A 67,768-nucleotide genomic window follows, 5' to 3' on the forward strand; every position below is an offset into this window, starting at 1 on the left:
CTGGTTATCATCCTAACTCGGTGCTTCTCAATTTTAAAAGGGGTGAACTTCAACTCCCAGAATTTCCCAGCCGTCGAAGTATAACTCTAGCTATACTCTCATTGCCTCCTTTCCCCGTACAACAACCCTGTGAGGTGGATCGAGACACTGGCCCCTATGTGCCCCATCTTCCTTCCACACCTAAAGGAGGACCAGATTTCACCCTTTCCCGGTTTACATTTCAGTCGATTTGTTTTGGCCTGCCAAATTGTTTGCAAAGCATATTTGCTGGGAGGGTTATTTTCTTAAACAACATTTCCTGAAATGCAGCTCGCGCCTTTCCAGGTAAACAATCACATACAAAAGAGGGACCTGAGCTGCTCTTTCAAGGAAAGAAAGATCACCTGTGTGGCCATGCCACAGATGTGGGAGAGGTGAAAGGGAGGGGGGAGGAGGCTATGATTAGTGAAGAAACTAAGGAACTGTATTGTGCAAACTCAGAAAAGGGGGAAATTAATAACCAGGTTAGGCGTGTTATAAAAACCGCCCTGCATTTGGTGTATAAATCAACGCTTGTGTCTAGGTTTTCCTGACACAAATAAGAAAACTCTAGGCTACTGTGCCAGGGCGTGCATTCCTTAGAACTTCATTGCATTGACCTTTGGGCTGGTTCTTGACTAAGGTAAAGGTTCCCCTCGTACATATGCGCTAGTCGTTCCCGACTCTAGGGGGCGGTGCTCATCTCCATTTCAAAGCCGAAGAGCCAGCGCTGTCCGAAGACTCTCCGTGGTCATGTGGCCGGCATGACTCAACGCCGAAGGCTCACAGAACGCTGCTCCCTTCCCACCAAAGGTGGTTCCTATTTTTCTACTTGCATTTTTTAACATGCTTTCGAGCTGCTAGGTTGGCAGAAGCTGGGACAAGTCACGGGAGCTCCCTCCGTTACGCGGCGCTGGGGATTTGAACCGCCGACCTTTCTGACCGACAAGCTCAGCGTCTTAGCCACTGAGCCATCGCGTCCCTTTTGGTTCTTGACTGGACATATATAAAGCGTGGGGAATGAGATTCCCACTTCCGACATCTGGAAAGCTACACATAGTATCACACGAGTGAGTCAGTCAGGAAAAGTCCTTAGATGACCTCCATTCTTGGAGGCAGAAGAGCCAAAGAGTTAGAGTTGCGGGGGGGTTTTTTTCCCCAAACTCAGGAACATTTAAGACCTATGGACTTCAACTCCCAGAATTCCTCAGCCGGAGTTGAAGTCTACACATTTTAAAAAGTTTCCAAGGAGGTGTTTTTTTTTGGGGGGGGGGGGGAGAGAGAAAAGAAGCAATCCTTTTTAGAGCCAGGGATGTGCGATCCCAGGTGGTGGTGGTGGTGTTTTGTTTTGTCCCCCCCCCCCCCCCAATAATTGCTGGCATTGCATAATTGTCTAAGCTGCAGTGTGGTTTTTCAGCTATTTGCGGTTTAGCATAGTGCACGAACTTGCTATTAACTTTAATTGGGCAAGCCATGGCTTAGCAGGTTGAGCTGAAGGCAACCGCTGTGAAATCTCGCTCGGCGGCGGCGGTCAGGGAAAACGCAAGGCTTTCCCGACTTTCCACTTTGGCGCAAATCAGTTTCTCTCAAGTTATCCGTAAGATCTATGTTTGTTGAAAGCAGTCTTTTCCAACCTCAGCAAGGTTAAAACATGCAGAATTCAACTCCCAGAATTCCCCAGCCAGCAGCAGCTGGCTGGGGAATTCTGGGAGTTGAATTCTGCATGTTTTAACCTTGCTGAGGTTGGAAAACATTGTTTAAAAGTTTTTTTTTTCGGGGGGGGGGGCAATACTCCTGCGTGGGATCCACTAGGGGGCAGTTGGAACATTGGAAAGAACAATGCTTTCTACGTACAGTGCAGTATGTATACAACATACATACGTTGGCATGCACCCCGTTTCTTAAGGCAAGGCCAAGGTGGGCTACCTGAATATGCCAAGGTCCTTCTTGGCAACTCCCAGAACCAGCCACTGATTAAAATGGCTGAAAACGGATCCCTGGAATAAACATTAGGGCCGTGTTGAAAACGACCTATCGGGTAGTCCCAAAGGTGCTTTTTCAGACTTCCTTGGTTGTTGTTGTTGTTTTGTTTGAAGACGTTTGGCGTTAGATCCTTGCTCTAACTACAGTGGTTTCCACCAAGGTCCACTGTTCCGGCGGGAACAGAGGTTTCATCCTATTGGTCGAAGGGTCTGACAGCTCCCTATAAAAGGGCTGCTGTCCGACTCAACCTTCGCTGGATTGTTCTCACTTGTTGTACTTAATAAAGAGCTGTTGTTACCTTTAAGCCTGCGTGCGCCTATCCATTACACAAGCGAACATTTTGCTTCTCATCCAAGAAGAGGCTTCCTCAGCTCTGACAGGACAGCGGGGAAGTCCTGTCAGAGCTGAGGAAGCTTCTTGGATGAGAAGCAAAACGTCTTCAAAAGAAAAAAAACAAGAAAGGCCAGTTGCCTCGTGAAAGAGCATCTTTGGGACAACTGGATGACTAAGAATCTCTACAGATCTACTCTTCTGACCTAGGCTTCCCCAGCAGCACCAAGCCGAGTCCTCGTCCCGATAAACCCCTTTGATTTGATTGACAGTGAATTCCTCTCCAGCGAAGTCTTTCCTCTCCCTCAGTCTTTCAAGATAGTTCACAATGACCGACCTTTATCAGGCTTGGAGAGTGGCCAGGCCGATATCTTTCAGACGCCGCAATACTTGACAAGAATGCAGGAATGAACTAATGGTCTCCTGCAAACTCCACTCCCCTTTCGCTCCTCTTTTATTCCCTATGGGAGGGGCCATTCACCGTCCACCTGTGGCCTTACTCCCATGTCAACCCTTGTTCTTTAGCTGTTCCCTTCGTCTGGCAACTCTGCGCATGCGCACACTGGGAACAGGCTCCAGCTGTTCGTCTGCCTCACTGATCTCCAACTCTGAAGGCAGCTGATAACTGGCATACGGCCCTGGCCCCCTCTCTGCCCCCGACACAGAGCCCTCATCAGATTCCTCCCCAGACTCCAGGACTGGCCCATCTTCCTCCCCAACCTCCTCCCTATCCGAATCTGCTGCCAGCTCTGCTGACTGCTGGCGGGCCATAACAGCACCTACGGCTGCCCCAGCCTCCCCACAGTCACAGGATCAAATTTTGGGTGCATGTATTTGTGAACGTTGCAGGGTAGATTTTGAGCTGGACTTGACTGAAAACCACGTAAGAATTGTCTGATTCCATCCAAAGTCCAACAAGTCTAACATTGAGTCTTAAGCCTCTAACTTTCTGCTATTAACAACTGGTGGAGAACGGGTCAAAGTAAATGGTCAGCACCAAATGGACCTGGCTCTTACTGCCAATCAGAAGCTCATGAGTTAGGCTAAAGTGCTGATTTCTCCAACCTTCTACCCTTTGTTCTAGTAATTACAGAGCTGACTGACTTTTGGACACAAAGCTAAGCATTTTGACCTCCTTTGGGTATATCTATGTCTATGTCAGCCTTTCTTAATTTGGCACGCCGCAGATCGGTCGTTCGGGGAAAAGTCCCAGATTTTGCACCTAAGAGTTGCAAGTCCAACCTCCCTAGGTGTGCTGGGTAAGGAAGGTTGGTTCAGGGTTCATGCCCTCGAGTTACGACCACAGTTGAGCCCAAAATTTATGTTGCTAAACAAGATCGTTGAGTGAGTTTTGCCCCCTTTTATCACCTTTCTTGCCACTGTTGTGTGAAATGAACCATTGCAGTCGTGACGTGGGTAACACGGTTGTTAAGTGAATCTGGCTTCCCCAATTACTTTGCTTGGCAAAAGGGAATCTTAGCTCCTAGCGCAGCATCCTTTTTCCCCTGCTGAACAGAAGCCCGGTTTCCCCCACCATAGAGTCTCTTAGTGTGGCGTCCTTTTTCCTCTACCTGTCCTAACCAAAAGCCCTATCAATTGTGGAGCCGACCGGCAACAGGGAGCTGTAACAGAAGGATGAATGAGCCACATATGGCTCCAGAGCTGCAGGTTGCCATCCCCTGCCTTAACCACTACACGAAAGTAGCATTGACATTATGCAAAGCACTATTTCCTGACTTTCAATTTCCTTTGCTTAATCAACCTCCTGAGAGGATCTCCACATACAGTTCTAGGATCTAATATAATTAGCAAACTGGGTGTGTTTGTCTGATCCACAATTACTGTAGTCTAAAATGTTTCTACGCTTGCCCAGACAAGTTTTGCTTTGGAACAGGGCTATATCTCAAAGCAGAGCTTGGCTCTCTAAAACCGTCTAACAAAAAATGTCTTTGATCTCTGGAAATGTGGAACCTGGCATATTTCTGTGCCAGAGCAAAATATGCCTCCCTGCAGAGAATTGATTGGGGGGGGGGAGAACAGCCTTTCCCAACACATCTGGATTTAGGAGCCAGGCCTCAAAGTGTTCTCCAGTCGGTGTTTCCCATCAATGTGAACCAGATAGGTTGGTCAGGCACTTGGCAATCAAACCAGGAAAAGTAGATACCCTGATAGTGGACAATCTCCTGGAATAGTGTTTCCAAACCTCAGCTACTGTTAAATGTGTGAACTTCAATTCCCAGAATTCCCCAGCCAACAACTTTAAGATCATGCAGACTTAAACTCCCAGACTTCCCCAGCCAGCAACCTTAAGATGTGCGGACTTCAACTCCCAGAATTCCCCAGCCAGCAACTTTACCATGTGCAAACTCCAACTTCCAGAATTTTGGCTGAGGGATCTTGGGAGCTGAAGTCCACGCATCTTAAAAGGTGTTGAGATTGCCAAAGGCCGTCACGGAAGATCAAAAGAAAAAGGACTCTACTTTTTAAACCTGCTCCTGTTATAATGTGATTCTAACCCCAGCAGCTACTCTGTTACCCCTTGAGGAGTGATGAGGGTTTGGGTCACATTAAGAGTTTAAAAGAGGAAAAAACAACTTAAATGCACTTGCAGGCGAGAACTAAAAATGCCTGGGCTTGTTTCAATGTCCCCTTAGGTGTTTTTAAAAACATTTTTTTCTAACCCCAGCCTGGTCTTATTAACCTTCCTGAACAATTCCTGCTTCTTTTAAAATTAACAGGTCGGGCTCAGATATGCACAAGCTGTTCAGTGATGGTTTCCACCCTCTTTTTAATTCCTTTTTCTATCTTTTGCAGAAATGTATAGCCTAGCATAGCATAGAGGTAGATCTTGATTTACGACCACAGTTGAGCTCAAAATGGATGTTGTTAAGTGAAAAATTTGTTAAGCGAGTTTTGCTCATTTTACGATTTTTCTTGCCGCAGTTGTGAATGATTATAATTGTAACCCTAGTAACGCCATTGTTAAATGAATCTGCTTCCCCCATTGACTCTGCTTATACAGAGGTGCTAAAAGGTGACCCCCACGACCCCAGGATACTGCAACCGTTGTAAAGGTAAATCAGCGGTCAAGCATCCGAATGTAAATCACGCCACTATAGAGTTGCTGCAACGGTCGAAAATGTGAAAAATGGCCGTAAGTCACTTTTTTTCAATGCCGTGGTCACTTCAAAAGATCAGTAAGCTATCTGTTGTAAGTCGAGGACTAGCTGTGGTATAGCATTAGAATAGCCCATACTGTTTAAAGTATATTTTAAAAAGAGAAAGAAACACATTATATCCTAAGCATCCAGTATGGACACGTTCATATTGATTTCACAGTTGTGGCTAAGAGGATCCTACAGCTAACACGCTTGGAGGGCAGGGATGCACTTACTTCTGCCTTGCTTAGCATAACTTCAACCAACCCTAACCTCCCCCCCTCCCCCCCCCAAAAAAAACAAAATATTTCTGGCTGTTTAATTGCTGCAAATATGCACTTGAGGAGCAAAAACAAAATTCCAATCCAAGCCTCCACTTGGAGGTAGACATAGACTTTGACTTACGGCCATTCATTTAGAGACATTCAAAGTCACTGAAAAAAGTGAGTTAGGTTAGGATCCTCACACTTCCAGCATGCCCGTAGTTGTGTGAATAAAAATTCGGGTGCTTGGCAACCAGAATGTATTTGCAATGATTTATGGTGGCTCAGTGGCTAAAGACAATGAGCTTGTCGATCAGAAAGGTTGGCAGTTCGGCGGTTCGAATCCCTAGCACCGCATAATGGAGTGAGCTCCGGTTACTTGTCCCAGCTTCTGCCAACCTAGCAGTTCGAAAGCATGTAAAAATGCAAGTGGAAAAATAGGGACCACCTTTGGTGGGAAGGGAACAGCGTTCCGTGCGCCTTCGGCATTTAATCATGTCGGCCACATGACCACGGAGATGTCTTTGGACAGCGCTGGCTCTTCGGCTTTGAAATGGAGATGAACACCGCCCCCTGGAGTCGGGAACGACTAGCACAGATGTGTGAGAGGAACCTTTACCTTTGACCTTTATGGTGTCCTAAAGTCATATGATCACCAATTGCAGCTTTCCCAACCGGCTTCTGAGAACCAAAGTCAAAGGGGGGGGGAGGGACCCAGATTCGCTTAACAGCTGCATGATTCATTTAACGCAGGGGTGTCCAAACTTGGAAACGTTTAAGACTTGTGGACTGCAACTCCCAGAATTCCCCAGCCAGCATGGCTGGCTGGGGAATTCTGGGAGTTGCAGTCCACAAGTCTTAAACGTTCCCAAGTTTGGACACCCCTGATTTAACGGTTGCAGTGATTTTCCTAACCAACGTGGCTAAAATCAGTTGTGGAATCGGGCAGAATTCACTTAGCAACCTAAACAACTGCAATGATTCACTTAACAACTGCAGCAAGAAAGATAGCGCGGATAACCCTCAACTTACAACAGTCCGTTTAGTGACAGTTCAAAGTTACAATGGCTACCATAGAGTCTCCTCCTAGCATGGTGTCCTTTTTCCTCTACCTGCCCTAACCAAAAGCCCTATCAACTGTTCAGCCGATCGGCAACAGGGAGCTGCAGCAGAGGGATGAAAGAGCCACATGCAGCTCCAGGTTGCTGACCCATTCTAGGTTCAAACGTTAAGCTTCAGACAGCTAAACAATTATTCCTTATTCTAAACCAACCCCCGTTTCTTCCATTTCCATATGCACGTAGGAAGGCTGCAGTTCTTGGAATCGTGAATTTCAGCCGGGCTGGCAGATAATCTTTCAGGAAAGACGAGAACAAGGAAGAGGCGAGCTTGTGGCACCACCATCTGACTAAGAGGAAAAAGCCCTTGGGGATTTCCTGAAGACTTCCATAATTGTAGAACAGCGAACCAGTCATATCTAAATACCTACCCCAAGATTCTCAGCCTTTTGGCCATGGAATTACTCTAAATTAACATGGTTTATTATGGGGTTGGCAAAATTTGGATTTTTAACAGAACGGCCTTCTGCCCATAAATTAGATGAACAGTTCCTTGCCCCAAAGGAGTTACATTCTTAAATATAGCAGGGTAAAAATGAATGTTCAATTAGATAAAATTATAAAAAATTCCAGGTGCGGAATATAGATAGCCCTCCAGTTACAATCACTCATTGAGGGATCATTCATAGTTACAATCACTCTGGGGGGAAAAAATGTCTAAAATCGATCCTCACACTTATGACCAACGCAGCCTCCCCGCAGTCATGTAGTCAAATTCTGGGCATTGGCAACCAGCATCTGGAAGAAGCCATACTTGCTTAACAATGCCCAGTTCGCTAAACAGCTGCAGTGATACGCTTAATAACCAGGGCAAAAAGGTCATAAAATCGGGCGTGACTCTTTTAACAAAACGCCTGACCTATTAGCAACAGAAATTCTCGTCCCATTTGTAGTCGTAAGTCGAGATCTACCTGCAGGTCAGGTTTGTCCCAAATATGGATTTTGAAAAGGATTACACCTAGACTAGATACTCAAAAGGTAACCTTTCCCAGGGATTCCTATTGCTATCCTGATTTTTGTTTAGCTATTTGGGATGGAGGTGATTCACATCCCATTAGTAGTTTTGGGCACGAGGCAAAGTAGAAAGAATGCCAGTGTTTCAAAACAGCAGACTTTCCCACAGCTGGATGAAGAATTCTGGGAATTGTCGTTCCTGACTCTAGGGGGCGGTGCTCACCTCCGTTTCAAAGCCGAAGAGCCAACGCTGTCTGAAGACATCTCCATGGTCACGTGGCCGGCGTGACTAAACACCAACGGCACATGGGATACTGTTACCTTCCCACCAAAGGTGGTCCCTATTTTTCCACTTGCATTTTTGTTTACGTACTTTCGAACTGCTAGGTTGGCAGAAGCTGGGACAAGTCATGGGAGCTCACTCCATTACATGGTGCTAGGGATTCGAACTGCTGACCTTCTGATTGACAAGCTCAGCATCTTAGACACTGAGTCACTACGTCCTTGTCAGAGTTAGGTCTAGTCTAATAAAAAGAAGGATATTTGAGCTCCTACAAAGATGAGGGGGGTTAAACTATTTCCCCAAGCACCAACAGGCAACGCAAGGAACAATGGTTGGAAACTAACCAAGGAGTGAATCAAAGCTAGAACTCCCATCCAGCCAGAACTGAAGAAGCTTCTTGGATGAGAAGCAAAACGTCTTCAACGAAAAACCAGAAAGTCCTGTTGCCTCTTGAAAAAAAGCAACTTTGGGAAAACCATGATGTGGATGACCGAGAATCTCCATAGGCATTTAACCTAAAACGAAGGAGAAATGTCTTAACGTTGAGAACAATCAACCAATGGAACAACCTACCTTCAGCAGTTGTGGATGTCCTATCACTGAAGGCTTTCAAAAAGACAAATGGAAAACCATTTGTGTGAAATGATATATCTAGCACAGTGGTTCTCAACCTGTGGGTCGGGATCCCTTTGGGGGGGTGTCAAACGATTCTTTCACGGGGGTCGCCTAAGACCATCAGAAAACACATATTTTTGATGGTCTTAGGAAACGAGACACCAATTTTATGGTTGGGGGTCACCACAACATGCGGAACTGTATTAAAGGGTCATGGCATTGGGAAGGTTGAGAACCACTGTTCTAGCAGGATCATAGGCAGAAGGGACATTGGAGGTGGTCTAGTCCAACCCGCTGCTTGAGGCAGGAGCCTTATACTATCCCAGTCAAACGGTTGTCCAATTTTGAAAACCTCCAAGTGACACGCTTGATTTACAGCCCTGAAGTTGGAATGGATGAAGGGAAGAAATACAACTTGGGGAAAACAGACAGGAGTTTTCCACAGGGCAGGGCGTAAGGGCTTCTTTTCCAACACAAACCCGTATTTCTGGAAGCCAGCAGAATACTGTGGTACCAGCGACAATTTTAAGGGGCGATTGCGGTGTTGGTCATCATTCCAGAATCCTAATAGAAGCTTTATAAAACAAAAATTAATCAAAAAAAAAACCCTAAAGAATTAACTTCCTTAAAACAAACACATCCCTTTTTGTTTAAATGATTTTTTAAAAAAATATCCACATCAAGCTATCCACATTTTAACAGCTGTGTGTTTTTTCAGTTTGCTTAATTTCATCTTTACTCTTAAGTTTATGAGTTGTGGCAAAAGGAAGGAGTAAACAGCAGCTCTATATTTCTGCCCCCCCCCCATCTCTCTCTCTCCCTCCTTCCAAGAGTTTGTGGTTTTCAAGCTTGCAGGAAGCAGTAGTTGGCCCAATCTAAACGTTTAGATTTATAATTTTTTAAAGAAAAAAAAACACCACCCCAACATTCTCCAAAAATCTAATTCTGCAGCCAAGGCCATCCATATTCCACAACTTTACAGCATCCAGTATCCTATTGGTGTGCGTTTCTCTCAAAAGCTTCAGAATCAGGATTATCCCCTCCTAAGGCCGTGATGGGAAACCTCTGGCACTCTCTGTGGGCAAGCACACCATTGCCAGCTGCTCTTCCAGGTTCCAATGTGCGCATGTGCATGCTCCAGTTTCGGCACTTGGTGCCGAAAAGGTTGGCCAACACTGTCCTAAGCACTTTCTTAGGCAAAACAGAAACTTGACATACGTTTCCGTGTATAATTAAAGCAAGTGACTTTAACGTGAAATATCAAGCTACGTAATCAGAGTAAGGCAGGGGTGTCCAAACTTGGGAACTTTAAGACTTGTGGACTTCAACTCCCAGAATTCCCCAGCCAGCATGGCTGGCTGGGGAATTCTGGGAGTTGAAGTCCACAAGTCTTAAAGTTCCCAAGTTTAGACACCCCTGGAGTAAGGAAAAAAAGAGCATCTGTAGATTTACAGTCCAGTATATGTGATCCCAATTTAAATGGAAGGGAAATAAATAAGAGCAGGCAAGATTGCTGAAGCTGTTTAGGGTCTTTGTTTGAACTCGCCCTGCCACAGAAATTTAGCCGCAATGCCTCCTTTAGCAAAGAGCTTTCATTACCCAAACACAGGTAGTCCTCGACTTACAACCCTTCAGTGACCCTTCGAAGTTACAATGGCACTGAAAAAAAAGTTACTTATGACCAGCTTTCACACTTATGACCATTGCAGCATCCCTTATGGGCACGTGACCAAACTTGGGATACTTGCTAACTGGCACATGTTTCACATGGGTTGCTCCCTGTTTGGCCCAGATTGGGCAAACCAATAGTAGTGGCAGTCGGAGGCTCCGCCCACCCACCCGTACATTACGCACGTGAAAGCGCACCCGAACCAGTAGTAAAAAAATAGGCAACCCACCATTGATGTGTTTATGATGGTTGCGCCGTCCCAGGATTATATAATCCCCATGTGTGACCTTCACAGTTGGTTTCTGATAAGCTGGGAAGCAACTGCTGAGATTCACTTAGCAACAGTGGCCAAACTCACTTAACAACTGTCTTGCTCAGTAAGGGAAATTCTGGGTTCAATAGTGGCCGTAAGTCGAGGACCACTGTATGCTCTCCCTCCTTCTTCCCCAGTGCACCAAGGTATCTCTGCTTCCCCAAAACTATACATATCGATCGCAGCAATATTCCAAAATTCATAATGGACCACTAGGTTATGAAATCTCAAAACCCTTTATTGGTTTCATTTTCTTTTGTACATTCTTAAAATGAACGACACCCCATTTTCTTTTGATATGTACAAGAATCTGAATAAGGCTATATATATATACATATATATGCATATTATATATATATATATATACATATATACATATATACATATACATATATATATATATATATATATATATATATATAAAACAACTCTCAAGCACATTACTGCCTTATATTGACCTCACAAGGAGATTATAATTTCAGATCCTGCCTTTGGGTTCATGGCAGCATCCCACAAGTAAGATTTTTTTTTCCCGGGGGGGGGGGGGGTTGGGGAGCGTTGTCTACATGCAAATCTGTCTCTTTGGGCAACTGAATAATCTCTGATCCTAACAGAGTGGAGAGCAAGGCAAATACGATCCATGAGGATCTGGAGAACAGCCGAGAGAAGACACGGCTTCTGCATTGCAAGATTCCCAAATATTTTTTTTCCATTTTCTCTAAGGCACCGTCCCATCCTGCATCCCATCCTCTTTTGTCGGACAGCCCCTCACCCCCCCCCCCCAGGAAACATTCCCTTGCAAAAAAGCAAAAAAGGTGGGCTTGTTTTAACAAGAAGGAGGAAAAGAGGGTCTTAATTTCTGAAGTTGCTGGGACACACGGAGAAGGAAGAGCCGGCGTTTCAGGGAGAGCTGTGTTGTGCAGACGGAGACTAAAAAGGAATGTCCGCTCCCTGCTTAGGTTCCCTTGGAAACAGCATTTCAACAGGCACTTTTAAAAAAAACCCTCTTCAAATATCCCACCCACCCACCCCTTAATTCCCAAACCTAATGAGGTTAAATGGCCGCGGGGCTCCCACCTTCTGCCTTGCCTGGGCCAAAATTATTTCTTTCTATCCTGCCTTTATTACTTTTACAAATAAGGCGGCAAAGAACATATGCAAACACACCTTTCCTCCTCCTATTTCCTCACAACAACCCTGCGAGGTGGATTGGGCCGAGGGGCAGGGACTGGCCCACGGTCGCCCAACTGCTCCTTCAGGGCCAAGACGGGACTTGAACTCGCGGCCTCCTGTTTTCTAAGACTGTTGCCTTAACCACTAGACCAAACTGGCTCTGGAATTATCCTGGGCGGCATATAACCTACATACAGGTAGTCCTTGACTTACAACCAGTTTGTTTCGTGACCGTTCAAAGTTACAATGGCACTGGGAAAAGTGACTTTATGCCTGGTTCTCACACTTGCGACCGTTGCAGGTCACGTGATTGAAATTCGGACACACGTCAACTGCCATGTATTTATGACCGTTGCACTGCCCTGGGGCTCACGTCATCCCTATTTGTGACCTTCCCACAGTCGTTTTCCAACAAGCAAAGATGGTGGGCGGAGCCAGATTCTCTTAACGACCGCATGTTTCACTTAACAACTTCACGAGTCACTTAACGGTCTCACGAAAAGTTGTAAACAGGGGCAAAACTGCCGTTGTTTTAACAACGATCACCGCCATTGTTAAGCGAATCATTCAGGTCAGCAAGCAAAGCTCACTTAACAACGGTCTTGCTTAGCAACCGAAATTCGGGGCTCAATTGCGTTCGTGTCAACGGAGGGCTACCTGTAATAGAGTTAAAAGTATATAAATCACATAATGTTAAAAGGTTTACAATCTTGGGGAGCCACCTGTCCAGAAACGTGTGCGGCCTTGCAGGCTGAATAAGCCTGAGCTAGGCCCAAACCAATCCTTTTTTAAATTTAGTTCATAGGTTCCTAAAGCAGAGGGTTTACAACCTTGGCAGCCTGGAGGACTTCAACTCCCAGAATTCCCCAGCCACCAAAGCTGGCTGGGGATTTCTGGGAGTTGAAGTCCGCCAAGCTTAAAGTCGCCAAGATTGGAGACCCTGCTCCTAAAGCATAGTTATAAAGAGAAGTCTTTGGTGCGTTTGGCAAAGACAAGATAGAAAAACTCCTCTTTTGCCACTGGTGACGAGCATGACACGCTGCAAAGACAGCCTTCAACCAAGCCCCGAAAACACATGGGATCCCCCTCTTATTCTAGGTTTAGAACAGGGGTGTCCAAACTTGGGAACTTTAAGACTTGTGGAGTTCAACTCCCAGAATTCCCTGGGAGTTAAAGTCCACAAGTCTTAAAGTTCCCAAGTTTGGACACCCCTGGTTTAGAAGATGCAGCGACCCAACAGACAAAAGAGTTTTTACAACAAAGATGCCTCAACGATCCCACGCTAACCATTAGTCGGCAGGCGTGTCCATCTTTTCGGCTGGCCTAGGCAGCCTCGAGGGAAGAGGAATTGGGCAGCCTATAAAATATTTAAGACAGTTAATCTATAAAAGGTTAAAAAAAAAATCTCCCTCTTGGTCGTATCCAACTCTAGGGGACCGTGCGTTTCTTGGCTGAGGGAGCCTGTGGTTTTTTTTGAAGACGATGTCCGTGGTCGTGTGGCCAGCATGGCTAAACGCCAAAGGCGCGCAGGAAGGGGTGAAGAGGAACAGAACATATGGCTAACTCTCTTTTTGATCCACCGGGGGATTAAAAAGTGTATTGTGCTTAAGATTGCTAATTGCAAAGTTTGTGAGTGTGAGGACGAGGAAAAGAGCAGGGTGGTGACTTCCATAAGACTACCCTTATTCTCCCCCTCCCAAATGCTTTTTTCCCCAAACTACACCGTATTTTGGGGGGGAGGGGGGGCAATCTTTAATTAAAAAGGTCCTGAGGCTTATAGTGTATGAGGGGGGGGAGGGGGACAGAAAAGAGAACCCTTAAAAACGAACCTGGCATATTAATTTTTAGAAATTCCCCCCACCCCTGCAAAGAGGCTTTACATATATATAATATATATATTTAGATTTATATATGCATATAGACAAGTAAAAACTTCCCCGCCCCTACTTTTTTTTTTCTGGCTTCCAAAGAAGGAGCAGAGCATGTACAGAGTTCCAGGCCAAGGAAGGAAGGAAGGAAGGAAGGAAGGAAGGAAGGAAGGAAAGAAAGAAGGAGAGAGAAAGGAGAAAGATAATCTCTGAGTTAAGGCAGCAAAGTCAGCCCACCCACCCCGTCATCGGTCCATCTGTCTGGAGGGAGAGAGAGCTGCATGTCCTGTCTAGCAGTCCCGATTCTCCAGGGTCAGTTCAGCTGTGGCCTGCTGCAGCTCCGTGCTGATCCGCCGGCCTCCCACCACGTCCCCGTGACCACCGGCGTCCTCCTCGCCCTTCACTTTCTTGTCGTCTGTTTTGTCGCCCGTCCCGCCGGCTTCCAGCCGCTGATCCTCGCTCCAGCGGCGTTTGAAGCGTAATTTGAGGGGAATGCATTTGCCGCTCTCCCCGGCCCGAGAAACGGGGGGCGCTAAAGCAGAAGTCTCCCCGTTTTCTATCTTCTCCAGGGGGGCCGAAGGGGCCTTAAAGACATCCTCGTCATCCTCGCTGATATCCGTGACCTCCACGGTGAGATCTTCCTCGGACTCTCCCTCCGAGATGGGTTCCACTTTGATCTGGGGGACGAGGGTCTCCGAAGCAGCCGCAGAAGAGGAGGAGGAGGAAGAGGAAGCGAGAGGGCCACCACTGGAGTCTCCCGGGGGCACAGCTGGAGCAGGCTGCTTGTCACGGTTGCGGCGCCCCAACGGTGGCGGCTGCAGCTTGAATTTGAAAGGGCTGGGGGGCTCTTCGGCTTGCGGGGGCGGAGGGGGAAGAGGGGGCTTCTCCAGGCGCTGGGGCTGCGGGATAATAATGTTGGGGTAGTGGAGGAAGGCCCTGGGGCTGAGATGGTAGTTGTATACACTCTGGGTGTGCGCTTGGAGGTAGCGCTTCATGTCCTCAGGGTTGAAGGAGAAGTGGGAGCCGCTGGGGTACATGGGGCTGAGGGTGGGTGAGGGAGTGTAATTTATGTGAGTGGGAGTGAGGGGGAGGGCAGGGGACAGCTGGGGGGGCAGGAGACCAGCAGGCCCAGTCATGGGGGACACGGGGAAGGGGCTGAGAGGCTCGGGAACCCGCGGGCGGGGATAGATCCTAAAGAGGGCGTCGTGGGTCAAACGTGGATGGCTGGGCAAGGGGGGCCCACGGAATCCACCCGCCTCTCCTCCACCGCCACGTCGCTGCTCTTCGGCCAACGTCTCCTCCACTTCTGAATTGGCCGAGGTGCCATCGCTGCAGTCACTGACCGAGCCCCGAGCGAGGCGACGAGCCACGGCGGAGAAGACCCCGGGCGAACGCAGATCCTCGGCCGGTGACAAGACATCAGATGGGGTGGAAGGGGGGAAGCGGAAGTGTGACCCACCCGAGGGCACAGGTGGAGCACTTTGGGGCACGGCCCCACCTATGAGGAAGAGGAAAGCAAACCAAGGAAATCAGCATTACAACCACCAAGGAGGAAAAGTCCTAAAAGGAGAATTCACCTCCCTCTCCATCCATCCAGTCCTCCCCCAAAGCCCAGTTGAACCGATTCAGCTCAAGGAAGCCTTCACAAGACCAGTGACCCATTCAACATCTAACCCAGAGGTGCCCAAACTTGGGAACTTTAAGACTTATGGACTTCAACTCCCAGAATTCCTCAGCAGAGCATGCGCCCGAAGCTCAGGACCACATGTGAAAGTCTCAATTAAACTGATTTTTTGCTAATCATGTAGACACATGTATCTTCTTCACTGCCGGTATAAGAGTCAACAGCACTCAAAAGGGGTTGAAGTTAGTCTGCTTGTGGTTACGTAGGAATTCTAGGCTGTTCCCCCTTCCCCTTCCATCTCCAGGTATTGCCGTCCCTTCTCCTAACATCCCCAGACATGGTAGCCTCTCATCCATGTCACCCTAGATCAGGGGTGTCCAAGCTTGGCAACTTTAAGACCTTTGGACTTCAACTCTACAGTTGAAGGTTTTAAAATTGCCAAACTTGGTCACCCCTGCCCTAGATCTTTTGAACTGGCCACATCCTAGACAATGTATTCTTCCTGGACAAATACATACTTCTCCCAAATGGGTCACTTTGCCCTTGGGCCAATCACCCCTCAAAAAGAGAAGCCAAAATTTAATCTGAAATGCACTCCTTTCACCTCCACATTAAAAAAAAAAACAACCTTCCACCTGTACTGTATTTCCAGTACATCTACAGAGACACTCCCATTCCAAAGTTAAATTATTTGATGGGGAAATTATCTTCCTTATGGGTCAATATACTTTTCCATAAGTAAAATAAGACCTTTGAACCTCTTTTCTTTTTTTCTTTTGGGGCACACCCAACAGAGCCACCAAGATGTACATGCATGCATTTGCATTAGGGGGGGTTGGGTGTTGCTTGTTTTACCAGAGGAACTCCATGCTTTAAACGTCAGTTTCTTTGGCTGTCTCGCCATGGATTCAAAAAGATTTGCAGAAAAGCAGGGAGAAGGTTGCCCAGAAACTCTGCAAGTCCTCCCACCATGCTTACCCGCCATGCCCATGTCGATGAAAGGGTAGTTGACCAACACCAATTTGTTAAAGTTGAACTTGTAGGTGAAACGTTTGCCTTTGGTCTTGTGCAGGATCCGCTTGTTGTAGTAATACCTGCAGGATTGGGGGGAGGAGGAGTAAATGGGAAGGAAAGGAAGGAAGGGAGAAGTGGGGAGAAGAAGGAAGGAAGAGGAGAGAAAGGAGGAGGAAGAGGAAGAGGAGGAAAGAAAGGGAAAGAGAAGGAAGAAGGAAGGAAGGAAGAGAAAAAGGAGAGGGGAGGAAAAAAGAGGAGGAGGAGAAAGAGGAGGAAGGAAGGAAAGAAGGAAGGAAAAGAAGGATGGGAGGAAAAGAGGAAGAAGGAACAAAGGAAAAGAAGAGGGGAGGGAAAGAAGAAAAGGAGGGAAAAGAGGAGGAGGGAAGGAAAAGAGGAAGAGGAGGAAGGAACGATGGAAAAGGAGCGGGGGGGAGAGGAAAAAAAGGGTGGAGGAGGAAGAAAGGAAAAGAGAAGGGAAAAGAAGAGGAGGGGGAAGGAAAAGCAGAAGAAAGGAAAGAGGGAGGAGGAAAAGCAGAGGAGGAGGAAGAGAGGGTCAGTGACTCACAAGTCCCACTTCTCCCCCACCATAAAAACCCAACTCGGGAGTCTGTGGGAGTCTGCACGGCCCCGATAGGAAAAGTGTCACAGCCACAGCAAGTGTGTGAAGCAGCATCTGTTCAAAGGGGGAGAAGCGACGCTTGGCGTCCCTGTGACTACAAAGGGATTTGATCACAGCCTTGTAAATAGCCACTAGCCCACAAACGTTGCCTAGGAGCAACTGCTCCTTATGTAAGGATGGGAAACCAGCCGAGCCAAATTACGGTATTAGCCTGTGGCCAAGTGTGCATTTTTTAGCCCTCCAGTTATGGGGATTTATCGGCGTCCGTAAGCTGACGTGTTGTTTGCGTCAGATAGCTTCCAATCCCCAGTCAATCCCGTTTTTAACGGAAGGGCCCAAACACCTCAGTAAATAGCTGTGAATTGGACTAGGACGCCCCTAAGTGTATTCCTACAGGCAGTCCTCAACGTACAACCATTTGTTTAGCGCCCAAAGTTGCAAAGATAAAGGGAATTACTGCAGTTGATTAGTTAGCAACCTGGTTATTATGTGAATATAGTTCTCTCCCCCCCCCCCCATTGACTTCTGACCTTGTCAGGAAGTCACCAAAAATGATCAGAAGACCCTGAGACACAACAACGGACATAAATATAAACCTGTTGCCAAGTATCTGAATTCTGATACATGACTATGAGAATGCTGCAAAAGTCATAACTGTGAAAAACTGTCACAAGTCCCATTTTTTCTAGTGCCGTCGTAACTCAGAATGATCACTAAATGAACTGCTGTAAGTGGAGGACTACCTGTATTCCACCATTTCAGATAGGAATCTTTTCCAAGCGATACGAGAGACGTTTCTGAATGCAATAGAGATGCAGTTCCCCCTGGCTTCCCAACTTTCAAATAAGAAATGGGATGGAAAATTTATAAAGTAAGCCAACCAACGAAACCAGCAACCCAACAAAGTAAAAACTGGTCTCCACTGAATTAAGCCCTTGAACCGAAAGCAAACTCCTGCCAAATATCTTGCATTGAACACCGATTTAGCTCGATTGCTCATCTATCTTGTTTGAAAAGCCCAGGTTTTTTGTTTAAAAAGTAGAGATGACTCATAATCACCTTATTTCAGATACCGATAATGCTCTCACAGCTGCTTGGGAACGAATGGGATAATAAAACAGCTCTTAAAAATTCTAGATTCTCCACTGCTAAAAGTTTTGCTCTTGCAAAACAAACAAACAAAAAAACAACAACCCACGTCCCCAATTTGTTTTTCACCGGAGCACCACAAAACGAACGGTTGCAAAGTTTTCCATATTTTGCGAGAGAAGGGCTGGGCAAATTGGCATGTGTGCATCTGTGGATGCCGGAATGCATGTACCTGCATGTCTCTAAGCCTCTGTTAAAAAGCTGGAGAAAGTCCCACTGGCTGAATTTTGCAGCTTTCCTTTCCCACCATTCCTGTGGGGCTACCTGTCACCAGGTGCGATAACCCACCCACCCCCGGCGTTCCAAATTCCTGGAATTTCTCCACCACCTTTCTCTGCCCGGCCTCACCTCAAGGCCCGGCTCAGCTTGTCGTAGTTCATCTGAGGCTTGCATTTCCTCACCCCCCATAACCGGGCCACTTCGTCGGGGTCCTTGATGACAAACTCGCCATAATCCCCTTGCCAGGCGATGACGTCATGGTATTCCTCCTTGCGCAGCAGCTCCAGGATGAAATGCCAGAGTTGGATCTGACGGGAGCCGGGACTCGACTCGGGCTTGTAGGCCCAATCCGGGAAGGCGAACCCTGGCAAGGAGAAAGGCAGAGTTAGCCAGCTCGGTCTGGGAAGGCAGAGGCGCTTTTCCAGAATAGGATAGCCAAGAAATACACCCCGCCGTCGCCGCCCCCATTCGCCCCCTCCCAGCATAAGAGAGTTGGAAGTGAAGTGCTGGTAATTCCCATACTCCGGTCCTCTGGCTGCATCTCATCAGGGCATGTTGGCAGAAGCCCTGGGTGGCTCAAAGCCACCCCCCACCCCCACCAGGATGCAATGGCTGCTGTGGCGGCATGTGGATTTTAGCCGCCCCCCCCTGTCCCCGTCCCCAGTGTGCCAGGGGAGGGAAAACAGGAAACCGGCTGCTGCCGCCGCCGCCACTGTCACCGCCTCTCCCCCTTCTGCAGCCAGGAGGCTGGGAGGGCAGCCAAGCCGCCTCGCGGACTTCCAGGCTGAGCCCTCCAAGCGTGGGAGGGCGAAGAGCAGCCAGCTTTAAGGGTAGCCTCCCTCCCTGGAGGACGAGGGCAGCAGCATCCCAGATGCCCCGAACTTGGTGCCCAACTTTGCACGTCCAACCTCTCTGGGGCAGCCATAGGGTAGTGGAGGGCGCCAGGGGGGGGGGGGGTTGGAATTGGCAGTGGAAGGGGTGAAGGAGAAGGTCTTGAAAACACCCAGGCCCAGGAAAGAGTCGGGCCCCCATTACAGGCTGGACAAGCGTCGGGCGCGTTTAGAAGTGGGGGACGGACGGGCGGACGGAGCAGCGCCTTTGTGCCACGTTCTCCCTGGGCAGCCCGCTTGGGGAGGGCAGAAGGGGGAATGGTTCGCAGCTGAGGTCACCAACTTCAAGACAAGGCTTCCTTTTTTTTCCCAGCCAAGAGAGGAGCCCGACTCGGCAAGCATTCCTGGCGAGGGGAGGGGGCAGAGAAGCTGCCGCCGCCATCAAGATCAAGCTTTCCTACAAAGGCCCGCACAATGCTCAGGGCTGTGGAAGACCCCCAAATGGTCATTGTAGCCCCCCCCGCCCCCAAAATCGGGGTAGAAAGAAACAGGAGGAGTGTCTGTGTGTGCACTACATCTTGCAAGAGTGCACCGGCGATGCAATTCAGCCCCCTCCTCTAAAAGTTTTTACAAGGCCCCTCTGTCCCGTCCCGTCCCGTCTCGTCTCTCCCTCCAAACAGGAAGTCACAAATAAAGGCCGCCGTGGGACTCCTCAAGATGGGGGCCTCTCCCATTGTTTCATAAACAACCTTCCCAGCACCAGCAGTCCTCGCTGTAGGAGGAGAGGAGGAAGCTGGCCTTTCTCAGCCATTTGGGGAGGGGTCTTCCCTTCCCAGCTGGCTGTGTTTCTGCAGCTCTGGTTGGAGAAATCTAACTCAACACAGTGCAGCCCCCCACCCCCCTAAAAAAGGGCAGTCTCTCATCTCATGATTGCAGCCATTATATCTTGGGATTTTGTACACCCCCAGACCCATTTGCTCTAAAACGTTTCTCAACCCTTTTAAAGATGTGGGGAGGTCAACTCCCAGCATTCCCCTAGCCAGCATCACGATAATATACAGGGAGTCCTCGACTTATGACCGCAACCGAGCCCAAAAATCTATGTCCCTAAGCAAGACATTTATTCAGTGAGTTTTGTCCCTATTTTACCACCTTGATTGCTACCGTTGCTAAGTGAATCGCCGCAGTCGATAAGTGAGTAACGCCATTGTTAAGTGAATCAGTCTCTCCCATTGACTTTTCTTGTCGGCCGGGAATCACATGACCCGGGGATAATGCAACTGCCATAAATACGAGTCAAATTGCCAAGCGTCTTGAATTATGACCACTTGAATAAGGGGAGGTTGGAACCGGCATCGGTTTGAAAAATGACTGTCACTTTTTTTCAGTAACTAGTAATTCTGAGCAGTCACTAAACAAACTGTTGTAAGTTGAGGACTAGCTGTACTTCTCTTCGAAAGAATTGTCGTGCAATCTAGACTTTCTACAACACACCTGTGAAGTTACGGCAAGCATTTATTACACTGAAGTGTAAAATCACAAGTGTGCTTTTGCTAAACCTGGGTAAAGGTTTTGACATATTTTGTCGTATAGGCAGTCTTCGACATATAACTGTTTTTTGCAGCAGCTGTAAAGCAAACACTGCGGTCATTAAACGAACCAATGCTTTGTACAATTCAGCCACGCTGCCACAAGGCACCGGAAACGGATATAAATTTAGCCAAGTTGCCAAGGGTACAAAATTTGGTCACTGAACTGCGAAGGGGGCCCAACTGTTGGAACTTAAAATCTTGGGTCTTAAATCCCCCTTTTCAAGGTTGGTATAAACCTTATACCAACGGGACGCGGTGGCTCAGTGGCTAGTTCAGTGGTTCGAATCCCTAGCGTTGCCCAGCTTCTGCCAACCTAGCAGTTTGAAAGCACATAAAAATGCAAGTAGAAAAATAGGGGCCACCTTTGGTGGGAAGGGAACAGCGTTCCATGCGCTTTCGGTGTTGAGTCATGCCGGCCAATTGACCACGGAGACGTCTTCGGACAGCACTAGCTCTCCGGCTTTGAAACAGAGATGAGCATCGCCCCCTAGAGTCAGGAATGACTAGCACATATGTGCGAGGGGATAAACCTTATACTGTACACAAGTAGTCCTTGAATTACAACTATTCATTTGGTGACACTGCAAGTTGTGTCAGCACTGGAAAAAAATTGATTTAGGACCATTTTTCACACTTAATAACATTACAGCATCCCCAGAGTCATGCAATCAAAAATTCGGATGCTTGGCCCCTGGCTCATATTTATGACTGTTGCGATGTGCTGGAAACATATGATCCCCTTTTATGATGGACAAGCAAAGTGTAAAGGGGAAGCCAGATTCACTTAGCAACATTGCTACTAACTGAACCACCGCTTAGCACCTGTGGCGAGAATGGTCGTAAAATGGGGCAAGGCTCATTTAACCAATGTCTTGCTTAGCAAGATAAATTCCCTTAACCGTAGCAAGAAAGGTCGTATAAAAGGGCAAAAACTCACTTGTGAACGGTCTTGTTGCTTAAGCCATGTAAAATTTGGCTTCAACCGTGGTCGTAAGTCCAGAACTAAAGGTAAAAGTTTCCCCTCCACATAAGTGCTAGTCGTTCCGGACTCTAGGGGGCATTGCTCATCTCCGATTCAAAGCCGAAGAGCCAGCGCTGTCCGAAGATGTCTCCGTGGTCATGTGGTCTGCATAACTAAACGCCGAAGACGCATGGAAAGCTGTTCCTTTTCCACCAAAGGTGGTTCCTATTTTTCTACTTGCATTTTTACATGCTTTCGAACTACTAAGTTGGCAGAAGCTGGGACAAGTCACGGGAGCTCACTCCATTATGCGGCGCTAGGGATTCAAACCGCCGACCTTTCTGATCGACAAGCTCAGTATCTTAGCTCCTGAGCTAACTACCTGTACATGTTTCAGGGCTTCCCATCTGGTGCATGCATCTCCACCCCGGGGAGGGAAACTCTGGCGGAGTGTGTGTTGTCTGAACTCAGACTGCCTGTGGCCCAGGGGGGAGGGAGGGAGGGAGGGAGGGAGAGAGAGAGAGGGAGAGAGAGAGAGAGAGAGAGAGAGAGAGAGAGAACCAAGCCCCAATGCTTTTATTTCTCCTTGGCTGAAACTGCTGAGGCTGTGCCCAATGCCTTCAGGGAGGGTGTCCGAGCTTGGTGGGGAGGGAGGAGGAGGAGTGGGGAGGGGGGGCTGTGGTTTCCCATTTCCCAAACCCCAGGCGCTCTGAGCCCATCAATAATTCAGGCCCCTGTAATGGAGGCCAGGGACGCGGGCGCCAGTTCAAGGGCATCAGTGTAAGACCGAGCCATTAGGATGGTGATGTCATCTGGAGCGAAGGGTGGGAGGGCTAGAGCCAATCCCACACACTGCAACCTGGGGGGGGGGGGGGGGCTGGCATGCCTCAACTGCATCTCCCCCCCACCCATGCCCACCAAGGGAAGAGTTGCACTCGGGCCAAATGGAGTGGTGCCCCCACCCACCCACCCTTACAAATGCAATTCAGCATCCTTCCCTCTTCCTTGCTTCTTGGCACCACAAGACCGAAAAAGACCCCCCACCACCACCGCACGCAGTACTCTCTCTCTCTCTCTCTCTCTCTCTCTCTCTCTCACACACACACACACACACACACACACCATGCACACACACACACAAAAAGGCACAGCACCAGTCTCCAAGCAACAGGCAACGGCAAGGGAGGCAACAGCTAAAAATAAAACGGGAGGAAGCAAGAGAGAGAGAGAGAGAGAGAGAGAGAGAGAGAGACAGCATGAACTGGGCAGCACCCCAGGAGCGACAGCCAGGAGCACCCCACAAACTGCGCTGTCTTCCAAGCCCCCAACAAAGAAGAGGAGGAGGAGGAGGAGGCGCACGTGCTGGACGTGGGGACATCGGCCTCCTCATACCTCTGCAGGGGCTGGCTGGCGTGGGAAGTTCACGCCAGCTCTCGGAGCCCAAGGGGAGACGTGAGGACACAAGAGTTGCAAGCGCAAAGCAACGAGAGAGAGAGAGAGAGAGAGAGAGAGAGAGAGGGAGGGAGGGAGGGAGGGAGGGAGGGAGGGAGAGAGAGAGAGAGAGAGTCGGGGCCCACCGGAGCCTCCGAAAGAGGCAACGTTGGGAAGTAGGAAGCTCCCTGCCCAATCCATGGCTCTATGCATACTTCAGACCCTCATCTGCCAGTTGTGGTGAGCTTGGAGAACAAGAGGATGAGAGAGAGAAAGAGAGAGCGCTATTAGAGGAAAACAGTGACCCATGAACTCTGCTCTTCCTCCATCATGTTCCTCTCTCTCTCTCTCTCATATTCTCTTTCTCTCCCTCCCTCCCTCTGTTTCTCTCTCTCTCTCACACACACACAGCCTGTTCTCACTAATTAGCAAGGCAGGGGGAAGAAGGGGTGGTGGTAGTGGAGAGACCGTGACATTCAGCTGCCCAGCCCCATTGAATGGATTACTGTTCTCAGGCTGGTGCTGCCAGATACGCCGGTGCGGTCTTCCACCACCATCCAAATGACGACGACGTCTTCCCGGTGTGTGTGTGTGTGTGTGTGTGTGTGTGTGTGTGAAACAGGCTCCCCCCCACCCCCTCATCTCATGTGACTGTGACAATCATAGCATTCCTCTGCATGGACATCCCAGGACAACCCCCCCCCCTTTTAATTGAATTGAAAGCACGGGGGTTTGTTATCACCTACACCAGGGGATCCCCACTAAGGCATCATCCATCAGGTTTAAGCCTACCGTGTTTCCCCGAAAATAAGACAGGGTCTTATTTTCTTTTGACACCCACCCACCGCCGAAATAAGCACTTGGGCTTATTTTCGGGGAGGTCTTATTATTTGTGAGGTGCAGGAGGTGGCGAGTGTGGTCACCTCATGGCTGCCCGTGCGTTTAAATATTTTCAGGGAGGGCTGATTTTAGCGCACATGCTCAAAAGCCCGATTGGGCTTATTATGCAGGGAGGGCTGATTTTCGGGGAGACAGGGTAGTACAACTTTTTGCAGGGCAAAAGAGATGTGAGGGGTGGGGCTTGAAATAATATTTTCGGCCCTGATCCAGCGGGACTCCCAATGCATTCAACAGGCCGGGCTTCCACGCTGCGTCTCTCCAAAACCTGGCTTGCTAGGGGTGCTTATTGAAGACATTGGGGGCAAACAAACCAGGATGTATCACAGCGTAAGCCACACAGGTTCTGTTTTTATATCTTTAGCAAAACGAAAACAAAGGAAGGGGTACCCTGCGCTCTTCCTGGCCTTTCCCCAGAAATGAGACGGCCTGCAGTTTCTTTTTTAGGATATATGATGGGTCCTGTGTGCGGCCAGAACGCATGCAAAAATAGGAAAGCATTCTATACATAGATGTATATATTTGGCTTCAGGACGTCTGGAGTTATCCACAACACAGAGTATTAGACCCAGGGGAGAACTCGAAACCTTTAAAAAAAACTTAAGTTTTGAATCACTGATCTGAAGGTTTGGGTTGCATAGGCCGCAACGATGGAAAACTGCGAAAGACAATGGAAGTAGTTTCCATGGGCCAAAACTTTAAAAAGACAGAACTGACCCCTAAGGGGGGGGAATAACTCCCAATGCATGGGAAGCAAAATGAGGTGTTCGAGACAAAATAAAGCTATTTTGGGACTGGAAAACGTCATTCCGCTTCTGAAGACTACACTTGTAAACAAGCTCCGCTATCCCCGGAGACACACGGTCCAGGAAGGGCCTTGGTGTGGTCCAGCGGGAAGTCGATTATTCTGTTTCCATCTTTTATTGATTGGCTCACCAAAACAATTCTCGCTCAGCCGGGGGGGAGACACGTTGCTCCCCACAGATGAGAAAACAGTGGATGGGTTGGGCGACTCCTTTAAAGGTTGGTCCAATCTGTAGCTTATGAACGGGGAGATGCAGGGAGGAAAGCAGCAAATGTGGCCAATTCATCCATCCCTTCGGTATGGATAGACCCATCTGAACGGCTATCTGAATTAACAGTTCAGGGAAACCTCTATCTCGTCAAGAGAAGGAAGAAGATGGCAAAGATAGCACAAACCTGCCATCTTGCACACTCACAAGTTATTTGAAATGAAACATCTGGACGTTTGGCCAGCACAGTGGTGGGTTATGACCGGTACGCCCCTGTATGGGTATACCAGTGCCAGCCAAGAGCACCAGGTACCATTCTGGTACGATGCTCCAGACGGGCCACCCGCGCTCCTTACTTGCATTTGGACTGTTCGAGGATTCCGCGCACGGAGCGTACGGCGCCTATGCGACGCTCCGCCAAGCAGCTGGAGCATTGCGGAGGTGTCGTGGAGCATAAGTACGCACGGGCACACTGCCTGCATTCATGTGGTGGACTCCCGGCCCCATTGCACTGTACCAGTTGCACCGGGATCTGGAACCCACCATTGGGCCAGCGGCACGGTTCCTGGGGGCCAAAGAGAAAGCTTGTCCAATTGTCCTAAATTGACAGCTTCCATAATCATTGGGACTCATTTGCCCCAACGTTTGCATTCCCAAAACCTTTAGGGAGCCAGAGATGAAAGAAGGCCGTACTACAAATCCTTAGGAAGGGCCACATCTGGAATACTGCATGCATCCAGTTTTGGTCACCACGTTACCAAAAAAAGAAAAGAAAAAGTTGAAGCTTTGGAAAAAGTGCAGAGAAGAGCGACTACGATGATCGAAGGCCCAGAGACTAAAACATTGGGTTTGGCTAGTCTAGAGAAAAGAAAGACTAGGTGGGCGGGAGTGGGTGGGTGGGTTTCTTTCACGATAATAGCAGTCTTCCAGCATTTGAGGGTCTGCCACAAAGAAAGAGGGGATCCACTTATTTTCCAAAGCGTCAGAAGGCAAGACAAAAAGCAACGGATGGAAACCAATCAAGGAGAGAAGCAACTTGGAATTTAAGGAGAAACTTCTTAACGGTGAGGACCAGGGGAGCAGAGGTTGCCTCCAGAAGTTGTGGGGTGCTCCATCACTGGAGGTTTTTAAGAAGTGACTGGACAGCCACTTGTCTGGAATGACATGGGGGTCTCCTCCTTGAGCAGCAGAGGTTGGACCAGAAGATCTCTAAGGTCCCTTCCAGCTCTATTCTGATTGATCGATTGAATCGCTAAAACAGTCAGCCTTTTCCAAATCCCTGCTCCATCCATGGATCTCCCAGGCCTGGCCTGATCTGAGGCTGTGGCTCAGGAGGAGCTTCCCAGAGGAACACCTTCACCTTCCTGTTCTTACGGCTGATCAGGAGGAGGGAGGGGGTTGGGAGAGGCCTATTTTCTTGTCCCCTGCTTTACAATCCTCTTACCAGTCAACAGCCACGTGTCTACGGAGATTCTCAATCACCCCCGTCATGATTGCCCCAAAGATGCTTTTTCAAAAGGCAACCCGGTTTTGTTTTTCCTTGAAGAGATTTCGCTTCTCCTCCAAGATGCCTCTTCCCTTCTGACCGAGTCAGAAGTCACTCCGAACTGAAGAAGCTTCTTGGGGGAGAAGCGAAACGTCTTCAAGAAAGTCCTGATTGTCTTTTCCAAAAAGCGCCTTTGGGACAATTCATAAGCCCCCTTTTTCCCAGTTATCTCATTCCCTTCATGCTGGATCAGGCTGAAGCAGAAGGAGATTGGGGGTGGTGGTGGAAATGCAGCAAACCTTTGAAAGAAATCATCACCATCATCATAAAGCTGGACTCTCAACAGTCACGTCTCGTCTTATTAATTTAAAAAAAAATATTTTGGCAATCTGAACGAAGGAAGCCCAGAGGACATAGTAGCAAGTTTGTCACCCTAAAACCTCCCCTGCCCTACAGAATCCTACCCTTCAACCCCACACACCCAAACACGCACATGGCATCATCCTTTTCCCCCCCTCCCCCCCAAAAAAGTTCTGGGGTCTATTTGTTCCCACCTCCAAGGTAGAAGAGGGAGCCTGCAGAATATTCCCTTAGATTCCCTCCGCCACACCTCCCACGCCATTGCCAGCATATCTCCACCAACTCAACCACCGTCTTTGCCAAGCCCAGAGGGAGGAGGTAGTACAAAAAAACAACACGCCACCGTCTGTTGGCTGGCATTGCCCCCAGGCCTGGCACAAACCAACCCCAGACCAGCGCCAGGGTGTGGGGAGGGAGAAGACGAGACAACCAGGAGGCTCCACCACAGAGGCCATGACAAGTCCTTTGCCACCCATCCAGGTCTTCTGCTGAGTTCTGGGAAGAGGGGAAGAAAGATCTGAGGGCTGCCATCTCCACCTTCCCATTTGGGGAGTGGGGGGGGGGGTGTCCCAGATTCCCCAACAAGTATCTATTCAACAAGACCTTGTGCAGGATGGCTGCCGTCTCTCCTCCTCTGCATCTCTTGGGGGGGTCCCGGTCTTCCCAACAATTCACCTCTCAACAAAACTTTGTGTAGGAGAGCCAAAGATCACGGTCATCTCCCCCGCCTCATATTTGGGGGAGGGGGGATTCCCCCATTATCCCCAACAATCACCCACTCAATAAGTGTTTGTGTGCAAACCAATTGCTGCCATCTCTCCCTCCCCAATTTTTTTTTCGGGGGAGGCTCTAGTTCCCAACAATTCCCCACAAGTGCTCATGTAGGAGAAGTAAGGATCTGATCGCTCCTCTCCCCATCTTTTGGGGGTCCGTCCCCATATGGGGTCCCTATAAGGACTGGGACCCCAAAAAGATGGAGAGATCCTTAGTTCTCCTACATGAGGACTTATGCATATATATGTGTGTGTGTGTGTTGTATTTGTGCTGATAAATATTGGGCATACCAGGGGTTGTAACACAAATACACACACACACACACACACACACACACATATATGTATATCTGTACTAGTCTCCCTTTATTTATCAGCACAAATACAACACACACACACACACACACACACATATATATATATATATATATATATATACACATACATACATACATACACACACACACACATATATAATATTATATTATATATTATATCAATTTTGGGACTGGCACCTAAGACATCATGTTGGAGACCGAAGGATCCAATTACTGCCATCTCCCTCTCCCCATTTTTCGGGGGTCTCAGTTACCCCGCCCAACCATTTACCCACCCAACAAGACTGCGTCATGGCTTCGTATGGGGGCTCAACGGGCCACACACCTCCAGGAAGGGAAGCAGTCCAACTCCCGTCCCATCCCGAGATGGGATGCACAACCTTCCAAGTTACTCAGCGGAGGGGCTGAGAGTAACTAGGGGCCCCCTGCTTTGGTAAGCGCAGCTACGCGGCCACGCCACACATATGCGGTGAGTGTTTCCAATCCCGGCATCCAACTTTTTTTTTTTTTTAAACAGGCTTTCTGCCCGGCAGTTCATATTTTCCACTGAGAAGTTGAAGGCGTGTGTGGGAGCTTGAGTGTCTGTGGGCTCCAAACGGCACTCACATGTGCCAGAGTTTAATATGTATATATATATATATTTTAAATTTCAAACCTCAGCTGAAAGGGGACTCCATCTTAAGACACTTTTCTTCTCTCTCTCTCTCTCTCTCTCTCTTCCCCCTCCCTCACTTCTGTCTGGTTTGCTACCTCAAAGCCAGTTCTGCAGGATTTGACTTCCTTAGGAACGAAGGTCTATTTTGGACCATAATTATTTGTTGAGGATTTCCTGGAAGATGATGCGCGCAGCCAGACAAAAAAAATAAAAAATAAAATAAACACACACACACAAAAAAAGAGGAGGGGGGTAGAAGAGAGAACTAGAAATCGTGTTGGTATCTCTTTAAAGCATGCCCCCCCTCCTTAACACACTCTAAACCACACCACCCCTGTGACTAATCCCCGGAGCCAGAAGCTAAAAGGGCTGGAATTCAATCCCAGCTTTAGAAAGAGAGAGAGAGAGAGAGAGAGAGGGGAAAAAAAACCCTTAATATTACATCACTCCCCAATGCCAACAGCCCTCTTAAAGATACACACACACACACACACAAGCACAGCATTCTCTTGCCTTTGAGTGAAAGGGGGGGGCGCTACACCCAGGGAAAAAAAAAAAAGAACCCACATCACAGACTTTCTGCTTGCAGCCAAAGGGTGGGAGGCAAAATAAATTAAAAATAATTAAAAAAAAAAAAACCAAAACCCACCACACCACACAATGTTACCAGACAACGGTTGGGTATGCCCCCTTTTCCATCACCACACACTCCCAAAGCTGTGGCTGAAAACCCACACACACACTTTTTTTGGTGTGTCTGTGTGTGAAGTATTTCAGGCTCTAGGAAAATGAAAAGTGGCTGCAAAGACCAGAAAGGGGAGAGGGAGGGGGGGAGCCCTGGGTGCTCCAAGCGTGGAAAAGTTGCTGTGTTGCAGATTTATTTCCTTAGCAGTCTGGGCGAGGCCCGAAGAATTATTATTATTTTGGGGGTGGGGGGGTGGCTGTGTGCGCGCGCGTTTTGTCTGCGTTTTAAACAGGCGCCTAAAAGGAGAGAGAGAGAAAAATTCACTTTTTCCCCCAGAGTTTCAGGGGAAAAGAGGCAGAAGAAAGTACCCTAGTTTAGAGCAGGGGCTTGGGAAAACAGGAGGTGGGAGAAAGGGGAAGGGGCAAGCCTGAACAGAAGCAAAGAGGCACTTAAAAAAGCAACAACAACAAAAAAGAGAGAGAGACACACACACAAGATTCCAAGAGACAGACAATCAGGAAAGGAAGGGTGGGGGGGGAGGTGGCGCCAAGGGGGGATGGGGTGGAAGCACTGAACAAAACCAGAGAGAGGGGGGGGAGAGGGGGATTGAGAGAGAGAGAGAGAGAGAGAGAGAGAGGAAGAAAAAAAAGGAGGGGGGGAAATAGAGGAAAGAATCTATCCAAGTCTTCCCCAGAGCTTTTGCAAAAAGGCAAAGCAAAAAGAAAAGTCTTATTCACACACACACGAGTCCCCCCCCTTTTTTTTTTCTTTTCCAAGCCATTTTCCAACCAACGCATCATGCAAACGCAGCTTTGGTCTCCCTTCTCCCCACACCCTTTTCCCGGGTGCGAAGTCCACCGAGACCCTCTTACTTTATTTTTTTTAAAGAGGGGGGGGAGACTAGTCCGCCGCGGAAGATCCTCCAAGAGCCGTTTCCCCCCCCCAAAAAAGCGCCCCCCACTCAAGAATCCCAGAGTAAGCGCTGACCCCGATCCAACCCCGCAGGAGGGGAGGGGTCACGGGGGGGGCAAAAAAAAAAACCCTCTCCAAGGATTACACCCAACTCGGGACATTTCAACCGAGGCGAAAGAAGCTGGCGTGGGGGAGGTGGGATTGGAAGGAAAGCGGGACTTTTGCAAAGCCCCCCCCCCCAACCGATTTCTTTTCTTAAGAGGGTTAAAGTCCTGGGTTTAAGGTTAGAGTTTAACCCGCCGCCACCCACCCACCCCTCCGGCAAGACCGAGGTTAGATTTAAGGTCGCCGCAACTTTGGTGAAAAGTTCCGAATAAATCTCGGCGGTTTGCGCCCCCCCCTTCCCTCCCCGATCTTTATAGAGACGTCCCTGCTCTGGGGGGGAGGGGATTTGGGGGGGGGGGAAACAGATTTTCAACGCATCTATTCACGGCCCACACCCCGGTCCGGCCCACCTTTGGAACGTTGTGGCGTTGTCGGTCGGAAACAAAAGTTGCTTTTGTGTGCGTGTGTGTGTTTTGTTTTGTTTCGAAACGCCCGACTGCCAGTTCGGAAAAGCTTTGCAACTTTTTCCCCGCCCCCCCGCCCCCCTCCCACTCGCGGGACAGGCCGTTCCGACAACTCTGGAGAACGGGCCGCGATATTGGGGAGGGGGAGAGTGTTAAAAAAAAGGGGGGGAGAGAAATAAAAAAATACCGACGACAGCCCGGCTTCTCCCCCCCCAACGCCCCCTGCCCGGACCCTCATTTGCCAAGCTTTGCAGCGCTTCCGCGTTTCATATAGAGAGGGGGGGGCGCAGAGAGAGAGAGAGAGACCCCCTCCCCAAAGATCGGCCAGATTCACTAGGAAGCGAGTTGTCCCTGCCTCCGGATTACGCCCCCCCCCTCTTTTCACTATGGACGCTTCAACTCGTTGAGCGGAGCAGCAACGTGGCGCTCGGTCTCCGTGCAACCCGCTTTGAAAGCTGCAAATCTCCCCCCCCTCCCCTTATACACACACCACACCAACACGCGCTCACAAATCTGGATTTATTTCCTTCTCCTTTCCAAGTGCCAGAAGTTGACAGAAGGAAACTACCGTGTCTTCTCTTTCCCCCTCCCCCCCGGTGATTGGCGGCATGGATGGGGGAGGGGGCGGGAAGGGGGGGGGGGAGAGATTAAGAGCCTCGATCCGAGGCCTTTTCTCCCCCCCCCAATGCCTCGCTCCCTCGCGCGATCCACCCCCTCAAATCAACTCCGCCAACCCATTCATTCGGCGGCCCCCTCAAAACCGCCCGCGAGCCTCGTTGCAGAACTGGGGGGTGGGGGGCGTTTAACCAGGGAGGGGTTTCGCGGGTGCAGGAGGCTTGAGCTCGCCCCCTTGGGAAAGCCGCCCCCATTCATTCATCCCCTCCCCCTCTCGGCTCCGGCAGCCGATCCTCCGCTTCCCAAAAGCAGGCGAGGCGACTTGCAAAGCCGAGCAACAGCCGGGCTTCGGGGGGGGGGGGAATGCAACAGGTCCTCTTCGCACAAACTCCGGCGCCTTGCAACGGGCTGCGTCCCGCTCGCCTCCCGCTCCGGGCGGCCTGGCTAAGTGCTTCCTTCCCGGGGGGCTGCTCCACTCCTGCCCGCCCGTCTCCCTTCGTCGGCCGGAGCCCGAGCCTAGGCAGGCAGGCAGGCAGGCAGGCGGCCGGGAAGCAAGGGGAGAGAGAGAGCCCGCAGCACTCATCCCCACCCTTTCCCGGCAGGAGCCTCCATTACGGCTGCTGCACCCAAGAAGGCAGGCGAGGATCATTCCCCTTTCCCGGCTGCCCTGCCGGCCCGTCCCGCTTGGGATCGGAGGCGCCGGCCGCTTCCTCTCCAGAAGCCCCCCTTCCTCCCCCCTCTGGCGCCGGCCAGGCCGGCGACTACAATCTCCATCAGCCGCCGCACCTCCAGCGGCTCCAAGAGGGCAGGTGAGGCGGAGGAGAAAGGGGGGGTCGGCACCTTTGGAGGAGCCCCCCCCACCGTCTCCGCTTTGATGTTTCCCGATTTGGTCTCTTCTTTTAGGGAGCAACCCCTGCCCTCCCCCCTCCCCCCGCGGGCTCCTCGATCTCGCCAGCCCTTCCCCTCCGTGCCTCGGCCCCGCGGACCCATTCATTCCCCTAAGGTCCCGTCCGTCCCCACTCCGCCCCGGGTCGGCCTCCTCCCCGCTCCGATCGCCGAGGCAGAGCAGAGGACGGACGGGCCGCGGAGGGGGAATGGATGGAAGTTAAGTTGCCTGCATCCCCTCCAACTTTCCAGCCCACGTGTCCTGGTGGTCATCCACCGACAGACGCCCCCCTCCTCCTCCTCCGCCTCCCCCCCCCGCTGAAACCCCCGAAAGCATCAACGTGGGACCCTCCGGCAGTCCCCACCTGCGTCCGCCGGGGTCTTCATGGTTCCTCGCGCCGCAGCCTCCAGCCGCCGGGTCGGTCTCGGGCTCTGGCCCCCCTCCTTTCCCCCCCTCGGCTTCATATGGAGCCGGGACGCCCACGCCCCCCCGTCGCACGTCACCGCCGCGTCGCCATAGACACGCTAAGCCCGCCTCTCCGCCTCGGCTCCGCCCACAGAGCTCACGAATATGGAGGGGGGGAGTTAAAGGGGCGGCAGACGGCACCTTGGGTGGGATGGCTGTTTGCGAGGGCGGGGGGGGGGAAGGAGGAGGAGAAGGTGGGGGCGATGAAGGGTGGCGGGAGGATGGCCAGAGAAGCCCCCGCGCGCGAGAGAGAGAACCGGGACAAACTCCCCGAAGACTTTTTGCAACGGCTTAAAAGGTGTGTGAACCTTTGAGAAGGAAAAAAAGAAAGCAAAGAAGAAAATAAGACTTATGTAACCTTATTTACACCAGGGTGGAAATGAATTTCATAACTCCCGAAACAGGGAGTCCTCACCTTACGACGACAACGGAGTACAACATTTCCATGATTAAAGGAGGCATTGGTTTCATTGAGCTTTGCCCCGTTTTATGACCTGTCTTGCCAAAGTGGTTTAGTGAGAATCACTGCGGCCGTTAAGCAAATAATGCGGTCGTTAAGAGAATCTGGCTTCCCCCATTGACTTGGCTTGTCAAGAGGTCGCGAAAGTGACCTCCCCCGGGATGCTGCAACCGTCGTCAATAGGGGCGAGTTGCCAAGCGTCTGAATTTCGATCGGTTGACCGTGGGGAGGCTGCAATGGCCATAAGTGTGGAAAAAACGGTCATGAGTCACTTTTCTCAGTGCCGTGGTCATTTCGAACGGTCGCGGGATGAACGGTTGTAAGTCGAGGATTGTGTGTGTGCAGAAGCTAATCCCATGTGTGCTTATCGTGAGCCCCTTTGCAAAATTTGGGATTTATAGAGTCCAAAGTTTGGTGTAGTGGTGAATGTCAGAATTCGCTGATCTGAGAAAAGATTGCAGGGCCGCATTTTAAAATCGGGGAGAGAGTATCTCGGTATAGAGGAAGGAGAAGGAATCAAGTCATTTGTGGTCTGAATGGCAGGTTTTCTTGGGTGTGTTTGTTGAGAATGGCATCTTGCAGCTGTCTTTGGCGTTTAGTCTCAGAACGGTGCAAGACTGCAGCTTAAATAGAGATTTAACCACTTCCACTATCTCTCTAAAAATGAAACTGCGGATGGCAGAGTGTCTTCCTTACACATTTGCATCACCGTTTTCTCAAAACAAATAGTTATACAAATGTCATAACTAAATACTTAGTCCAGAGGTGGGTAGCTCCCGGGTTTCCTACCTGTTCGCTTTGCACTCGCTTTGCTACCGCTTCGCTTTGTGCAAGCTTTGCTGCGCGCGTGTGCGCAATTCAAAGTAAATTGTTCTTCGCGCATGCCAGTTCAGGGGCATGGCCAGCCTGGGTCGCTGCCGGTTCTGCAACCCAGGCCAAAATATCACTACCAGTTCAGCCGAACCGGACCGAACCGGTAGCATCCCATCTCCAGCTTAGTCCCTGATTATTATTCCCAAATCACTATTGTGACAAAATTAAAATAAATAAATAAACTAAGAGCTAAAAGGCAGTTCAGATATTTCCTAGGAGCATCATAACAAGATTTCGGGGAGGTGGGGGGGGGGAGTTCCATTTGTTTTCCATGTGTTTCTCTTCATTTTTGTGGTTTTTGACTATAGTGTTTTTCTGGTCTCGGTATTTTTGGGTGTGACATTTTATGGCCATCGCTGCATTGTATTAATTCTAATGTTTATTTTGTCCCACTGTTTTACGGTACTGTAATAGCTGCCTTGCGGGGGCTTTGTGCCCTTAAAGATGGCCTAAAAGTAGCTTTAAAAAAGAAAACATAATATAAACAACCCTTTTATAAATAAGAACGACAACATAATTCCCTAATAAATTTAAAATTTCAGTCCCGTAGCAAAAAATCATACATTGTTCATGTAAAACTCGGAAATTTTACCCGATAACCTGCTTCTCAGATGCTGCGCTATGTGCCTCCTCACCTGAATTTTTCATTTGGTCAACAGGTAGTCAATCACTTACCATCCTAAAGGCCTGCTCATTATGGTCGTAAGTCGTATCAGTCATAAAACAGGTCACCCATGTGACCAACTACATTTTATGACAATTTTTGCTGTGGCCATTAGCCATAAAAAGAATGGCACGGTCGTAAAGTCATTCATCGTAAAATGAATGGCACGGTCGTAAAGTCATTCATCGTAAAATGAATACCACAGTCGTAAAGCAAACCAATTGTTTGCTCTGGACCGATTTTGCTAAAACTGGAAATAAATGCCGGTTTTCCGGAGAAAAAATGTTGTAAAATGTAGACGTTTTGACGGAAAGACACAGCAAACAGCCATAAATGGGGGCTGGTTGCCGAGTGACCACACAGAGGGGGAACGACCATCAGAATTTGGGGGCCTTTTCAGGCCTGTTGTAACTTTGAATGGCCACTAAACAACTGGTTATAAGTAGAGGACTATCGATAAGTGTGTGATCCAACCAAATCGCTGGGAAGAAGAGATGGAAGATGGAGCAGAAGAATGTAGAAGGAGGAACCAATGTGCTTCCATTCAATGCTTTTGTTTATCTCAAGAGATATTTGTAGGCCCTGTATCTTCACCACAAACCTGTCCAAGAGCCCAAAGGAATAAATTGCAAACAACGCTAAGCACCCTCTCGTTGTGTTTGAGGATGGGGGTGGGAGGCTTTTGAAGCAGACTTCCAAGAATGAAGCCCAAGTAGATTATCCTTTTGCCTGACATAATCGGGAATACTATATCCAGAGGCTGATAGAATCTAGACCTCATTGGAAGCCCAAACCGCAACTGTCTCTATGCAAGGATGTGGAGTTGAGGTCTTAAAAGAGAAAGATTTACGGTTTATTGCTGCAAATACCCTGGAGGCATAGATTTTAAAACAAACATGTCCGTGATGGCAACAAAGCAGAAGAGAAGAGGAAAGAACTGAAAAGGCCTTCTGCAAACAGCCTAGGGGAGTAGAGAAAGGGTATAAAAGCAGATGATAAGATGAATGGCTAAGGAAGAATGTCCAGACAATGGACTAAAAGCACATGATGCTATTAGGTTTGTTGAAGCTAAGCAGGGATCAAACTTCGGTGGGGGACATGCTTGACAACTGGCTTGACCACTCTGGCAGACCCTGGCAGTTACCTCCAGGGCACCTGCCCTGCCAGCAGCAGAACTGCCACACAAATGAGGTTAGACCCCACTCCCACAGTCCTGGGAGATGCAGAAAACCAAGGTGGGGGGAGATACTTTTATCAACTAATATATCAAAGTGCCTGGGGATCCGGCAGTGGTTCGAAGCCTACGAGGAAGCTGCATTGGTTAGACACACATGACTTGCATTTGCACCCGCTTTTTAGGTTCTAAATGTTGGCTTCCATTGGGTTTTAAGGGAGTTAATTGTTCTTTATGGACCGTTGCATTGGGTTTATGGGTTGTTTTAATGCGGTGAACTGTCCAGGGTCACACATGTGAGATGGGCAGCTATAAAGGAAGGAAGGAAAAGAATGGAAGGGATGGATGGAAGGAAGGAAGGAAAAGAATGTAAGAGAAGAAAGGAAGGAAAAAGAAAAAAGGGAGGAAGAGGGAGGGAAAGAAGGAAAGAGGCAGAAAGAAAAGGAAGGAAGGGAAGGAAAAAATGAAAGACAAGGAAAAGGAGGGAAGGAAGGAAAAGAAAGAATCAAAGAAAAAAGAAAGGGAGGGAGGGAGGGGAAAATGGAAAGAAGGAAGGAAGGAAAAAATGAAAGACAAGGAAAGAAGGAGGGAAGGAAGGAAAAGAAAGAGAAAGAATCAAAGAAAAAAGAAAGAGGAGGGAGGGAAAAAGGTAGGAAGGAAGGAAAAAATGAAAGACAGAAGGAAAGAAGGAGAGAAGGAAGGAAGGTAAAGAAAAAAAGAAACAGAAAAAAGGGGAGAGAGGGAGGGAAAGAATGAAAGGTAGAAAACAAAGGAAGGAAGGAAGACTAAATAAATATAGTACCAATAAAACCACCATTTTTTCCCCTTTGTCAGGAAAAAAAATGGTCTTTTATCTGCAACTATTATTACTATATATACACATATTCTCTATTCTGCCCTATAGCCAAAGCTCTCTGGAAAGCTTACAGAATGTACTGAAAACATTCTGACTCGGTTTGCACTCGGTTTCTAACCCCGTGAAGCCAATCGTTGTCGAACAAGGCCAATCGCTCAGGCTTGCCGAACACAACCGAACCGCCAGGCTGGGCCACGCCAGCTGAGCGCACCCAAACACATCACACCATAGGCCTCCGTCCTGCCTTTTCATCCCAGCGGTTTCTGCAAAGCCCTTCATCCAAATCCACGTTACCGGAAAGGGGAAGAAGAACTGAATTTCGAGTTGGCCTATAAATGAAGCACAAAGCTTTAAAAAAAAAGAACAAAAAACAACAACAAAAAGTCCTGCTAACTTGGGGCGAACGTCTTGCCAGAAAAGGCAAAAAAAAAAATTGGTTAGGATGCTGCTTCTGTGCGGGAGGCCAAATGGGCCGATTCCGGCAAAGCACTGGGTGGAAGTCACCCCAGGGCTCGCCAGGATCCTGAGAAAACTCAGCATATGAGGATGGGAGCAGAGCAGTTGTTTGTTCCCGGGCCACGGGGCATACAGCAGGCAGCAGCAAATTTGAAAGAATGCAAACGGGGTGGGATCTCTGCCCAGGCACGTTGCGGAGTGTGGAAGATTCCATGCTGCCCTGCGAGAGAGACAATGATCACAGCTAGGATGGGGCGGGGGGGGGGAGGCGGGGGGAAGCTAGCTGAGAAATCCCTGAGAGAGAACAGCAGCCCAGAGCACAAAATTATCTTGCAGCTGCACTCAAAGAAATGGGAGCCTGTGGAGGACTTGCAATTGGGGGGAACCTACTCCCTAAATTTGGGGGACTAATCCTGGATCCCTAAATCTGCATCCCTGGATCTCCAACCCTGTGAGCCTTTCGTAAGGCTTTAAAAACTTGGCTGTGTGTACCCAAGCTTTGGGCTCGGAATGTGTGAAGGGCCCCCCGTTTCTTGGCTTTAGTGTTCGTTGGTTAACTCTTGGTTTGCTGCGTGTAGGTATTTTGGGAGGTTTTTAGGGTTTGGGTTTTTTTTAAAAATGGTTTGAATTTTTTTATAATTGTAAAAGGGGATGCCGTGGCTCAGTGGCTAGGACGTTGAGCTTGTCGATCAGAAAGGTTGCCGGTTCAAATCCCTAGCGCCGCATAACAGAGTGAGCTCCCGTGACTTGTCTCAGCTTCTGCCAACCTAGCAGTTCGAAAGCATGTAAAAAATGCAAGTAGAAAAATAGGAACCACCTTTGGTGGGAAGGGAACAGCGTTCCGTGTGTCTCCAGTGTTTAGTCATGCCGGCCACATGACCACAGAGACTCCTTCCGACAGTTCTGGCTGTTGAAACGGAGATGAGCACTGCCCCCTAGAGTCGGGAACAACTAGCACATATATGCGAGGGGAACCTTAACCTATAATTGTAGAATTGCAAGCTGCCCAGAGTGACTGAATTGAGATGGGCAACTATAGAAAGTGAAACTGGGTGGATTTCAACTCCCAGAATTCTCTAGCCAGTCCAGCTGGCTGGGGAATTCTGGGAGTTGAAGTCCACCAGCTTCCACTAGCCAAGGTTGAGAAACATAGGAGTAAGTAAATAAATAAAAGGAAGGAAGGAAGACAGGCAGGCAGGAAGTGTTGACTACCAGAAAGTCAGAGGGGGAATTCCGAACAGCAGCAAGGAAAGCAACGATTTTAGCAACTGTCACTTGCTGCACAAAAATGAGAAGAATGATTCACTCACAACTGGCTCTGCTCGTGACCCAAGAAGCCTTAAACCACAGTTTACAAATCACACTGGTTTGGCTTATACAGCACGCTTGGCCAACGTGGAAGCAAACCACATCACAGCCTGGTGCTGGGTGTGAACCCCACCTGCCTCAGGTGCCATTTGCATCCCCAGGTCCTTTGGGCTCGTGGAAATGGGGCTTTTGAATATGGCAGGGGAGGGGAGGGGGCTTCCTATCCTACCTATCAGGAATCCCCTGAGATATCAGCCAGGTACAATCCTACCATTCTCAGATTCCATTTAAATGTCTCAGTTGAAAAGACCAGATTTTCAATCCTTAGGATTATGATCCTTCCTTCCTTCCTTCCTTCCTTCCTTCCTTCCTTCCTTCCTTCCTTCCTTCCTTCCTTCCTTCCTTCCTGTCTTTTCCTTCCTTCCCTCCCCTCTCTTTACTTTCTTTTCCTTCCTTCCGGCATTTTCTTCCTTTTTATTTTCCTTCCTTCCTTCCTCCTTCCCTCATCCTAATAAGTCCAATGCCTTGTGATGAAGTCTCCCCAGACATCTCAAAGAGGTTTTTTTTAAAACAAATTTAGTAGTATTTCATCCTTTTCACCTGCCCTTCCCAGAGTAAATAGTCATGGTATGAAACTGTGTAAAAGGAAGTGGAATTTTTTAAAGGGAGGTTACTGTAAAGTTCCAGAAAAGGATTTGGAGGGAAGTAAAATGACTAAAGGAAGGAGGAAGGGCCAGTTTACACTTCCTCAAACTGGGATTAATCCGAACACATTGGGAAAGCACCAGATTTAACAACAAGGACCTAAATAACGTCTCTGGGAACCTTAGACTAGAATTCTATGCATATTTTAAACAAATAAATATCAGGTAAGGGTCGTTTTAAAACTTTCTGCAGATTTGGACCCATTGCACTTTTTGATTTATTTGCATATCTCCTGAAAAGCCGCACGCAATGCAACCATTAATCTTGTGGTGATTATGGGGGCCGGCCTCTGGACTATCCCTTGTTGGATATACAGGAAATTTGTTGCAAACACACGTTGCCTTGAAAAGTATAACCGGATTCACAAAGAGAGCTAAATCACGACATGTACAGGTAATTCTTGACCTACCACCGGTTGCTTAATGAACAGTCAAAATTATAATGGGCCCAGAATAGGTGCTTTTTCTGCCGGGAAACCATACCTGGCCTCTGAATCTGAGCTTGGTTGTTTTCTTGCAGACATTTCATTACCAAACTAGGTAGCAACGTCAGTGTCACAAGGGAGTAGGGTTTGCTGAGAGCACTGGTGATGTTATCTACTTCGGTAATGAGACGTCGGCAAGAAAACCACCAAGCCCAAAGACCCCACAACCCTCAACCCTAAGCTACAAATGTTCTCTTCTCTTAGTAAACAGGTTCTGCCCTATAAATCAGTGTGGCTGAAGCTCAGCCATTTTTAAGGTGGATAGAATTTCAACTCCCAGAATTGCCCAACTATGGCATAGCTGGCTGGGGAATTCTGGGAGTTGAAGTCCACCCATCTGACTGTTGCCAAGCTTCAGAAACACTGCTACGAACTCTGTGGAATAATGTAAAACCATTAAAAAAAAAGCAGTTTCGACTGCTTCAAAAGGGTACATCTAAGCTAAAAGTTCAAAAATTATACTCTGAGGGCATCCAGAGAAGAACAGCCTGGGGGGGGGGGGGTGCCAACTGAAAAATAACCCAGAAATGCCCAGAATCCTAAACACACCACACCCTTGATTGGCAGGTAAATATGACTGATTGACAAGCATTAATTCCCCCTAAAAAAACAACAACCTGGAGCCAGCTTCCTCACTGACTCCCACCCCACCCAATTGATCCTCAGGCTGTTGTGAAATGGGTGATTTCTTGTAGCAGAGAAAAATAGCTGCAAAAGCAATCAGCAAACAACGAATGGAACCACAGTGCCAGTCTGGTTTTAATCAAATCTTGCCTATTGCCAAGATAATCAACCAACATTTGGATTCTCCTACTTACTTACTGGGCCCAAATGCTGAGGTGGGTGATATGTAAAGCAGGTGATATGTTGAATCTGGCAGTGGAGTATAGTATTAAAATTGTTGAGTTGACGAGCAGAGTCAGGAGGGAAGCTCGATTCAAGTAACAACCGGCGTTAATTACTTATCAACTGCAGTGATTCACTTAACCCAGGGGTGTCCAAACTTGGGAACTTTAAGACTTGTGGACTTCAACTCCCAGAATTCCCCAGCCAGTAGCTGGCTGGGGAATTCTGGGAGTTGAAGTCCACAAGTCTTAAAGTTCCCAAGTTTGGACACCCCTGACTTAACCACTGTGGCAAGGGAGGTCATAAAATGGGGCAAAACCCACTGAAGCAATGTCTCACTTAACCACAGAAATGTTGGGCTCAGTTGAAGGAATTATCTTCAGGAGCATCTATGGCAGGGTGTGTTGGCAAACTTTACAATCTGTGAACTTCAACTCCCAGAATTCCCCAACCAGAGTTGAAGTTCAAAAGTCTTCAAAGTTGCCATGGTTGGACATCTTCGAACTAAGGCACGAGTGGGCAACTATGCCCCCTTTGCAACCTGTGGACTTCAATTCCCAGAATTCCTGAACCAGCATGACTGGCACAGGAATTGTGGGAGTTGAAGTCCACAGGCCACAGTTGCCCACCCTCGATTTAAGGGCTTCCCATGGTCACCCAGCCTAGGAACCTATGCTAAAAGTGTGCCACTATGTACAGGACTAATGTCACACAATGTCAAAGTGTGAAACAAACCCCTACTGGTTGAGTTTCCACACGTCGGTAAACCATAAACCATGATTTCCATGCCCCAATGTTTGTCAAGCTGAAATCTACAAAGCTGAAGCCAAACTACATTATGGATTAGCGTTGCAAATCTAATATATTTTTGAGAGCCATCCCAAGGAGCACAACCCACCTTCTTAACTCTTTCTGACCTGACGCTCTCCAAATGCATTAAACTCCAAGCTCCATCATTCTCTAACCACTGTGAGGACTGAAGTTGAAACCCGCTATCTCTGGAGGATCAAGGTTAGAAGAGGCTAGGAACCAAATAATGCCAACTCTGAAGAATACGGTCTTTTGTCTCTTAGATTTGATATTCCAGTTCAGTGGCTCTTGAGTCATGGATTTCCATGGAAACTTATCTTCCCAATGAGAAGGTCAATAATAAAAGACAGATTTTTTTCCCAAAAAAGGAAAAAAAAGAAGAAGAAGCAGTTTGTCCACCATTCCTTCACAATTCACAGCTGCGTGAGAAGACTGGCTGACTTTAGGATGCAGCCACATCGCAGATTCTTTAGAATTTGTCCCCAGAATCTGTTGCAACACATTGGGTTTCCATGGGAAACAACCAGTCAGTGTTTCTGAGTGGAAAAATGAGTGGAAAAAGGGGGATTTCCTGAAAGCAATAAAGTTTTTAAAGCTTGCTTTAACCTAAATTGTCCTAGAATTCTGGGGTAACTTTCTATGTCTCTTACAATCTATACAAGCCTGTAGCTTGGATTACAGCATCGGCCCATGATGGCAAACCTATGGCACAGGGGCCAGAGGTGGATTCCAGATCCCGTTGCAACCAGTATGGTGCAATGGGGCCCGGTGTCCACCACATGAACGCGCTCAGCGCATGCATGTGTCCTACCCTCCAGTGACGCCTCCATGAGCCTCTGCAACGCTCCAGCTACTCGGCGGAGCATCACGCAGGTGCTGTATGCGCCGTGCGCGGAAGCGCCAAAGAGTTCAAATACAGGTAAGGACAGCGGGCAGACTGGTGGGCCCTCCCGAGCACTGTATCGGAACGGCACCCGGTGGGCAGGAACCGGTATGCCTGTACCGGGGCGTACCGCCTGTAACCTACCATTGCGGAGGTGGTATACAGAGCCCTCTCTGTGGGCACACACACCATCACCAGCTGCTCTTCACAGGTGCTGGAGCATGGGAAAATGGCCTGAAAACAGCCCCCAAAATAGCCTGAAAACGCCCCCCAAAATGGCCTGAAAATGGCCCCAAAAATGACCCGAAACACCCCCATGGCTTTAAAACGACCTGAAAACGCCCCCCAAAATGATGTTAAAACGGCCCCAAAAATGGACTCAAAACGGACCTAAAAATGGCCCGAAAACAGCCCCCAAAATGGCCTGAAAATGCCCCCATAAATGGCCTGAAAATGGCCCCCAAAATGGCCTCAAAACAGCCCCAGAAATAGCCCCCAACGCCCCCAACAATGGCCCAAAACGCCCCCCAAAATGGCCTTAAAACAGCCCCCAAAATGGCCAAAAAATGCCCCCCAAAATGGCCTTAAAACAGCCCCCCAAATGGCCTAAAAATGCCCCCATAAATGGCCTGAAAATGGCCCCCAAAATGACCTCAAAACGGCCCCAAAAATGGCCCAAAATGGCCCCCAAAATGGCCTGAAAACAGCCCCCAAAATGGCCTGAAAACACCCCCCAAAATGGCCTGAAAACAGCCCCAAAAATGGCCTAAAAATGGCCCCATAAATGGCCTGAAAATGCCCCCCAAAATGGCCTGAAAATGCCCCCCAAAATGGCCTGAAAACGGCCCCAAAAATGGCCTGAAATGCCAAAAAACTGGCATGCGTGCACCAGCAAGCTGGTCTTTGAGCTTCCAGCGCTCCGCCCACGCGCATGCACACACATTCCACTTTGGGCACTCCAGTGCTGAGAAGGTTCGCCATCACTGGTTTAAGTGGTCCTGGACTTACAACAGTTCATTTAATGACCAATCCAATTTACAACGGCACTGAAAAAAAGTGACTTATGACCGTTTTTCACACTCGTGGCCATTGTAGCATCTCCATGGTCACGCGATCAAAATCCAGAGGCTTAGCAACTTGCTCCTATTTATGACGACTGCAGCATCCCGGGGTCACACGATCCCCTTTTGCGACTTGTGGAGAAGCAAAGTCAATGGGGAAGCCAAATTCACTTAGCAACCGTGTTACCACCTTAACAAGTGCAGCGATTCACTTAACAACTATGGCAAGAAAGGTTGTAAAATGGGGCAAAGCTCACTTCACAACTTTCTCAGCCGCAAACAATTTTGGGCTCATTTCTAGTCGTAGGTCGAGAATTAACTGTACCTCTTCAATTTCAACCGTGTCCTTATTGCAGAGAAGAGCTGGAAAAATCCACAGACTTAAAAAATTGGGGAAAATTGGCCACCGAAACCTTGAAAACAAGATTTCTATTCTTGCTCCCAATCTTCTGATTTTAACTTTTTTTTTTCATTGCCGTTACAGGCAGTTCCCAACTTACGACTACAATTGGGTTTCTGTTATTAAGCAAGTCGCTTGCCAATCCTCCTCTCATCCCTCTGGCGACCGCGCTGGGACTGATCCGTGTTCTCGAACAAAAAAGGATGCATGCTATATCATGCCTCCAATGCTGAGTTTTGCCTGCTTTTCCTTCTGTTTAACTAAAGGGTTGGATTAAGATGGCAACCGAACAAGTTCCTCGCCTGTCTGACGATTGCAGGTGCTAGCATCTCATGTTTATTTAAGCTGTCATTTTAAACCGCCGAGATTTTGCCTTTCATAAGTAAATACGTTTTGTAGGCATGCCTGCGTAAGCAGTCACTCGGGAGTTGGAAAAAAACCGTGAGTTTAACATTAGCAAAAAGGCTGACGATTTCCTTAATGAACAAGCCCGCTACAAATTCAATTTGCACAGGATTTGCAATCTCTTCTACTGTGGAATATATCATCAGGCCATTATACGACTGCTGCTGGAAGGAGATTTCTATGCTATTTCCTGGCCCATCACTGTGCAATAACATCCCAAACCTGCTTGCTCTTAACTACAATCCACCATTCCATGAGACTTATAAATTGTGTCTTCACGACACGCTTGCCCTGTTTAATGAATCAACCCGTTTCTGGTTTTGGTACTGTACGCTGAAAGATAAAACTAACCCAGTGATCTGGGTTCGTACTAAACCACTAACCCTTCCATGAAAGTATACTGTGTGAAAGTAGCTGCTAGGTTTGCAACAGGTCAGTTTACGTGTTTGCTGCGAACACGGCTATTCTAGGAGTCGTGATGGCGCAGTGGTTAGAATGCAGCATTGCAGGCTAACTCTGCTCACAACTAGGAGTTCGATCCTTACCAGTAATGGTTGACTTCCCTCCTTCCGACATTGGTAAAATGAGGACCCAGTTTGTTGGGGGCAATATGCTGACATTGTAAACTGCTCAGAGAGGGCTATAAAGCACTGTGAAGCGGTATATAAGTCTAAGTGCTATTGCTTTCCTCTATTAGTGAATTGGGGACCCAATGGCCCTCCGTAGATTGTCAACCTAAGGTTTCCCTGCACATGCGTACTAGTCGTTCCCGACTCTAGGGGGCGGTGCTCATCTCTGTTTCAAAGCCGAAGACCCAGCGCTGTCTGAAGACGTCTCCATGGTCATGTGGCCAGCATGACTAAATGCCAAAGGTGCAGGGAGCGCTGTTACCTTCCCACCAAAGTGGTCCCTATATTTCTACTTGCATTTTTACGTGCTTTTGAACTGCTAGGTTGGTGCACGCTGGGACTAGGAGCGGGAGCTCACTCCCTTACGCAGCACTAGGGATTCGAACCGCTGAACTGCCGACCTTTCTGATCGACAAGCTCAGCATCTTAGCCACTGAGCCCTTACAACCTACATAGCTAATATTCTCTAACCCCAGCTTCAGCATTGCAAGCTAGGAAGATTTCCAACTAAGAGTAAAAGTACCACAGTTGGCTAAATTGGCTAATCTAACTTTCTCTGAATATCTTGCAAATATAAACTATATAAATAGTTTCGGAAACTATGGTCCAACTAGCTAGTAATTCTGGAAGTTGTGGTCAAACTGCCTCTGAAAATTATGACGTGTTTTTCCTCTATAATGGTTTTAGAAATTAGGATTTTTTCAGTATCGTAAGAGCCAAGTGACTGGCTGTGGTTAAACTACGGTTCAGTGTGATGTGTGAATTCAATAAAGGAGAAGGGGCCCCGTCCTCAGTCAAACTAAGACGTCTAAGAATCGTCAATTCTCGCTTAGCTGCAAAATTCAGGCAAAGGAGTGGACTGTAAAGATGGCACTTTTTTTTTTCATTACCTAAATGCGACATCTGATCTAATTCAGTCTAAGGAAGTTCAGTATAACAATTCCGTATAATTAAGGAAGGGAAGTGAAAATTGTGGGGTGTTAGAATTTGTGTGTGTTTGGTTTTTCCTCATATAAAGGTAACCCCTTAAAACTGTCCAGGAACACAGCAGAAACTTTATTGTGCCGCCCCAAATCTCTCTGCGGATTTTCCACCATTCAAACCAACAAAGTCCACTCACTGCCACCAGTCAATTTAATTAAAATTAATCTGCACGCTCTCCTCCCCTCCCCAAGCTCGGCTAGCTCGTGACCCTCAAAGCATCAAGAGGCAATGAATTCCATAGGCTAACCCGAGATATCAAAAACGGCTTCTTCCATGACCCTTGTGTTGTCTACTACGCAAAGAGGATAATGTCACACGTTCCCCACAAAACAGTAAGTTGTTGTAGGGTTAGGGAGTTGTGCCTTCCTGGAAACCCCTTCCATGTCTCCTACACGAACCGTTCACTGCTGCTAAAACGCAGCATCGGGAAAGGTTTCCTTTATGCTGGACTGATCGTCCCGGCTTGAGGCTTTCTTCCCCAGCCAACATTAGATGTGTAGCTGGGGCAATGGTGGGCTTCAGCTCCCGTTGCAACTGGTACCCTGCAATGGGAGACACCGCAGGAGCAGATGGCCCATTTCCTTCAAATACAGGTAAGGAACGAGGGTGGGTGGGCCCTCCAAAGCACCGTTCCGCTACGGTGTCTGCTACTTCCGGCAGGCACCGGTACGCGCGTACTGGGGCGTACCGCCTGCAACCCACCACTGAGCTGTTGGCTTACGAATCGTAGCTTATTGGGTTTTATACTGTAAAGCAGGTTAGCGTAGCAGCTGATCAGCAATCAAGTCAGGTGGCACGCAGATCGCTCTCTGCGGGCACATGAGCCATCGCCCCAGCTCAGCTTCACCACGCATGGGTGCGCGCCTCCCGCAGCCAGCTGGTTTTCAGGTGTCTGCTGTGCATGTGGGGGTGGGGCAGGGGGCATGTGGGAGTCGCATGTGCATGCACAGGAGGTGTATGTGGGGTCATGCACACGGGGGTAGGCGCACGGGGGGGCGCACATTGCATTATGGGTGCACACATGCGCTTTCAGCACTCGGGGCCGAAAAGATTAGCCATCACTGCCCTAGATCAAAATGCAACAATAGGTTCGGGCTGTATAAGTGGTACGTGTGTGCAGCCATCATTGCCCCGCACATCTCCATGGGGACTTTTCTCTCTTCCCCGGGCCTTGGAGCTGCACCCCAATCTCCAGGGGGTAATTACAGAGATGTTTGTTTTCGATTGCCTCATTTAGACACAAGTGACTTTTGTGCCTAGAGAAGCTGCCTTGTAAGTGTGTGTGTGCCTACCTGCATATATATGTGTGTGTGTATGTGTGTGTGTTTGCATGTAACTGACTGATGCAACAATTCAACATTCGGGGAAGTATTGTCACCTTCTTAATTAGAAGGGAGCCGTGTCTTCTAATGCCGTGTTTCTCAACCTTGGCAACTTTAAGCTGGGTGGGCTTACCACTCCCAGAATTCCCCAGCCAGCGTGGTCCTCGACTTACAACAGCTCATTTAGCGACCATTCGCAATTGCAACGGCACGGAGAAAAGGGACTTACAACTTACCGTTTTTTTGCACATTTTTTACGACGGTTGCAGCATCCCCACAGTCAGGGGAAATTCGAAATTCAGAAGCCTTGGCAGAAGCGGCTCATATTTATGACCGAGTCGCGCGATCCCCTTTTTGCGACTTTCCGACAGGCGGAGTCAACGGGGGAGCCAGGCTCACTTAATAACCGTGTCACTAAAACTTAACCACGACAGTGATTCACTGAGCAACTGCGGCAAAAAAAGGTTTTTTAACAAATGTCTCAGCAGGATAAATTTTTGGCTCTAACGTGATTGCAAGTCGACGATTACCGTGTTTCCCTGAAAATAAGACAGGGTCTTATTTTCTTTTTTTTTTTACCCCTGAAATAAGCGCTTGGCTTTATTTTCGGGGAGGTCTTATTATTTTTAAGGTGCAGGAGGCGGCGAGCGTGGTCACCTCATGGCTAATGCTCTGTTGCAATATTTTCGGGGAGGGCTTATTTTGCAGGGAGGGCTTATTTGAGTGCATGCGCTCAAAAGCTCGATTGGGTTTATTATCCAGGGAGGGCTTATTTTCAGGGAAACAGGATACCTGTACTTTGCAAGCTAGGAGGAGAAGGCCCAAATAGGAATGGATCGTCTGAACCAGGAATTTGGAGGGGGACCGTCCTCTATTCTGCCCCCTTAACCCCTATCATTTATTTCTTCCGTATCCCTTCCAGGTCAAACTAAGGGCCTGGACCATCCCTGGAGACGGACTCTGTGAAACAGCGAGCGCTAAAATTAGAAGCTCTGTAACTACGCGTGGAAGCGTGGGAGGCCGTAGCGGCGAGGGAGCGAGCCTAAATTATTCCTAACTTTATTAATTACAGTGCTAGGAACACCTGAGGTAGCCTGGAGCATGCATGCCCAGAAAGACACGAGCATCTGTGCAAAGCCTCCTCGGGCGAAAGGAAGCGAGGCCTAACAAGCAGGTCTAAAGGGCAGGGAGGTATTTAAGGCGCCACTAACCTGCTCTCCAGTCTGCCACGGCTCCATCCCGTTTCGTGCCTGGCAATCGACATCCACAATGCATTCCACTGCCGGGGGTGCTGCAGCTGTGCCAAAAAAGCCAACAGTCCAGTGTTACCCAGTAGGCAAAAAAAAAAGGAGGGTAAACACAATTTATGTTTTAGGTCTGTAGTTGTCACCTCCCTGCGATGCCCAGCCGAATGACCAGTCATAAAACTCCTGAAATAGCTCGAGAATCACATCCAAAGGTGCTTTTTCAGGTGGCAACTGGACTGCCTTGATTTTTCCTTTAAAGACGTTTTGCTGCTCCTCCAAGAAGCTTCTTCAGCTCTGACCGGATGGTGGGGCATGGAAGGATGGATATTCCTTGTAGAGAGGCTGGTCCTCTGCATCCTTTTATTTTTTTTCCCCCAGAAACTTTTTTATTTCTTTTCTCTTACATAGTATTTTAAGTATACATTCACATAGTTGTTATTCTTTTTTCTTATACATTTATTATTTTATTTAATAGGTTATAATGTACAATTTGTGTTGCTTTATTTACCATCCCTTCCTCCTGTTGTAACACCACCTTATTTTCCCTTTTTTTCTCCCTCCCTCCCTTCTCTACTTCCTTCCTTCCTCCTCTCCTTCCCCTTCCTTCTTCCCTTACCTTTCTCCTACTCTTACTCTTCCCCTTCCTACCCTCTCTCCTTCTCTTTGCCTCCCTTCCACCCTCCTTCCCTTCTCTCCTTCTTCCTTCCCTCTTCTTTTCCCTTTCTTTTCTCCCTCCCTTCTCTACTTTCTTCCTTCCTCCTCTCCTTCCCCTTCCTTCTTCCCTTCCCTTTCTCCTACTCCTACTCTTCCTCTTCCTCTTCCTACCCTCTCTCCTTCTCTTGCTCTCCCTTCCATCCTCTTCTCCTTACCTCTATCTTCTTTCCCCCCATCTTCCTTTCATTCTCTCCTCCTCTCTCTCTTTCTTTTCTATTATTGCAGGTGTCTCTGTCAGATCTCAGTTTATGTTTCCTTGGGAATTTGCATCCTATTAGAGCAGGATGTCAAACTCGATTGCATTGAGGGCCTCATCAGGGTTGTGTTTGATCTGGGGGGTGGGGGGGAACATGGCATGGGTGGGCATGGCCAGCTCAATGCCACTTGTGTTGGGGGCACCTGTGGTGGCCTGAGAGCTCTGCCAGTTAAAACGGGCTCCCGAGCTCCATTTTCACCTGCGACGGCTTCCTGCAATCCTCTGCCAGACTTCTAAGTTCCCTTACAACTTTATTCCGATCGAATGCTATAAACGCGACATTAGGAAATTATAACCAGCGTAAATACACACCAGTTGCCGAGTGCTCAAATTTTGAACCATGCGACCCCAGGGATGCTAGGATGGCCCTAAGTGCGAGAACAGGTCATAAATCATTCCCCCCCCCCCAGCACCATAATAATTTCAAACGGTTGGTAAAGGAACAGTCGTAAGGCGAGGACTGCCTGCGATCGCCAAAAAAAAAGATGGGGGAAAGAGGACTTCATCTTAGCAGCGGGGAAAAAATCTCATCGTTTAAAAGGGACGAGGTTTGCTCCGGCTCTCAAAATCGCCCCCTGGAACGATGAGTCCATTGCTCTTCCTACTCATCGCCTTTTAATAAGCGACCACCGACCTTCGATAAGGACATACAATACCTTTCTTTTATTTCGCTTATTACAGCCTAGAGGAAAAGCATTCCTCTTCCTATCACCAGCATTTATTCTTTGGTCCTGGAAATCTTTGCCAGTAACGTCAATCTGCAATTGACCCCCGAGCTGACAACACAGAGGAGCTGCAAAGGATTCTCCTTCGCCAAGAACAGCTAGTCCTCGACTTACGACGGCGACCGAGCCCAAACTGGGTTAAACGAGTTCAGCCCCGCTTCACGACATTTCGTGTCGCCGTGGATCCCTGCGGTTGATAAGTGAGTAATCCAGTTGTTAAGCAGATCTGGCTTCCCGGTTGACTTTGCTCGTCAGAAGGTGGGAAAAGGGGATCACTTTAACCCCACCGGGACACGCCAAGGTTCATAAGTATGAACCCATTTTGCCAAAACTCTGAATTTTGATCACCAGATCATGGGGATGCTACAAAAATTGTAACTGTGAAAAACGGTTGTAAGCAGTGGTGGGATTCAGCCAGTTTGCTCCACTTTGGGAGAAGCAGCTGTTAACCTTCTGAACAGTTTGGTGAACTGAACGTTGGAAGAAATCATTCGGGCAGAGAACCGGTTGTTAAAGTAGTTGAATCCCACCCCCACCCCCCTCTCTCTCTGTCTCTGTCTCTGTCTCACTCTGTCTCTCTCTCTCTCTCTCTCTCTCTCTCTCTCTCTATCTATCTATCTATTTATATCATCCATCTCTCTCTATATATATATCATCTCTCTCTCTCTCTCTATCTTCTCTTTCTCTCTCATCTATCTAAATGTCGTCTGTCTGTCTATCTATCCATCCATCCATCCATCCATCCAGTGGTGGGATTCAGCCAGTTTGCTCCACTTTGGGAGAAGCAGCTGTTAACCTTCTGAGCAGTTTGGTGAACTGAACGTTGGAAGAAATCATTCGGGCAGAGAACCGGTTGTTAAAGTAGTTGAATCCCACCCCCACCCCCCTCTCTCTCTGTCTCTGTCTCTGTCTCACTCTGTCTCTCTCTCTCTCTCTCTCTCTCTCTCTCTCTCTATCTATCTATCTATTTATATCATCCATCTCTCTCTATATATATATCATCTCTCTCTCTCTCTCTATCTTCTCTTTCTCTCTCATCTATCTAAATGTCGTCTGTCTGTCTATCTATCCATCCATCCATCCATCCATCCAGTGGTGGGATTCAGCCAGTTTGCTCCACTTTGGGAGAAGCAGCTGTTAACCTTCTGAGCAGTTTGGTGAACTGAACGTTGGAAGAAATCATTCGGGCAGAGAACCGGTTGTTAAAGTAGTTGAATCCCACCCCCACCCCCCTCTCTCTCTGTCTCTGTCTCTGTCTCACTCTCTCTCTCTCTCTCTCTCTCTCTCTATCTATCTATCTATCTATCTATATCATCCATCTCTCTCTATATATATATCATATCTCTCTCTCTCTCTCTCTCTATCTTCTCTTTCTCTCTCATCTATCTAAATGTCGTCTGTCTGTCTGTCTATCTATCCATCCATCCATCCATCCATCCAGTGGTGGGATTCAGCCAGTTTGCTCCACTTTGGGAGAAGCAGCTGTTAACCTTCTGAACAGTTTGGTGAACTGATCGTTGGAAGAAATCATTCGGGCAGAGAACCGGTTCTTAAATTATTTGAATCCCACCACTGCCGCTTGTTAACTTTCTAAGCAGTTCAGAGAACCGGTTGTTGGAAAAAAAAATCTCCTTTTGTTTTTTCCCACTTTCCAGGGTTAATCCTGTAAGGAAGGCAGGCAGGAAACATTCTGGTGTTGTTTCCAGCTTAATCTTTATTGCCCTGCTTACAGAAACTGCCTCTCCGGTTAAGCCTTATTACATTGTCACAGCTAAGGCGAAGCGCCCATCGACCTGAGTGACATTGAATTGGCCACGCCCACCCAGTCACATGATCACAGAGCCCCACCTACCCAGCTGGTCATAAGGGCAGAAAACCGGTTGCTAAATTATTTGAATCCTACCACTGGTCGTAAGTCACTCTTTTCAGTGATGTTGTAACTTTGAATGTTCACTAAATGAACTGTTGTAAGTCGAGGACTCCCTGTAATCTGTTTAATGATTAGAGGTGTCTTAAGTCCTGCTATCAACTGATGGCCAGACTTTTCGAACCGTGAGTTTAATTAGACCCAGGATCCCCCTGAGCACCATCCCCGAAAGCTTTTTTTCAGCCAGGATATGTATGTATCTATGTACGTATGTGTTTGTACGTATAGGTATAGGTATATATATAAAGGTAAAGGTTCCCCTGGCACATGCGTGCTAGTCGTTCCCGACTCTAAGGGGCAGTGCTCATCTCTGTTTCAAAGCTGAAGAGCCAGCACTGTCCGAAGACGTCTCCGTGGTCATGTGGCTGGCATGACTAAATGCCAAAGGCACACGGAACGCTTTTACCTTCCCACCAAAGGTGGTTCCTATTTTTCTACTGGCATTTTTAACGAGCTTTTGAACTGCTAGGTTGGCAGATGCTGGGAGAAGCAACAGGAGTTCACTCCATTACATGGCGCTAGGGATTCGAACCGGCGAACTGCTAACCTTTGTGATCGACAAGCTCAGCGTTACAATATATATATATATATTGTGTTGCATTTTTGCTGATAAATAAATGAAGGGAGACCATATAGATCTATTTCAAGCTATTTAGCTCTCATCAGCTAGCCACATCCTTGCTGGGATTTGAACTTGGGCTGTTTTTACATATTAGGCAGTTATATTAACCTCTAAGCCACAAGGTCTCCTCCCTTATCAGCTGAGCCAGAGGAATGATTATATACACACACACACATACACCATATATGGTCCCTGGTCCATATATATATTATCTCACCCTTTAGAACAGACTTATCCTCCAGATGGATTGTAATTTGCAGCCTTCTGCAATCCTGCTGACTTCGGAATGGCAGGAATTTTAGGCCAGGACACAACTGGAGGGCAGCAGGTTGGAGAAGCGGGGGGGGGGGATTTCAAGCGACCGACAGCTGGGCGAGGAAAGCTGGCAAGTCTCACAGCGCAGCTCAAGTCAAGTACATCAATCTCTAGAAATAAACAACTGATCTCCTACTGCATTCAGCCCTCTCTTCTTCCCAGCCCACAAAGATAGATACGCATCTTTGTGATGAGGTAGGGTTGGGAGAAATTAAAAGGCGCTTGCTCCTGGGGAGGAAAGCGATGGCAAATCCAGACAGCATACTAAAAAGCAGGTTCATCACCCTGCCAACTAAAGTGTGTATAGTCAAGGCGATGGTTTTCCCAGTTGTAATGGATGGCTGTGAAGGTTGGACCATAAGAAAGGCGTCAAAGAATGGAGGCCTTTGAACTCTGGTGCTGTGGAAGATTCCTGCGAGTCCCTTGGACTGCAAGGTGATCAAACCGGTCAGTCCTAGAGGAGATCTACCCTGACTTCTCTTTAGAAGGCCAGATCCTGAAGAGGAAACTCAAATACTTTGGCCACCTAATGAGAAGGAAGGACTCCCTGGAGAAGAGCCTCATGCTTTCCAGTTCCATTCTCCTGTTCAGGGCAACAAAAGATCATCAGCTGGGAGGCAGTGGGGGCGTGGCCAGCCTATTTGCCGGTTTTGCAAACTACTCAAAATTTCCACTACTGGTCAGAACTGGCTGAATATCACCTCTGGTCCTAAGTGTGAAAAATGGTCCTGTGTCACTTTTTTCAGTGCCATCGTAACTTTGAACGGTCGTTAAATGAATTGTTGTGAGTTGAGGACTACCTGTACCATTGTAACTTTGAACAGGGTTGTTAAGTGGCGGACTACCTACCTTCTTTCGTTTTCAAACACTTTTTTTTTTGGTCTCTGGAAAGGAAAACTTCCCAGTGCAAATTCCTCTTACCATCTCTAGGAACAAAGAGAAGGGAAGGGGAGGCTCTGGGGCCCAGCATCTGAAGAGTTAACTGATGTTTGTGCTCCGGCACCTGTTTAAAGAGAATGTGGGAATGCTGGGTCCTGCCCCTGCCCCTGCCGCTGACCCCTGGCCACCAATCTGCTGGGGGGGAAGCAAGCCAAAATATGGAAACTATCTCCCCAGGCACGAAAAGTGACAACTCGGGGAGAATGGAATGAAAAGGGGGGGGGGGAATCCGTGTATTTAGGGGAGAGTGGGGGGAGAGAGACTATACAAGGACCAGCAATGGAAGACCCCCCACTCCACACATCCATCTCTCTCCCCCTTCGCCCCCCCTGCAAATCTTGACCTCCGGTCCCTTTGATGTTTTTTTTTTTTAAATTTCGTGCAGCCTTTCATAGCAAGGGAAAAATCCTGTTCAAGTCCCCTTTTGCGGACCTTGCCTGCCCCGTTCTGCCCTTGAGCCCGGAGAGGATGGGGGCGGGGTGTGGGTGTGTGTGAGTGAGTGGGGGTCATCCTTCTGAAGGCCAATCCACCAGCCACCGAGGTCTGGTGCCACATCTTCTGGGCCCGTGTTATAAATAGTCAGCTTTATAAATAATGCAGCATTATTCTCTCTATAATTATCTGGTGGGAAGTTTGCGGCCAGGCAGGTCTTGTGCCCATGGCGGGAGGGTGGGGTGACAGCGGGCCAGCGTCCCGCTGCCGCTTTGAAGCGCCCTCTCCTCATTTACAGGCTGGCTGGGAAGCCAAGCAGAGGATTCTGCAACCCTATTCTGTGCGTTTGCGTGGACACATGTGAAGATTCCAAACTGCATGCGTTTCATCTAAACCAACTTTTTAAGATGGGGTGGACTTCAACTCCCAGAATTCCCCAGCCAGCACCTTCCAGTTACCAAAGTTGGGAAAAAATAATTAGAATAGGCCCCTTCCAGCCCTAGGATTTCTACTCTACTCCACTCCACACCACTCCACTCCACTCCACTCCACTCCTCTCCATTCTATTCTATTCTTATTCTTATTCTTATTCTTATTCTTACTCTACTCTACTCTACTTCTGCTCTACTCTACTCCATTCCACTCTACATTCTATTCTATTCTATTCTATTCTATTCTATTCTATTCTGTTCTGTTCTGTTCTATTCTATTCTATTCTACTCCAATCCACTCCACTCTACATTCTATTCTATTCTATTCTATTCTTATTCTTACTCTACTCTACTTCTGCTCTACTCTACTCCATTCCACTCTACATTCTATTCTATTCTATTCTATTCTATTCTATTCTATTCTATTCTATTCTATTCTATTCCACTCCACTCTACATTCTATTCTATTCTATTCTATTCTATTCTATTCCACTCCACTCTACATTCTATTCTATTCTATTCTATTCTACTCTATTCTACTCCACTCCACATTCTATTCTATTCTATTCTATTCTATTCTTATTCTACTCTACTCTACTCTATTCTACTCCACTCCACTCTACATTCTATTCTATTCTATTCTATTCTATTCTATTCTTATTCTTATTCTACTCTATTCTACATTCTATTCTATTCTATTCTAACAACGGTGGCACAAAAGGTTGTAAAGTGAGGCAAAATTCAATTAACAACTGTCTTGCTTAGCAGCAGAAATTCTGGGCTCGGTTTTGGTCATATGTTGAGGATTACCTGTACAAGGAGAGCTAAACCATTTGCAGGTAGTCCTCGGCTTTCAACAGTTCATTTAGTGTCCATTCAAAGTTACAACGGCACCGAAAAACAGTAACTCAGGACCATTTGGCCACTTAGGACCATTCTGATGCTAAGCAAGACAGTTGTTAATTGAATTTTGCCTCACTTTACAACCTTTTGTGCCACCGTTGTTAAGTTAGTAACACGCTTCTTAAGTAAATCGAGTTTCCCCATTGACTTTGCTTTCTCAGACGGTCACAAAACGGGATCACATGACCCCAGTATACTGCAACCGTCATAAATACATACCAGTTGCCCAGTGTGCAAATTTTGAGCATAGGGCCATGGTTGTAAGTGTGAATGGTTGTAAGTGTGAAAACCAGCTGCCAGTCACTTTTTTTCAGTGCCCTTGCAACTTCGGACGGTCACTAAATGAATAGTTATAAGTTGAGGATTACCTGTATTTCGTAGCTCAAAAATCCTAACACTAACTTTCATACAACTCCTGGCTGATCAACCAAATTCATTCCATACAAACCATAAAAATCTATTCTCATAACCAACGAGCTCAACTTCCAGATGTGTTCGGCTCCTTTTGGAGCATTCTGGTTGTCATCCAGCACATCTGTGGAGCATCCGAGTGGGGGCAGGGAATTGCTACAGCCAGGATTCTAGCAATGTCGTACCAGTAGATGATGGAGAAACTGAGGCAGACATTCTGAAATGCAGGTGTGCTTATTCTCAAGGGACTGGCAGCTTAGAGCAACTAAAAAGACCCAGGTCCTGATTTTCAGGACTTAACCTTTGCGCACCTACACAGAAGTCAGTCTCATTGAAGTCAATGAGTGTTTCCCCAGCTCTGTTTCAAGTATTTCTATTTTATCTTTTTTACTTATTAAATTTGTTTGCGGCCCATCTCACCAGGAGGTGAGATGAAAAGTGGAAAGCAGGACTCAGGGTGACATAAGAGCCATGTTCTAATATCTACTGGGCTGCCACAAAGAAGAGGGAGTCAACCTGTTCTCCAAAGCACCTGAAGGCAGGACAAGAAGCAATGGATGGAAACTAATCAAGGAGAGAAGCAAACTAGAACTAAGGAGAAATTTCCTGAAAATGGGAACAATTAATCAGCGGAACAACTTGCCTCCGGATATTATGGGCGCTCCATCACTGGAGGTTTTTAAGAAGAGACTGGACAACCATTTGCCTGGAATGATATAGGTCCTCCTGCTTGAGCAGGGGGTTGGACTAGAAGACCTCCAAGGTCCCTTCCAATTCTGTTATTCTGATGTCTATATACGCCACCCACGTTACTTACTGGGTGACTGTAGGCAAGTTATGCATGTGTGCGGGCATTCACGCAGGCTGTGTATAAGGTACAAAACCTCCTGCCCAAATCTGCGATAAAATCAGAAGAAAATAAATCTTCCTTCCAGGCAAGCGTGAGATTTTTATTAGCTCTAAAACAGATGAAAAACAAAGATGCTCTTCTGGCAGATGTGAAGTTTCAGGCGCTTTCTTTTTTTAAACTCAATCCACTTCGCCAGGCAAAGAGTAAAAACAGCTTTGGCTCGGCACACACGTTCAGATTTAAAACGGGCTCCCTTTAAATATATATTTTTTTCCTTGCCTTTTCCCTCACCAAGTTCCTTAAGTGATCCAAAGGGTGAGTGAGTGACGAAAAGAGGCGGGATAAAGGACTTTAAGAAAAGAAACTCCAAAACTCTTTTAAAAGAAGTTTAATTCTCTCCTGCTTTTAAACTATTGGGTTTTTGGGGGACAAATCGGGCCAGGAGAGTAGAAAGACAAGGGTTGTCGCCCTTCTAATATCCTTTACAGAAGCAGTTTTGATTTCCCTGCCCATCCCAACCAACCTAAAAGCCACAAGCATCAAAAGTACATCCATGCCCTTCCCCTGTTTGAAGCCCCTTTCGCAGCTTCCCCCTACCCCCCAAAAGAAGGGTTTTTCATCCAGGACCCCCCTCCCCAAAAGCAGAGGGAAGGAAACCCCAAGAATTGCTCCAAGAGACCCCCAAACCCGCCCCCCACCCCCCAAAAAGCAGGGGCAAAGAAAACGAGAGCATCATAAAAGGCACTTACAGAGCAAAGAAGAGGCGGGGTCGCGAGGAAAGCAGGGGGGGGAGGATGTTTGTCCCTGTTTCAGAGGACTCCCTCTCCCCTCAATTGGGAACCTCGACCTCCCCCCCCTCTTTGGCCCCCGGCGAGCTCCGAAAGGCGACTCGGGGGGACCGGCCGCCGGGCAAAGTCCAGACTTTGGGAGGGAGAGGAAGAGAAGGCGATTATATTTAGCTCCAGGGCGGGGTCGACTTTAGGGAAGAAGGGAAGGAGGAAAAGAAGGAGTTGGCTGAGGAGGCTTAAACTTAGACAGGAGGGCCGGCCGGGCGCCTTGTGACTCCTGCCGTTGCCGAAATAGCCGAAAGTTTGTTCCTGCGGCTGAATTAGCAGCAGGCACTAAAAACAGCTGCTGTGAAATCTTCCCTCCCTGCCGCCGCCGCCGCTGCTGCCGCCGCCCTGGGGAGCCTGCCAGTTGGCATCACCCTCCTTGCTTTTGCCCCGGGCGAGGGGCGCGGGGAACGCAAGCCCGGGCCGGCTCCGCAGCTCGCACGCAGCCCAGCAAAACGGCTCCCGTCGGCTCGCCTGCCCCGCTCGCTGCTTTCCCCAGCCAACCAACCAACCAAGTCAGCTTTGCTTTGCTTTGCTTGAAGCCGGTGCGCTGGCTTCGCGGCGCCTCCTGCCGGCCAGCAATTAGCCCGAAGAAGCTCTGAATCGCGCTTGGTGCGCGAGTCTCCGCCGAACAGGCGCTCTTTGCAGCTGCTACACCCCGCCAAGCTCAGGCGATGGAGTCCGGCCCGTTGCGTTCTGCGGACTCTGCAATCGGCTGGTTCCAAATGTTTTTTTTTTTTTCCCAGGAGGCAACTGGACTTTCTTGGTTTTGTTTTCTTTTGAAGACGTTTCGCTTCTCCCGCAAAGAGCTTCTTCCTGGAGCACCACTCAGGTGCCCCCCAGGACACAGATAAACATCCAAGCGCTTCAAAGACCCTCTTGAAGGATGCAAACAGGGGTGAAATTCAGCAGATTCTGACAGGCTCTAGAGAACCGGTAGCGGAAATTTTCAATAATTCTGGGAACTGGCAAATACCTGGCTGACCCCAGAGTGGGGTAGGAATGGAGATTTTGCAGTATCCTTCCCTTGCCATGCACACCAAGCGATGCCCACCGCTAGTTAAAAAAAAAAATCACCAACTGTCTGCAACAAAATAGAAATCCTTCTGTTCCCCAAAATCCAGTCAGAGCTGAAGAAGCTTCTTGGATGAGAAGCAAAACGTCTTCAAAAGAAAAAAACAAGAAAGTCCAAGTTGCCTCCTGAAAAAGCACCTTTGGGACAACCATGACCTGGATGACTGAGAATCTCTATAGACTTTCTGCAACTGGGTTAATACGGAAGGGGGTTGTGTGAATGTAGTCATCTTGGACTTTCTGCCCAGGGTGGGTGGAGTCAGAGGCTTTTCCAAGCTTTGAGAAGGGCGGAGGGGCAGAATGACCCTTTCATGCGCTCAATCGTCCAGGTTGTGGTTGTCCCAAAGGTGCTTTCTTTTCAAGAGGCAGCTGGACTTTCAGGTTTTTCTTTGAAGATGTTTCGCTTCTCATCCAAGAAGTTTCTTCATAGATGGAGAAGCTTCTTAGATCCAAGAAGATTCTTCAGAGCTGGAGAAGCTTCTTGGATGAGAAGCGAAACATCTTCAAAGCAAAACCAGGAAGTCCAAGAAGAAGCTGAAGAAGTTTCTTGGATGAGAAGCGAAACATCTTCAAAGCAAAACCAGGAAGTCCAAGAAGAAGCTGAAGAAGTTTCTTGGATGAGAAGCGAAACATCTTCAAAGAAAAACCAGAAAGTCCAAGAAGAAGCTGAAGAAGCTTCTTGGATGAGAAGCGAAACGTCTTCAAAGAAAAACCAGAAAGTCCAGTTGCCATCGGACTTGTTGCTTCTCATCCAAGAAGCTTCTTCAGAGCTGGAGAAGCTTCTTGGATGAGAAGCGAAACATCTTCAAAGCAAAACCAGAAAGTCCAAGAAGAAGCTGAAGAAGTTTCTTGGATGAGAAGCGAAACATCTTCAAAGCAAAACCAGAAAGTCCAAGAAGAAGCTGGAGAAGCTTCTTGGATGAGAAGCGAAACATCTTCAAAGCAAAACCAGAAAGTCCAAGAAGAAGCTGGAGAAGCTTCTTGGATGAGAAGCGAAACATCTTCAAAGCAAAACCAGGAAGTCCAAGAAGAAGCTGAAGAAGCTTCTTGGATGAGAAGCGAAACATCTTCAAAGCAAAACCAGAAAGTCCAAGAAGAAGCTGAAGAAGCTTCTTGGATGAGAAGCGAAACATCTTCAAAGCAAAACCAGAAAGTCTTGAAAGCCTCTTGAAAAAGCACCTTCGGAGAAAAACCCTTTCACACTTGTTTCTTCTTCTCCCTGAATCTCCCCGGATGTCACTGTTTTTCCCTCCAGACATGGGGGAACCTTCTAATAGTGAAGCGATTCTGTCTTATAAATTATCACAGTCATTTAGCCGTGGGCTCTTGCTGCCTGCCGGTACCAAGTTTTTGCCTGCCTTGGACGTAATCGATTGTCACGACCACCTTGTTGTGATTATTAGAGTCTGTCTGGGTTCATACGTTCACAGAGGTCATTGTCAAATATTGATGGATGATCCTAATCCATTTGGGAGGAGTGAATGCAAGCTAGTCAAAATAAGCAGACATAATTGATTTGTATGGGAAAGTCTGGCAGGCAAAATAGGCCTTTTGGGGGCCTTTTGGGGGCCATTTTCAGGAATTTTGGGGGGTGTTTTTCAGGCCATTTTCAGGAATTTTGGGGGGTGTTTTTCAGGCCATTTTCAGGATGTTTTGGGGCCAAAAACAGCCAAAAAACAGGCATGCATGCGCCAGCCAGCTGCTCTTCGGGTTTTCAGTCCTCCAGTGCATACCAAGACCACCTGGTCAGTGCTGGGCACTCGGTGCTGAAAAGGATCGCCATTGGGCCTAGCCTGTTTCTCTAAAGCCGGACCCTGTAGAGCAGGGGTGTCTGCTGGCTGGGGAATTCTGGGAGTTGAAGTCCACAAGTCTTAAAGTTGCCAAGTTTGGATACCCCTGCTGTAGAGGTTTCTGCTTTTTAAATAAAATGTGTTCACAGGAAAAGGTGCTACCGGATTGATTTGACAAGAGTCTTTTTGACAGAGTCTTTTTAATTCCTTAACCACAAACGCTGGGCTTTGACCACAGCTGATCCCCAAGGTGAAAACTGTATGTTTTTCGTGAACTTCCCTCCAGCCAGTGTACTGGACACAAAGAGAAAACCATCCTGTTTTGCCAATAAGAAAGGAAAGCAAGATTTGAATCTTGGCTCAACATGGCACAAATCCCACCTCTGCTTCTTTGTAAGGAGAGACTTCGCGTGCCCTATTTTTTTTTTTCCTTCCCTTCCTTCCAGCTCTGGGGCAAGCGGGGGAGGTCCAAAAAAAAAATCACAAAAGAAAGCAAAGTGGAAAACATGATATAAATGGAACTGAGTTTCTAAAATAAAGGCTGCATTCTTTATTCCGGGACGGCCATTTACAGCATCAATAGAGTTTGTTTGGGAAAATTACGGGAGGATGTTGCAGGACTGGTTATGGAATGCAGCAAGGTTGGGCATCGGCCAAGACCCAGAAGCGATGGGCGGTGGAGGGTGGGGTGGAGGTATTGTTTCCAGGCATTGGTAGCAATTCTTTTGATTGTCTCCTAATTTCAAGGGAAACCCCACCCCCAACATTTTAGAAACTGTTTACAGGAAGCCCTTGACTTACCACCATTCGTTTAGCAACTGTTTGAAGTTACAACAGCCCTGGGAAAAAGTAACGGACATCTGGTCCTCGCACTTAGGACCGTTGCTGCGTCTCTGCGATTGTGTTCCTGTGGTCTATCAGGTGCGTTTCAAGGTTTTGATTACCTTCTTCAAAGCGCTCCATGGCACAGGACCTAGCTACCTGCAGGATCGCATCCTGCCCCATACATCCCTATGACCAATCCGCTCGCACAGAGAGGGACTTCTCCGGGTGCCGTCCACTAAACAGTGTCAGAGGGCGACACCCAGGAGTAGGGCCTTCTCTGTGATGGGCCCAGCCCTTTGGAATGACCTCCCCCTCGACATTAGGATTACCTCTGTTAGGGTGTAACCAACAAGTTGGGTAGACAATATATTGCACATGGCATGTTATGTATCTTTAAGAGAGGAGATCTGCTAATTAGTAGATTACAGCATATAAATTGCAGCTGATGTTCTCTCTCTCTCTCTCTCTTGCTTGATGTATGATAACTGCTGTCTAACTGTTATTACTGTTGCTACTACTTACTGTGTGTAAGTTATTGGACTGTTTTTCTCTGTGTATGACTTTTTGGCTGTGTTTATGGATTTTGCTATATTCTTCAGAAAGTAAAGTTTATTTTTGTTACTTTACTATCCATTATTCAGTGTGGTTGCTTTATATATCGCACGCTGCGTATACTTTATAGGGTTGCTCTGTTATAACCTCGACCTGGGGTTCATTGCTAGTGCTTAATCGCACTAGTACCACTAACAACCTCCGATCTCCGCTCCTTCCGTTCAAAACTCAAGACTCACCTTTTTCAATTATCTGGCCTGGCTCAACCATAGTTCCATCTTATTCCTCCTGACAGTCTTTTTTAAATTCATATTTTAAACTGGGGTATTTTAATTGCTAATTTTATTATTATTATTTTATGTATTTAATGATTGTTACCTCCTTCGTGTATGTGTATGTGTTTATGTATATATATATGTGCTTTTTTATTGTACGCCGCCCCGAGTCCCTTGTGGAGAGGGAGCGGCTAACAAATCAAATAAATTGAATTGAATTGAATTGAATCGTGTGATTGGGTGTTCACAATGGTTGCAGTCAAGGGTGGGCTTCAAAAATTTTAGCAAGGGGTTCTCTGCCCGGTTGGTGGGTGGGCGTGGCCATGGTGGGCATGGCCTAGTCGGCCTCCTGCACCATGGTGGGAAGGGGCTTTTTGGCCTCCGGGAGGGCAAAAACGACCTCTCCAGGCTCCGGAGGCTCTCTGGAAGCGGGAAATGGGCCTTCCCAAACTTCCGGTAGGCCTGTTTTTCGCCCTCCCCGAGCCTCTGTGCGTGCCCTGCGTGGGGAGTCCTAGGAGGGGAGGGGTGGGTAGGCGGGGCCAGCCAGGAGTGGGATTTGGGGGTTCTCCAAACTGTACAGAATCTTAGCTAGAGGTTCTCCCGAATTCGTGCGAATCCCCAGCAGCCCACCCCTGGTTGCAGCATCTCGGGGGGTCACGTGATTGACAAACAAATGGGGGAATCTGGATTCACGTTAACAACTGTGCTATTCGCTTAACAACCATGGCCAAAAGAGGGAGCATAAAATTGGGCGTGACTCATTTAACAACGGTCTGGCTTAGCAAATTGACTCAACTGTAGTCATAAGGAGAATCCTACCTGCAAGCATTTGAGAACGCGAACCCCCCCCCCGATATTCTATTTCAATTTCCATTTCAACTCAAAATCAATACATTGATTTCAACCCAGAGAGGATATGCGTCCTAAATTTAAGATGCTCAGTAATGTGCAAGATATTTTGCACCGATCTAGGTATTGTCTACACGTCCACATCGCAGGATCCACTTCGCCTTTCAAACTGTGGCATGATTTATTTAAAAAACAAACAAACCTGACTTCACACAGCAAACAGCGTCTACAAACGATTCATTGTTAAGAAAGGTAAAGTGCCTTTTATTACCATACATCTTGACCTTTGCCTATTGACAATGATCCGGTGATATATCTCTTAAACAAACACTGTGCATAGCCTCCTCCAAAGCTGCGCAAGTCGAAACAGCAACTTTTAACAGAGCTGGGGACACAGTAATCCTTATGTTTTCTTTTGCCTCTATCGGCTCTGACTGCATCAACAGTGTTTTTCAAGCGCCACATTCTTTCAAATCTTTCAAGATATATTCTCCCCCCCCCCCCCGTTGTTTGCAGCCAAGCCGAACCAAAAGGGGAGGATCAGTCTGTACATGTCTAGACTCTTGGTCACCTGAGAGGCTTGTGAACAAAGGAGTTTTGGGTGTGCACATACAGCTGCAATTCAGTTTGCAAGGAAAGTTTCCATACTACCTACACTTAAGAAACAGAACGGATACCAGAAAAGAAAAACCCCTGTCTGAATTCAGCTTGGGGTTGAAACTGTGAGCCCCTAGAGCAGGGGTCGGCTCTGGAGCTGCATATGGGTCTTTCATCCCCCTGCTGCGGCTCCCTGCTGCCAGTCGGCTCCACAATCGATAGGGCTTTCGGTTAGGACAGGGAGAGGGAAAAGGATGCAGCGCTAGGAAGAGACTCTATGGTGGTGGGGGAACCGGACTTCTGGTCAGCAGAGGAAAAAGGACGCCATGCTAGGAGGAGACTCTATGGTGGGGGAACCGGACTTCTGGTCAGCAGAGGAAAAATAACACCATGCTAGGAGGAGACTCTATGGTGGGGGAACCGGACTTCTGGTCAGCAGAGGAAAAAGGACGCCATGCTAGGAGGAGACTCTATGGTGGGGGAACCGGACTTCTGGTCAGCAGAGGAAAAAGGACGCCATGCTAGGAGGAGACTCTATGGTGGGGGAACCGGACTTCTGGTCAGCAGAGGAAAAAGGACGCCATGCTAGGAGGAGACTCTATGGTGGGGGAACCGGTCGGCTCCAGAATTGAATGGAGGGGCTTCCGGTTAGGACCTTTGTGGCTATTTGAGTGTTTAAGGTTGCCGACCCCTGCCCTAGAGCTAAAGATAGCCTTCAAAAACTCAAAACGAGCGTTGAAACTTGGTTCAAGTGGTCCTCAAATGGATTATTAAAGTGGTCCGCTACTTACAATCAGTCATTCAACAAATCTTTAATGTTACAATGGCATTAACAGAGTGACGTATGACCTCACACTTACAACCATTGCAGCATTCCCCACAACCATGTGATCACAATCTGGGTACTCGACTTGCATCTGCGCTGGTTCAGCCTCCCAGGGTCACGTGTTCTCCATCTGCAACCTTCTCAGCTGCCTTCTGACAAAACAGCGTCAGTGGGGAAGGTTGCAAATCAAGGCCATCTCTTGTCTGACTTAATGACTACCTTGTTTAAATATTCCGGTCCCAGTTGTGGTTACTACATGTACAGTATTTACTTCATTATGGTTTCTTCCCTTCCCAAAAATGTAGCCTCCAGCTAGTAAAGACCGGCCATGCCTAGCTGTTTCCATACGGGTTCTACATGCACCGCACCCTAATCCACAAATACATTTACTACAGTGAGTATGTTTCCCTGCCTTGCTGACTCCTGGGATCATGGTCCTTGGAGATTCTCAGTCCTCGAGGTCATGGTTGTCCCAAAGCTTTCAAGAGGCAACCAGACTTTGTTTTTTCTTTGAAAACGTTCCGCTTCTCATCCAAGATGCTTCATCAGCTCTGACTGGATGTTGAGGAATGGAAGGATTTATATTCCTTGGAGACAGCTGGTCATTGGCTTCCTTTTAGAGCAGGGGTCAGCAACCTGCGGCTCTGGAGCCGCATGCGGCTCTTTCATCCCTCTGCTGCAGCTCCCTGTGGCCGGTCGGCTCCACAATTGATAGAGCTTTTGGTTAGGACAGGTAGAGGGAAAAGGACGCCGTGCTAGGAGGAGACTCTATGGTGGGGGAACCGGACTTCTGGTCCGCTCCAGAATTGAATGAGGAGCTTCCGGTTAGGACTTTTGTGGTTCTTTGAGTGTTTAAGGTTGCCGATCCCTGTTTTAGAGAGTCGTTGAGGCCCGCTTGGAGGTTTGCCTGTGTCCTCAGGGTCACCCAAGTAATGCAAAGGTGCTTGGGGCCCCCTTGGAGCTGCCGAAAGGACTGTGCTGTGGAGCTGTGTCCCTTCGCTGTCACTTCCGGGGGAAGAAAACAACCTGCGGAAAGCACAGTTCCATATCACAGTACTTGACAACTTGGTTGAGAACTTTGTACCCAACTTCAAAGCACTTTGTTTGCAACAAAGAAGATGCACTACAAATACTAAGTAGCATTTCGCCCTCCAGTCATTTGGCCAAAGCCTTACCACAGGATCCCTGAAGGCAAGGAGGGAGTGGTGGGAATGGGCCACTCTATGTGCTCAGAGGGACTGGGCCACGATGTCTGAAACAAGCAGCCTCAAATCCTAGTTGTAGGGTTGCATCAACAACTCACCTCCCCCCCCAGCATTTGGAAAAATCCCAGGTCTCCTGATGAGGCTTCTGTGCACCTCTGTGACACACCTTAATTCCATGCCTTGATCAAACACACTATGGCTTCCTTTTCCACGTTACACTGCAATTACACACAGAAACACCTCCAACCTTTCTAGCAGAAACCTGTGCCTCCCACTTATGGGTAGAATTTTAAGATGATCAGTAATGGAAGGAAAGCCACATATTCCCCCCCCCCCCCAAAAGGGTAGCTCTGCAAATAGTCCCCACTTGCTCTCCTAACCTACCTCCCGGGGTGGTTGTGAGGATGGAATGAAAGGATCAACGCAATGTGCTCAGATCTCTCGGAGGAAACGGATGGATGCTTGTAATAGGTGGAAGACTGAGGGAAGGACAGCGGAAAGCTGGGATATAAATGCAACCTGTAAATGTATTTTAGTTATGATTGCTGGGATATATTCTTCCATTTCTCTAGACTAGGATTGTCCAACCTTGGTGACTTTAAGACATGTAGACTTCAACTCCCAGAATTCTCCAGGAGGCATAGAGAATTCTTGGGAATTGAAGGTGGGCTATAAATGCATCCAATATAAGTCTTTTACTTAGACTGGCTGGGGCATATTCAACCATTCCTCTATACCAGGGTGTCCAACCTTGGTGACTTTTAAGACCTTTTTAGACCCACTAGCAAGGAGAATTCTGGGAGCTGAAGTCCACAAGTCTTAAAAGTTGCTGTTGTTGGACACCCCTGCTCTATCCGAATGCAGCTCAAACGTTAAAAGAGATACAAGGCCTGGGACTTTCTCTCTCTCTTCCTGCAAGTCCCAGAACTTCGTGGGAATTGCGTTGTCTTCCAACATGCCACATGGCACCACTCCTGTTAGGGCAGGGCAGGGCAGGGCAGGGCCCGGACACACCCTGGACTGAATGAATCAAATCAAACCTTTATTGTCAATGCACAACATGTGTACAATGAAATTGGATGAGCCTCCCTTGGTGCAGCCCTCCCCTGAAATAGAGAATACATAATAAAGAAATCCCTAAACCCAAATAAGTAATAACTAGCACACATTTCCATATATGTATATAACATTACAACCATAGCCTTGACTATACACACTTTTTTTTTTATCACCCTGCCAATAAAAATGCATATAGTCAAGGCTATGGCTTTCCCAGTTGCAATGGATGGCTGTGAAAGTTGAACCATAAGGAAGGCTGAGCGCCAAAGAATGGAGGTCTTTGAACTATGGGGCTGGAGAAGACTCCTGCGAGTCCCTTGGACTGCAAGGCGATCCAATCGGTCAGTCCTAGAGGAGATCAACCCTGATTGCTCTTTAGAAGGCCAGATCCTGAAGAGGAAACTCAAATACTTTGGCCACCTAAGGAGAAGGAGGGGCTCCCTGGAGAAGAGCCTCCTGCTGGGAACGATGGAGGGTAAAAGAAGAAGGGGACAGCAGAGAATGAGGTGGCTGGATGGAGTCACCGAAGCAGTCGTCCTGAGCTTAAATGGACTCCAGGGGATGGTAGAGGACAGGAAGGCCTGCTGATCACATGATCCTGGGACTCTGCAACTGTCATAAGTACATGCCAGTTGCCAAGCACCTGAATTTGGATCATGCGACCATGGGGATTTCGCGAGGGTCACAAGCGGGAGGACTGGCATAAATCACATTACTCAGTGCCCCTTTGAACTATCGCTAAATGAATGGCTGTGGGTTGAGAACGACAGAGAAGGAGGTGGCTGGATGGAGTCACCGAAGCAGCAGGCGTGAACTTCAATGGACTCCAGAGGATGGTGGAGGACAGGAAGGCCTGGAGGAACGTGGTCCATGGGGTCGCGATGGGTCGGACACGACTTCGCAACTAACAACAACATAGAACATGATGTTACACCGACATAAGAGCACTGCAC

General features: G+C 48.0%; 1 protein-coding gene across 3 annotated transcripts; it reads right to left on the bottom strand.

Annotated features, from left to right (window-relative positions):
• Nucleotides 1-13,764: 13,764 nt before the first annotated feature.
• On the bottom strand, nucleotides 13,765-48,453 carry ERF (ETS2 repressor factor; the record flags this gene model as incomplete). 3 transcript variants are annotated; one of them, XM_081962241.1, is made up of 4 exons in its annotated part: nucleotides 13,765-15,243; nucleotides 16,348-16,463; nucleotides 18,500-18,734; nucleotides 48,370-48,453. In XM_081962241.1, 4 exons carry the CDS (start codon nucleotides 48,431-48,433, stop codon nucleotides 14,036-14,038), a joined length of 1,623 nt encoding a protein of 540 aa, XP_081818367.1. In that variant the 3' UTR covers nucleotides 13,765-14,035. The 3 variants fall into 3 exon arrangements, with proteins under 3 accessions (XP_081818367.1, XP_081818366.1, XP_081818368.1); XM_081962240.1 differs by lacking the exon at nucleotides 48,370-48,453 and adding an exon at nucleotides 32,738-32,837; XM_081962242.1 differs by lacking the exon at nucleotides 48,370-48,453 and adding an exon at nucleotides 18,893-18,952.
• Nucleotides 48,454-67,768: the final 19,315 nt, after the last annotated feature.

This window comes from Natrix helvetica (assembly GCF_964273705.1).
Source record: "Natrix helvetica genome assembly, chromosome: 9".
NCBI lineage: Eukaryota > Metazoa > Chordata > Lepidosauria > Squamata > Natricidae > Natrix > Natrix helvetica.